Source organism: Xenopus laevis, chromosome 3S (genome assembly GCF_017654675.1).
Source record: "Xenopus laevis strain J_2021 chromosome 3S, Xenopus_laevis_v10.1, whole genome shotgun sequence".
Lineage (NCBI taxonomy): Eukaryota > Metazoa > Chordata > Amphibia > Anura > Pipidae > Xenopus > Xenopus laevis.
The window spans coordinates 69,677,768-69,749,856 of NC_054376.1; the positions used below are offsets into that span (position 1 = coordinate 69,677,768).

The 72,089-nt window shown below is 36.9% G+C and overlaps 1 protein-coding gene across 2 annotated transcripts; it reads right to left on the reverse strand.

The window, feature by feature from the left end:
• Positions 1-9,169: 9,169 nt before the first annotated feature.
• Positions 9,170-41,042, reverse strand: fam107b.S (family with sequence similarity 107 member B S homeolog). Of its 2 annotated transcripts, none has more exon segments than NM_001093996.1 (4): positions 9,170-14,505; positions 16,206-16,356; positions 17,558-17,741; positions 40,827-41,042. In NM_001093996.1, coding segments are annotated over 3 exon segments (396 nt in total). In that variant the 5' UTR covers positions 17,686-17,741; positions 40,827-41,042; the 3' UTR covers positions 9,170-14,388.
• Positions 41,043-72,089: the final 31,047 nt, after the last annotated feature.

The following is a 72,089-nucleotide window of genomic DNA, read 5'->3' on the forward strand; positions in this document are numbered from 1 at the left end:
GATATAATTTACAGGATATTCATGATTTTTGTGTATTATATTTATATAAATAAATCAAAGTGTAAACTAGTATTCTTTAGGGTGCCCAATGTATTATTTACATACTTTTTTATTACACTATACTGTATATGGCACTCCATATAAAAACCTTTAAAAAATCAACAGCAAGTTCCTTACTGAATAAAGGTTGTTTTCATACTTCTCAAGGTGTTCCATATATAGTGTATCTTTAGAATAAAATGTAATATTTGTATATAACATGTAGAGGTGCACCAAATCTACAGGTTTAGCCAAATTCTCCCCAAAATTGCACACCTTCCCTTGCGCCCCTTAATAAAACTGCACTGGCAAGTACAGTTTCTACTACCGCAAATCAAAGAGAAGGCGAGCATGGATCACCCTGAAAATGCCTTATTTCACATTTTTCAGGACAATCCCCTCAAAACTCTACTTCATGTAGCTGAGCATAGGTGGAAGCTTTACTTGACAGTGCAGTTTTACTGAGGTGCGTAAGTGAGCAGCTCCGCTTTTCTCAGCTTCAGATGAATACAAATCATGCAAAAAAAGTTGGGATTTCGGAATTCTGACCAAATGCAGAATCCTTTTCTATTGATTAGCACTATAGAATATGCTGATGCTTTATAATTGCTTCAATGTAATTCATAAAAGTAATAATATTATATTTTATTTGAGAAATACAAATAAAAAATTCCAGCTAAAGGGGATGGTATTAATGAATTGTTTGCTTTTCACTTATACCTCTACCTAATTGGTATACTGTGGAGAGTATAAACAGGTGTGTATATTGTGGAAAGGCAGCATAACATTTATCTTTATTTATGTGGGTATTGCATGTTCTACGTTCTAGTCTGAAAACAAATACCAAAGCCACTTTCCCTTAGTAAAACCCCCAGTTCACCAGGAAGCCAAGAACTCTTAATTAGATGTCTTAGTTTATTTTCCTCCCTCTGGTGTAATTGTAAATATTTCTGTTTCATTTACTACTGCTTAATGTTCCTTGAAAAACATGCCTCGTAGAGAAAAGGAGTGTGCCGCTTTCAGTATACTTCAGAACTTTTATAACATATTGCAGAACTAATTTTCCGCATAAAGATGTGAAAAATGCTCCTTTAGGGTTACCATATCGCACAGTATTATGGATGTGGACTCTATGGGTCATTAAAATGTAGGAGAGACAAATTAAATCCTTTTTCTGCAGAAATGCTCTATAAGACAAAGATAGCAGTTAACTGTTATAACTGTGGGTAGTCCTGATTTTTACTTTAAACTTGACAGTTCCAAAAACAATAGAGATAACAGTATGAATGTTCAGATGGAAGTTGTTCGATCCTCATATACCCATTTACTTAAATCAGTTCATGATGAATAAAGACTGTACTTGTCTGCATTTCGGCAGGAAGAAGGTCACTTACCTAATGTCAAACTTAATCTCACCACAGGCTGTAGCTCATTATATTGGTAATATCTAAAGACTGGGATCATGATCACAAGTGTCATGCTAGGTGCCCAGCAAGTGGTCTTGCTGGCAATTGATGGTAAAAAGGACCCATAATAGAACACATTTTCACTGTTTTTTTGTAGCAAACTGTCTATGCAATCACTAACGATTCATGGCTTTACATTTAGGCTTTCATTTTCCATCACATGTTTTACATTGTCCCATTCGATTTTATGCAAAAGCTGCTGTTCTGTTATGTTTAGTGGCTGAGAATCTTCAGAAAACTTAAATGGTAATTTAAGAATGCAGCCACATGTACAGCCATGCTAAAATGGGCTCAACTTTTGTGCTTATTGATGCCTTTGTCCAAAAACATGCCTTGCACTTACATATAGTTGGAACAAGCTCAGTTATGACAATCCTACCTCTTTTGCTGAATCATGTGCTAACTCTCACTGTCAGTGGGAATCTCTGGCACTAAAATATATGAATCGCTTAACTACAAGAAATTGCATTTCCTGATGGTTAAACTATGACAATGTTTTTCTGCCCTTGATTTACACTGACATCAATGAAAATGTATTTTGTTTGCCTGCATGTAGTACCGAACAGGGAAGGTACAGTTACTGCCAAGAAAAATGGGAAAATTTACTGAAGGGCGAAAACACTAGTGAAAATTCGCCAGCATGACGTTATTTCGTTACTTCACCAATTTACTAACGGGCGTAAATTCGCTAACGAAGTGGACCTACTCTAACACTACTTCGCACCCTTATGCTAGGCGAAGTTACGCTATGTCGAAGGGACGTAACTACACTAATTCACTAACTTGCGGATTTTACTGAACGTGACCTCTTGCGCCAGACTTGCCTTCCCCACCTCAGACCAGGCGAAGTGCAATAGAGTAGATAGGGCATCCCTCAAGTCCCAAATAATGCTGGCGTCTATTGATAGGCTGAAAAAGATTGTAAATTTCTTTTGGGTTCCTTCCTTCCCCCCTACATATCGCACCTAAACTATACAGTGGGCACATGTATAGGGCAAAATAACAACTCTATTTTATTTTATGAAGTATTTCCAGGCTTGTGTAGTGTAATGTATTTGCTGCAACATATACGTCCATTGTGCTTTAACTTGGCACCTTATGCAAATTAGGCATCGCTAGCGTAACTTCGTTTTGCTTGACGAATAATCGGTAGCGCAACTTCGCTACCTTTCGCCTCCCTGAGCGCAACTTCGGATTTTAGTGAATTAGCGGCGCCCAGGCGAAACCTAGTCAGGCGAAGTGCAGCAAAGCCAACGCTGGCGCAACTTCGAAGGTAAGTAAATTTGCCCCATAGTCTCCAAATCCTAAATAAACATATACCATGAGAAGCAGAGGGTAGTGGCACCCCAAATGTATACAGTGATAGTCAATTAGTCCTGACATCCCAGACCCCAACCAACCCAACCCTTACCTGAAGGCTGGAGAAAGTTTCAGCATTGCATAGATAATAATGAACTCATTGAAATTTGAGTTAAAAATACTCCCACCTAATTGTAGATATGAGAATAGCAGTCAAGCAAGAGAAAAGGTAGAACAATTTTCAACTTAAAGATATATTAGAGAATAATGCGAAACAACTTTCATGCAAAATGACAAGAGATGGCTGTTCACACCATTATTAAAACAGAAAATACATTTAGTGGTTCAAGAATAACATTTTAAATGGTAAACATTGGTTTACAATGCACACAGTATAAAATAGTATTAAAAACTACACCATAAACATCACAACATAATTCCTTTGAACACAAAATTAGTCTAGAAAGGCTACACATTGGGTTAATTATCAATTTTCAAACTTGCAGTAGACTGTTCAAAGCTAAGTGTGTATTCTTGCACATGCCCTGGGCTAATGGTGGAGATGGAAGGTATGATTTGTTTTTAAATGTAAATATATTGCAAAGACATGACTCAAAGCTCTCTACACATATAGGTTTGTTAAATATATAAAACTTTTTTAAAAATTGAAATGCATAGAGGGGAGTATAAAATCAGTTGTAATAAAAAACCTGGGTGTTTTTGTACCCTGCACTATGGGCACTTGCCTTTTATTTGCTGTTTGATACCACGGAGGAACCCTTGATTATATTTAGACAGGAGCATGGGGCTGAACCTATAAGGGTAATTTAAGCATATTTCTTCTTGTAACTTCAGTTCTGTAATACTTGCAGTACTTATAAAGCAAATAAAAACATTGCCTTTTCCACTAAGTTTGCTATTCATGAACACAGCCACATGTCACATAATGAAGGAGGCTACAGAGTAGGCAAGAGTTGTTTTGAGTGCATTTGTAACTGTTTCACAATGGTTTCTTTTTTTGGAAGCACTATTTGAGAGCCTGTCCCTATGGGACCAATTTTTTGCTAGAGCTTAACATAAATAGCTAAATAAAATGGATCCACAGGGAAGAAATAAGTTCCCCTGTCGATTACATTATAAAAGGAAAATGCGTTATTGTGTTTGAAGTGACATACAAGTCCTTCCTAACGAATACAATTACATGCCTAAGCAAAAGCAAATGGAGCGTAAGAATGAAATATATTAATGTATTATCTAATTTGCTGTCTAGAACCATTTCTGAGATCAGTGCACTCGATGCAGAGATTTTGTTTGTAAAATAACTACTATTTTTGCTTGCTAAAACACTTGACACAGTACCGCACAGAAGGTTACTGGTTAAATTAAGGAATATTGTCCTGGCATATGATATTTGCACTTGGATGAATGATAGATTACAAAAACAGGAAAGATGCTGGGTAGAGAATTAAAAACAAGCACTGTGCTATACACGCACATAGTTTTATATAATTTATATAATCTTTTACTTGACAAAGAAAACAATGCTTTTAAATCAAATGGGATTATTAAAAAGGATTACTAATACTTTGTAATTATGGGATGACAGCATGATTTTGCTGTAAACATTTAAATGTACCTACCAAGAAATGTACAGGTATGGAATCTATCAGGAAACTTGTTATCCAGAAACCTACAAATTGTGGAAAGGCTGTCTCCCATAGACTCCATTTTATCCAAATAATTTTAAAAATGATTTCTGTTTTCTCTTTAATAAAAAAACAGTGCCTTATACTTGATCCAAACTAAGATATAATCCTTATTGATTTTCTAGTAGATATTTACTACTAAATATATTAAGGTATGAAGATCCAAATTAGGTAAAGGTCCATTATACGGAAAACCCCAGGTCCCAAGCATTCTGGATAACAGGTTTCATACCTATACCAACTGTATAAGCACATTATGGGGCACACATATTATGTGGTTTAAAAAAACACATATTAGTTCCCAGATAACACTGCAGGTTACTACTATTTTTTCCTACTTGGACTAGAGTTCATAAGCACCATACAACGTTAAACTGAATAAACTGAATAAACTTAATACTGATCATTTAACTCACAATAACAAAGTGTTTGACTAGTAGTTAAATAAGGAGACAATAATTTTTTAGCCTCTAGGTGGCAACAGATTACAGCAATTGCAGCAGTTCCTTTAGCTTGTAAAATGCAGGAGAGTTCATAAATGTCATCAATGTCTCCAGCATTTAATCTGCAAAAGCCAATGTTTTATAACAGTTCATTATTTTTTTCTTCCTTCACCACATATCACCACCATCTATTCTGGGCCCACACTGTACCAGGAGCAGTTTGGTAACCTGCCCGTAGTTAAAAGTGTAATTATCATTGTATGTTTTCCCTACAATAGTGCTTTCTATTTACTGTTACTTTCGATATTTTAGCTTTTCAACACTACTTTACTAGGCTTCAAGAACTTTAAATGAGGTGCTAGGGGGCTAGAGGATTGTCAGCAGAGGAGATCCTGAGATATTACAGCTAACTCCCTGCATATGTCTACTACATAAGGGTAAACCTAAATATTGAATGCAGCCCATAATTTTTTATATTTCCAACTTTTATTCCATTCCCCCAATAGTGTTCTATTTTTCCCATAGGCTCTGTGACATTATACTTCGTAACAGTTACAATCGAGGCCACAGTGCAGGCTATGACTACTAAACTAATCTTCCCAGGACCTTGCCCCAATACTATATATATATATATATATATATATATATATATATATATATATATATATATATATATATATATATATATATATATATATATATATATATATATATATATATATTTGTAATCTGTGGAGAACCAGCACTCCCATATGTAAAAATATCAGTTTTCCCATATGTAAAAATATATAAATGATGCGACTATGTGACCCTGTGTATTTTAATTAATAAAGTCAGATTTTTTAACTTTATTTATGGAGGTGTTGTCCATCTTTTGGTTCTGATCTGTCTAATACACTGTATAGCAATGGGTTGTAGCTTGCTGAAAGGTGGGTGGGGCTGGGGGTAAGTCAAGGATGTCAGTGAGCCTGATATCCTAATTTTTGCAGCCTGAGATTCTATTGTTACGCAAGGGTAGGACACACATCCACTATTAAATGGACACAAACAAATATAGGGTTGTATTATTTTCGATAGCATTCATAAAATATTGATACAGGAGAATCATTTGGTAGCTGTTGTTGGACAGGTCCTAGGCTGCTGCTTGCCATCTTATGTATTTGACACATGAAACATGTTCAGCCCATTTCAGCTTTTGTATGATTTGATTTGGTTTGGCTGCATACAAGGCCCAGAATAAAAAGCACCTGCCTTGTGCTCAGGTAAAGAGGGCCACTCTAAAAAGTTGGGAGTTTTGTTGTTAAATTAATAAATAGAACATAAAAATGGAAAGGCTATTATGTTACTTAATACTTCCACATCGTTTACTGTGAATGTAGGCTGAAGGGCTGGCAGATTGTGACTACAGAACTAAGATAGTTGGGGAGTTAATCTCAGAAGGAGAGAGGGTGTAAATCTTTAAAGCTGGCCATAGACATTCAGATATTAAGCTTTTGCACGACGAACGTTTGGATTGTGATCGTTTAGTTTAATGAAAAGATCTAAACCTAATCATTCAGATTTAAATGACTAAATCTGACAATGTTCTGGCCATTAATTGACAAACAGCAAGCATACAAACATTACTGGATGTGCCGGAAATAGTCACACAGGCAATACAGTGCATGCAAAGATATTATCATTATCTGATAAAAATGTTCAAACATGTCTGTCTGACTAAACAACTGATCGCCATGGTATGATCATTGTCAGGATGATTATTTGAAAGGTTTGCTAAAGATAACTTTTCTGCAAAGTCCCTACATGAAACAAAAATCCAATCAATGTGTTTCTTGCACTTGTGAGCTAATGACAGTGTGGGAGAAATCCACTGAGCGCTGATGAACACTGGATTCCACCTGATAGTGTGCTTTCTTGCTATCTGTAAACAATAAGGTAATTGTTGGATTTTCTTCTTGCAGTCGGTCTCATAAAAACTAAAAGTGCCTGATATGGTCTGTCATCTCTAGAATCAGAGATGTAACTACAGAGGAAGCAGACCCTGCAGCTTCAGGGGGCCCAGGGTTATAGGGGGACCAATGAGGCCCTAATTAATTAACAATTTCTACATATATTTGCAAAAAATGACAACCTCTGGATATGTTGGGGGCCCTAAAATTTATTTGCTGTGGGGCCCAGTAACATCTAGTTACGGCACTATCTGTTTGTAGGAGAACAAAATGGCTTGATGGGTTTGGAAAATAAGAGTTAAGCACTTTGGCGTATGGCACACTTCACCAGCATATAGAAAGGACCATATGGGTCAAACTGACCATACTTTATGTGTGCATTGACAGGGATACATTATTGATAGACTTGCATCAACAACAATAAAAATGATTCATCTGACCTGCCATGCAATAGTAATAGTTTTGCAGGAGCAATTATTTTATCAGCTTTGTCCTATTCCAACCATTTTTTCCATGGATTTTTATTGGTGAGTCAGGTTTGAGAATTTTGGTTCTGTGGCTGAAAGATATGGAAATACTGTATAGGCCGATGTGTTTTGAATGGAAGTATAATAGAACAATCCTTTTGATTTTACCTTCAAATGTGGTAGATTTTTGCCACTACATGCATTATCCTGGCATTCAACTATTTGTGGTAAAAGATGTATGTCAAGATTTGAGGTGGAAGATGTATGGCCATCTTTATTATTAAATTTAGAAAAGCTGTCAGCCTTAACATTGTGTTGGTTGCAACGGTTACCATGTAAAACTGAGCATTGATTTTTCCATTCAACTAAAAGCGGAGAGTGCATGTGTCTTTTACATTCACTTACCTACATACCCTTACAGCCTTCAGTAATTATGAAATAGTGTCCCAGTTAAATACATTTAAAGTTATAGTACAGTGTGTATAAAACTTGCACTGGGGAGAAAAACAGATATGAATAGATGTAGTCTTTCCAAGTGGTCAGGAGCCTTTTCTGCTCCTTTACAGGGAAAGACTCTCAATAATATCAGAAATATTTAATGAACCATAATACAGATGGCATAGGAGGTGATAAAACAGATACCAGTTATAACAACGCTGCAGAGTTTGCAAGCATTAACCCATAGGCTATATCCTATGATTAAGAGTCTCCCATAGACTTTTATTTTATCCAAATAACCCAAATTTCTAAAAATCTTTTCCTTTTTCTCTGTAAAAATAAAATAGTACCTTGTACTTGATCCCAACTAAGATATAATTAATCCTTATTGGAAGCAAAACCAGGCCATTGTGGTTATTTAAGATTTAAATGATTTTCTAGTAGACTTAAGGTATGAAGATCCAAATTATAGAAAGATCTATTGTTCAGAAAGCCCCAGGTCCTGAGCATTCTGGATAACAGGTGTGATACCTGTATTACAGAATAGATTCATGCCCAAGGTTCTTTAAATGAGAGCTGCTTACGGAGGGACTCCAATAACCTACCAGTTACAGTATGTACATGTCAGTTTTGCTAGAAATGTATACATTGCCTATCTAGGGAAAAAAAGCAGGCTCTTTGTGAGATATGATTCTTGCTTTACTTTCTCATTCACCTTTTCTTATGTGCTCTCTCAAACTAGTTATGTATTAAATTTGTTTATCACTTAGTGCAATTAAAAACATTGATTTTGTTTTATCTTGAGTGCTGGCTCAGCAGTCATTGCTGGGTGTCTGAAATTTTCTTTCTATAGTTTCAGACAAATAAAGCTCTCCTAGGCAACAAGTTGTATAGTTCCCCCTACATACATTATGTGCCAATATTTACTCTTACTTTATAGAAAGCTCTTCTGGCATCTGGGCACATGATAGTTGTTATGCAATATATAAGAACTGAACCACTGATAAAAGTCTTAGCTGCAATCTAGAGTAATAAACACCAGAAAATACAGAAATAGCCTTAACTTCACTGAAACCTTGCAGAATGTTAGTTAAACTAAAAGACATACTAGAGGAACCAAAAATATTAGATATGAGACTGGAAGAAAGAATGACAAGGTTTAGTGTAGCCCCATAACTCATAAAATAATGGAATCAAACAGATGATTGGTTGCAAAAAGAACAAGACCAGTGATCTGCTGAATAATTACTATGGGTTTGTGAATTGGACACATTTCTGTATTGCTGTATAACCCTGTATATGTCTCACTGTTTTCACCTTTTACATTTACTGTATATACAAATAATAATCCTCAGACATGAAAACTGTACAGGCCAGAAGGTTGATTTATTAAACAGTTCAGTAAGCAATTGTCATGCCATTATACAATAATCAATCAAAAGCAAATACAAAATAGATTTAATGTACAATTAAATAGGGTCCCTTTCGATAAATGGGTAAAGAAAATACCTTAGGAATGCAATGAAAAACTAGCCATTGTAGTAAAGGGTGTACAAAAAATATTCCTTTGTCTGAAGCGTAATGGTGACCTGTTAAAAAAAACAAATACTTTAGAATTGACCTGCGATACAAGGAGTCGTACATGGTTGGACTATTTTACCAAAAAAGTGTAACGATTTTTAAATAAAGTTTTCTATTAGAAAAGAAAAGATCCTGCTTTGTAATGGCCACTTCCCCTGAGACAAATGAAAGCTGTTCCACAAGCACAATAGTAAAATATGAAACTTTGGTTAAAGAAGCAGATGATAGTCCGTTAGATATACCAGGGAGGCAGTATAATGCAGATTGTTTTTGACTCTTGCATATATTTATATAAAAAGGCACCTGCAAGCACATGAGTCACATATACAGGTAAAGGCAATATTATTCAGTAGAACAATGCACTCTGATCACACATCTTGCATATCTGTATTGCAAGTCACTAATGGCAAAGTACAATGAGCTTTTCTATGAAAGGGAATATTTTAGTATCTCCTGATGAATCGGAAAATAATATCAATCTACAGCATAACAGGCAATTAGCGATAGTGATGTGTTTTAAAAAGTTAATTGGGCATGGTATCTACAGCCTGAGAGTGTGTGTCTTTCATACTTAAACATTCTATACAGGTCTCAAGTCATAATGTCAATGGAAACTTTACTGGGGAAACTAATAATAAATCATAATAATAAACAAGAAAGCCATTGGTTTATCAATGTGTTTTTTTACACCTGGGAAAACAAATATTTTTTCATGCAATGGACTGTGGTGAAATAAATCTCCATCTCTTAAGTGATACTGATAGATTCCTGACTTAAGAAGACGTGAAGGAATTGTTCAAGGTACAAATAAAAACTGGGTAAAAAAAATGTTTCTAATATAGTTAGTTAGCCAAAATGTAATGTATAAAGGCTGGAGTGACTGGATGTCTAACATAACATAACACTAATTCCTGCTTTTCAGCGCTTTTGCTTTCAGTAACCAATCAGTGGCTTGAGGGGGGGGGCACATGGATCATAACTTGCTTTTGAATCGGAGTTGCATGCTGAGGATCAATTACAAACTCAATTAACAGTCAGCGACTTGAAAAGGGGCCACATGGGACTTATCTAACTCCTAGTTAGAGCTGAAAAGCAGGAAGTCGTGTTCTGGCTATTATGTAAGACATCCAGTCACTCCAGCCTTTATACATTACATTTTTGCCTAACCAACTATATTAGAAATATTTTTTATTTTGCACAGCCTATTTACCCAGTTTTTATTTTTACACTGAACAATTCCTTTAACAAGGAATAAACCATATAGAGTTACTTATTATAAGAAAGGTTGTTATTGCTCAGCAAAACTATACTGAATAATCTCCCCTTTAATCTTTGCGATTAAAGGGAAGTAAAAACAAAAAATAAATTAATTTTTTCTAAATGTCCATTGACCTCTTCATGCGGTCTTAGACTGCAAAAAGGCATGCAGAGCACTAAACCTGGGACTGGAACACAAGAAGAAAGCTGCAGAAGTACAAAGTACTGTTCCTTCCTGATCACCAGATGCAGGAAACATTAACCCTTTTGTGGTTACAGGACAGAGAAGCTTTTTTTTAAAATCCTGGCACTACACTGCATGGACATCCTCATGAACAACATTTTACAAAATGTAATTATTCATCTAATGTTTTGCTAATATTGTTTCCCCCCACCAAGTTATGTTCATGCCTGTAATGCTGCATGTAAAGTCACAGTTGCATAATATAATACATTAATAATCCAGGTTATATTGCAGCATTTAAATGTACTAAAATACTTTTCAGAAATGTATCTTTAAACAAAGCTAAATACGACCACTATTTCCATGAACAGAATTCCAATAACTAGGGCCTTTTATGGAATTTTATCCTAGGAGACAGACGTCTTTATAATATAATGCAAGACCACCAGTGTTCTCATGGAAGGGGAAATTACATGTGCCCCAGGTGCTTATCTGAAGGTTTAATATTAGTATGGGACATTTTTCTCATATCTTGTTCCAGCCATGGATTCTTTTATCAAAGCTTAACTGATAGAGGGTATGAAATCCACATGGCAAAGATTACCAAATCATTTCACTTGTTATGGGTAGCCCTATCTCTACTGTGTTACTAACATTTGGTATGGAGTCATATTTAGCTGTTCAAAAAATAGAAATAAACACAGGAATTTATGTTTATGTGTGCACACTCAGCCAGCAATAATGACAGTGTGACTAACCAACATCTAGTCTATTATTCTTAAAGGGGAACTATTGTGTAAAATGAAAATGTTTCATACTGAAATAAGAAACTTTGTAAATACAATCAATTAAAAATTCTGTACAGTTTCTGAAATAATCAAGTTTATCCTCACTATGCCTCTCTTAGCATCTGTTTCTCTTCATTCTGTCTTCATGCAGGAGTTGGGTGTCAGATATTCATTGACAGTTACATCCAATATATCTTAAAGAGGGGGGCTCCTTTTGCCTAGAAGATGTATTAGAGCTCACTCTATTGAAATCACAAGACATCATGTCTCTCTACATGCAGGATTTGTGCAAAAGGCAGGTATTTTGTTAGATTGTGTTTGTACTGGAATCCGTTATTCAGTAAACTCTAATACATCTGCTAGGAAAGGAAGCCCCCCTATAAGATAGAAAGATACAATGCAGATTTTTTTCATTTGATTGTATTTATAACGTTTCTTACTTCAGTATGAGGAAGCTTATATTACATTTTCATGATAGTTCCCCTATAACCAGAGCAACAGGGTAGATGCCAACTGAGTTCTCCTCTGACGCACTATAGCTCATCACTCACACACAGAATGGATTAATATTTAGTCTCAGTGGCCTAACTAAACAGCTCAGTCAATTCTCACCTTATGTGACCAATTACCCAATTTTTTGGCTGTTTAGACAAGTGCTAGCTGCAGTTCAAACTTATAGGTTAATTCCTGCATATGCATCTAGTATACCAGCTAATATCAGCCTCTGAGATCAGGTTAATATTTAAACACATGCAGAAAAATGTATGTGACCTGGCAAGGAGACGGTAATAACACAACAGCAACAATAACATAACTTTTATGTAATGCATATTCATATTTTTCGGACTAAAATCCCAGGTTTCAACTCAAAGTCTCGAAGTTATAGTTCTTGTATATTAAGGCTTTTATGGGGAACCCAACACTTTTTTTTATTAGGGTTAATATTATTCAGATTTGAAGTATGCTTCTTATACAGATATTCTGTTATCCAGCATACAAGGTAGCATACTCTGTCACGGGGCCTTAAAGTTGTATTGTGGGAGGATAATGAAGCCAGGATGAGGCAGTTTCATAGCTTCTGAAGGAGAGATTCTTACAGTATAGAAGCAAGAATTCTGCATTTCCCATAAAAATTAGGCCTTGCAAGCAAATAGTTCATGTGAAAGATAATGATTTGTAAATATTACACTGCATCAATGGGCATCATTTCACATTCAAAATGGACAAAAAATAAATAAATAAAACCACAAAACCGCTGAATTTTTATATTATGCATTATTGCAGAGCAAACTACAGAGTTTCCATATATAAACATAAAGCATATTACCTTTGCTATTAACAAAGTAGTTAACCATAAAGGTAAAACATGGATTATACCAACAAGCAGGTTGTTAGTCTACTCTCTAAAAATATGGCACATTAAACATTACACATTAGACTGGAGAGCACCTTTGTGTAGGCGTCTTCCCCACATCATTTATTAACCAATGATATTCTTAATATCATTGGTTACGGATACATATAGAGCTTCTGATTAGACCTGACACCCACTCTAACAATGTGGCCAATAATAGAAAACTTTTCCTCTTCAGACTACTCACACCTTGGCAATGTTTAAATGATCTTCAAAATGTACAGCACAAAGACATCTGAATTTTGGCTATTCAGACTAAAGGAAACTTAGAATCAGGTGAAAGCACACACCATAAAGCTTAGCCAATAGTCATCTCTCAAACCATTTGAAGTTTGTTTAAAACAAATAAATGCTTCTTATGACAAATAAAGCTGCTCCAGGCACAGCCTGTTATTATAGAGGGCAGACAAATTGGCATTTTATTTTTGACTGTAACAGACTATAGTTGAGAATAGCATTCCAGAAGAGAAGTAGCTACATAGTTGGTGATTTGCTAAACTGCAACTGTCATTTCATTAAGCCAGCTATCAGTTGATATTCACTGAAGCTGAAGATCAGTAACCACCAAAGTGCCTAAACTAGTCATGCCAGCAGAATTTTAGCCAATGGTAATTGTTTGGATTCATGGCAAATGTACAATTCAAAATCATGTTAGAAATCAAGGCAGAATATAGCAGTTTCCATCCATTGCTGTACTGTCGCATCTGAAGGAGAATGTCCCACGAGAAAAGAAATATTTGACATATTACAGACCTTCACAGCATTTTAAGAAGATCATACTATGCAACTGCCAAAGAAAAGTGGCAATCCAATAATAAGTCCATGAACACTCTATACAGTAGCTCAGTTTGCAAGTTTAGGCACACGCCAACAAAAAGAAAAACTGTAAACATCAGTCCTATACATTCTGTATAAAACCAGTGCAATTTTAAAATCTGAATGATGTTAACCAGTGAAAAGGTTAAATGCATCTGCCACCACAGCTTCTCATAACCTAAAATAAAAAATATACTTTACTGCACAGTGAAGTTCTCTAGAATGTTGTATATGACCCTGCAGTAGTAAACAGAAATCATTGTTTGCAAATAGCTCAGATTAAATTTAGGCAACACCTATGATTTCTGCAATGTCCAGCATTTATGAAAGGACACTTTGATAGCTGTCAGCTCAGTATCCATCCTGTTTCACTCAAGTGTTTTCTATCCTCTTCCATGGTGTTTTGCACTCATAGAAATCTCATTCAGATTTCGAAGATGAAAAATCTCTATGGAGAAATTCTGCAGGGTAAGTCCCCAATAACATACAAGCAAAAATATATATTTAATATCAATTCCAGGCAGCATTGAGAGCAGTACATCTAAGAACTGTTGGCTTCTGATATTTCCTGGTTCATTTTCCGGAGATTGCCTTTGACCTTGAGAAACTCTGGTTTATTTTCCTGCACCTCCGTAATCTTTTGATTCTCCATTTCCATCTGTAATACAATATAAGATCACTTTAGCAAATAAGAACAATAAATCCTGTCAGCCAATATAATTTGGCATGAGACACCATGATTTCACATTTTAATCACAAAATGCACACACAGTAGAGGAAACACATTTACAGATATCTGCCTGACGACACCAGTCTGTATAGAAGTACCACTCCTTTAATTTAAACAGCCTTCTAGCTCTTCCTGAATGCGGTTATAAGAGCCACAGGATTCTGCTGCCTGAGGATTGTGGGAATCATGTATAAAGAACAGAATTAGAATATTTTTACTTTTAAAAGATTACAGCATGTTTTTTCAAGAATACATAGGGGCAGATTTTGAAAATTCGAATTTTCAAGTTTTCTGGGTAATTCGACTAAGGAGTTCTCCAATTTCAAGTCGAGTTTTTCAAAAAATTCTAATTGAATTTTCAAGATTTATCATTAGAACTCTAATTCTAAAACCTAAAACCTGATGAATTGCTGTCAATGGAAGATGTCCAGGGATCAATTCTGAGTTGTTTGCAGCCTTCCTGACAGAGTTTCGAATTCGATTCAAGTTTTCAGGTCGATGAGACTTGAGTTTTTTTTTTTATTTTAATAAATTTAGATTAAAAAAAAAAAAAAACACATGAATTCGAAATTCGACCTTGATAAACCTGCCCCATACATTTTGCAACAGGTCTACAAAACAGATGTCAGCCAAGACCAGTATATAGGTTATGACATCTAGAGAAAACTTTGTGCCTGATTTTTTTCTTTCTTTTAACAATTAACACTTTGGCATTTCCTGTATAAGCACAATTGCACAGTGCAGAAATGCCTGTGTCAATCCTAGGAAAGCATCAGGTCGCCTAATATTTAGCTGTTGAAGCTAAGCTGTATAAAAAAAAATGTTTATAAGACAGTAAACTAACTGCCCGTGTCAAAAACACTTAAATGAATAAAAATTAATACATACGCAGAAAGATGTTAATAAACACAGGAAGATTGAAGTCTTAACCCTGCAGAAATAAATCTATCCATTTATTTTTAAATGGACAGTTTGTTAGGACCAATAACTAGGAGACACAGAAAATTGTAAACATTCTCTAGGTTGCCAGATTTGTAACAAATTACTGATTCTGAGGTGATGGCAAAACTCCAGACAAGGTAACATTTCCCCCAAAAATAAGAGACCTTTCCTGGGCTTATTTTTCTTTATGAATGCACCATGTGTTTCATACACACACACCTGAATTATTCAGGGATTGATTTCATTCTCAGCATCCAGCTATAACTTCTGCTGACAAAATACATCTATAATGCAAGCCCAAAGCTAAATATTATTACCCAGCTGTAGAATTTTAGTGCAGTGCTCTCCTTATTAATCTGCACAATATGGTCAGAGATACCGTATCAATTTAAGATAATAAAAATCCATTTTATACCAGATGTGACAAACCTCATTCCAGGAGAGGCGATTTTTCCCCCTGCAGCCTTTTGGTAATAAAGTTATGAGCCTGAAATGATCTACTGAATACCATCTTGTGTGTGTAAGAACATCTTGTGACTGCTTGTATCCAACAGCACCTGTTATAGGTTGTACCTTCTTACTCGCTTTCATATTCATCTGAGGAGTGCACAAAATCATTCTAATCTGAACATTTCAGCAATGTGGAATTTTTCTATATAAGGGAAAAGTGGTCTTCCCTTGCTTACCTCATCTAACATCTGGTGCCGTTTCTGAAGCTCTTTTTCAAACTCTGTCTTTTTCTGTTCTGCTTCTCCCTTTTGCTGTTTGATTATTTGGTCTCTCTTCCTTTTCTCCATCACCTTCTGTAACTCTGGTTTGTTTTGTGGGGAAAGTCCTCTGCGAATGACAAAAATCATTAATCATGAAAGCACTCATTAGGCAGTACACATTCATTCAAAAACAACGTTTAACCGGAACAAAAAGAGGTTTACATAAAATCTATGTTCACAAAAAAAAAACAAGATAGTATTTAAAAAAAACAAGATAGTATTTTTAACTGCCATGCTGCTTGCAGAAGCATCCCCATGCTTTATTCCAATTCAAATAAATAAAATGTCCGCAAACTCCAGTGCATCTACATCACTATTTCTGTGGATATTCTAACTAAGGTATATAAATTGTGTATAACTCAGTAGTATGTTTGCAAAGGTCATCCAGTTTAAAGTATAATACCCCCCTCCCATAAAGAAACCTCATCTTGCATTGCAGTGTCATATGCAGTTGCACAGACTACAGAGGAAGCAGATCCTGTAGCTGTAGGGGGGGCCAATGAGGCCTAAATAATGAGCAATTTCATCTAATGGTAAAAAAGGGGCAACCTCTACATATGCTGGGGGCCCTAAAATTCTACTGTGAGGCCCAGTAGTGATACAGAGTGATACACAAATCCTAGTCCCTATGTTTAGGACTCCCCATATAAGCTTACATATTATATCTTAAGATAAATATGCAAGATTTCTTTCAGATGCTATGCTCAGATGAATTAAGACGATTGTCATAAATGGAAATGTAGGTGATTTTGGGTGTTATGGTCCTGCATGTTTCGGTATCGAAGAGCCATATGTAATTGTTTTAGACTATGAGTGTAAAGAAGGATGTTGCAGAATTTGCCATGGCACCCATTTGCCAATTATATTTGCATCAGAACTGCAACTACCATCTTAATTTTACACATGAGTGAATTTAATTGCAGTGGACACGCCCTAAAACTACAGCTAAAATTAATCTGAATTCTGTACACTATGTAAAAGGAAGGTGGGTATACTGCATACAGTGATCAAGTCATGGACCACAACCACTTAACATACCCAAAAAAAGTTTTAGGGTTGAAGTAATAAAACATGCAAAGTGTGCTACAAGTGTGATCACCTATAACACCCAAAAAGTAAGTAGCATTTACTGGTCACCCTTTTCAAATGAAACATCTTATTGACTGCTATTGGTTACTACACTGGGTCAAGCTTTGTGCCTTTAATTACACGTGGGATTCAGTGGGCCATGACACGACGACCAAGCAATTTTAGAAATTGTATTTTACATTTTCTGGTTCATACGTAGCTCCCGGTGAAGATCTTGGTGGTTTCTTGACACCTTCACTGGGTTTACAAGTTTGTGGGGTTGAATTAGTTCTTGGTTATCTCCATCAATGTAGTCAGGTTCAGCCATGATGTTCTTTAGAATCAGATATGGGTCACCAAAGTCTGAATTAAATACAGAGGTATCTGAAAGCAAGGATAACAAAGATAAGTCATTTCAAAACTAGTTTTGAAATTAGAAACTACAATGGAAAAATAGCAATTTCTAGCAACCTCTTCTAGAATCTCAAAACCAGTCTTGAGTCCCTGTTCAAACAGCTATAATCTGTTCAGCTATAATCTAAACCAGCAATGGGAGGAGTGTCGCCGAGTTACTTCCGTTCTAAATTGATATTTGTTATCTGTGTCCCTGCTTAGCAGAACCAGAATTTCATTAAAAAAGTTAGAATTGATACAATAGTTGCTAATATTCCACAGATACTGCTGAGAAATGTATCAACTAATTGTATCAACTAACAGTATCAACTAAATGTAGCAAATTCTTAGCAATCAGAATCTACTCCTGCTTTACTGTGCTGCCAGACTGAAACATAAAGAGGCAGGAACATTAAACTTTAAACTAAAATTTTGGGACAATGATAAAAAATAAAAGATGGAAAGCAATTGAAAAAAAGTCTGTTTATGGTGAACAATCTGAAAACAACTGAACATAAAAAAAGTGTTTGGAGGGTGAACAACCCCTTTAACATGAAAACAATAACAATCAAAAACATTTGAGCAAATTAGAATAAGTCTGTTGATTTGATCCTGTCAGTTCCTGTGTGGCCTTAAATGACCACTTTTCAAACTAAACATTTTTTACACAAGTTTTAACAGCATTCTCTCCATTGCTTCAACTCCATTGCTGCAACTACACCACCACATTGCTTAACTCTCATTGTTAAGAAAACCAAAGGCATTCCAAATAGCAGAAAATGTGTGTGACCTATTCATATAAAAGACATTGGAAACTGTTTATTACAAGCCCTATTCAATGACCTTGTACTTTCCCTTTAACATAACCCAAACTGCTATCATACATTACAGAAAAAAACAGAACTCTATGCAAAAATTGGTTTATAGGAAAACTGAAGAAAAATTAAAATGATCCCTTAGGCTCATAATACAAATGCTATTTTAATAGGCTGTGTGCAGATAGAGATACAAATAATGGCTTGTTACTTAAAAATACAATATTAATTACCCTTAAAAACTTTATTTTCTAATTTAAAAACTTTATCAGTAAACATTACATACTGGTCAAGAAAAAGTGGGATTGAGGACAGAAATACCAGCCAGGACTACTGTTAGAACACATAGGACCCCAACCTATGACTACAGTCAAGCAGTGTTGTATGGCTCCTTTCCTCTTCTAAACATTCACTTTCCCAAAGACACGTTTTTTTGGTTTTATTCCCTACAAGACTATGGTTTTATTCCCTACTATTCCCTATTGTCTACAAGACAAACACAGCAGGAAAAGTATGCCAGAAACAGTGCACCAGTTGGACAGACCCATCGTATACATAGTATAAATAAATGCTGATCATTGTTAACAATTTAAATTAAGCCACTATTTCAGTAAGTAATCTGGCAAAAACGCAAATGCTGTCATTAATGAATATCTTTGCCCACATTATTGTCCAACAGTCCATCAAAGTAGTCAGTAGTGAAAAAACATTTCCAAACCACAGACCCACACATAATAATGTTACTACTGTATGTTGAATTCAGAGTCAGGAAACAAAGTGAAAAATTAATAATAGTCCGTTTTGTAAAATAAATGTGTGAAAACAAACAGTACAGGTACTTGTATAAACTGGGGCTTTTCACTAACACACACACAAATCATGAGAGTGTGAGACAACTTAGCTAAAAACTCTTCAGTACATACCCATTTCTTGTGTAGAACAAGACAGAACAGACATCCTTTCAATAGAATAAGACAGGCAATGAGAAACTAACTGAACTAGCAATGTGGTAACTTATAGTTAGTGCAGGTTATTCATTAACTCTTCTACTGGATATTTCCTTTTATGGAATGTCTTGGAGTCCCTGATATATAAGACTTCAGGTGACGTTGCACCGAAGAACATTTCTTAACCGTGTAACCTGTTATTGAAGGTCTAGCAGTCTGGTCAAACGAATGGACAGGAGTGAAGACAAGAAACTGACATCTATAAACTGGAAGATAAATATGCTTCATCAATGCAGCATTTAGGGAAAGAGAATTAGACACAGCAACTAGGTTAATGGTACTTAAGAGAGATATACTGTATGCATATTCATAAATACTGCTGTCAAATTGATCATTGCTGTTTATGAGTGGAGCAGTGTATATTTTCAGCTTTCGTAAAAAGCATTAGTAAATGAACAGCACCCCCTTGTGGCACAATAATTACAAAACCTACACCGGTAAGATGCTTCCCTAGTATGACTAAACAAGCAACTATAAAGAGCAGATTCCATAAAATATCTGCAATATTATCAGAGACTGAAAAGTGTAGCCAACACAAGAATAATTTTAATTGTCATAAATCTAACAATCCATATTCAGCCAGTTCCCCATTTAAATTCTATTCTATAAATTCTGTTGCTGCAGCTCTGATAGGCAAGAAGCCTCATATATAATATCCTGTCATTAACACTCTTAAATCATGATACTATTCTGGGTATAGTGTATACTGTTTATAGCAGCATTTACCTTAAACTATTTTCTCTTTGCTTAGTTGTAATGTTTAATTTGACAAATTCAGCCAGAAACAAATTTGACTACACTGCTGTTATCCACAGTAAATAAATTGGATTTAATTCAGCAGAAATAATATAGTAGTTTGCACTAAATTACTCACTCTATTTGTGTCCTATAAAGTAGCATGAATATAGGTGAATTATATACAATTGTGTATTTTACACTGTCTGAATACTTACTTTCATACAAATAAAAAGACATTTTTGTTTCCACATTGTATACAATTGCTATGAATAGTCTAGAACCAGATGCTTCAGATTAAATAGAGCAATACAAGATATCAGTGGAATACCATAGGAAAACAGAGGAAAGGGATTATGGAAATTAAGTTAAAAAGGAAAGGCTGCTCTTTTAATAAGTGAAAATGTAATTATTAAGAACAGACAGAGCTGATACATTCTAAGCAAAGTACATAATTCATGGACTGATATGAAATATCTCAAAAATTAACACTGACCATAACTCGTGTACTCCCAAAAAGCTAGTTCCACTGCCTGGTTGGCACTCAAATAGTGGATCTATTCAAAGTGATCTGATAAGTTAACATGGGAATTCCCTTGCAAACCTCCTGGCCTTGGATACTTCCACATCTGATATTATCTTTGATTGGCAGGATTTTCTGTCTGACCAACTTAATATGTCAATAGGGCTTATTCATATCCTATAGTTCAAAGAGATGCTCAGCAAAATACACAATGAATGGGAAGTAACAATTCACACCCAACAGAAGTGTTTCCGTACAGAACAGTTCTTTATTTATAGAACAGCAAGTGATCATTATCTTGCATTTAAACATTATTTTTGAAGATACTGTACCGACTGTGTTGTGGTGCTCACCACATTATAGAGGAGTGTTTCAGCCATTTATTTTTAAAATAGCAACTGTTACTTGGCATGTTATTAAGATACAGTTTTTGAGAGCCTGCACTGACTGTGCCGTACTGCTGACCACAAATGAAAGTCATCAGGAAATGGAATGCCCACCTACAGCTACTGTCAACAAATGTCAGAAATGATGCATTATGGTAACGTTTTTAAAGAGCAACAAATAGAATAACTGGCACTTCCAATTGTACGTATGCATCTACTAGGTGCTGTCCCCAATGCTGGCTGCATTTAGGAAAAATAGAATCTTTCCGAGCAACAGAGAGGAAGCGAGACTTAGGAAGGGGGTTGTAGAGAGGGGAGAGGGTGCAATGAGAGAGGGGGAAAACACACTGTACTGACACAGTCAGTCACACAAAAAAAGTGTCAAATTTGACAGAAACAGAAAAGTGACATTTAGCAACACTTTACAGAATGTTGCCCAACAGTCCTAACCGAAGGAAGGAAATTGCAGATACCTCATTTTCATACCAGATAATTCATGAGATCTGGACAATTTCTCATCTATATATAGAGGGAAGCTGGTACATTATAAAAGGAAATAGATTCAATTCATGTGTGCTCTTTGCAGCACTAGGTGCGCGCTGTACCCCCTGCCAGGGTCATTAGACGCAATTTCAACAAAGACAGCAGCACTCTGGTAATTTGAAAAAAGTGAGTCTTTACTTAAAGTGCCTCAAGGTAACGTTTCGGGCCCTTCTGACACTTTATCAAGCCCGAAACATTGCCTTGAGGCACTTTAAGTAAAGACTCACTTTTTTTTTAAATTACCAGAGTACTGCTGTCTTTGTTGAAATTATAAAGGAAATAAATATGATGAGACTGGCACACAAGCTTCTATCACAATTGCAAAGCACACACATAGAAGCAAATATGCTGAAGTTCAGGGTAAAAATTATTATAATTCTCTTCCAAAATGTGCACTACGTTCTTAAATGAGAACAGGTTCAACTTTCCTTTAGATTTCAAATGAGTTTTTACATGAAGTTATTTGTGGGTGTGATCACTTTACCTTTCCTTCTTCTCCTTTAAAGACAATATCATGTACTGGTGCCCTGCACTGGTAAAACTGGGGTGTTTGTTTTCGGAAACACAACTTAAATTTATGGTCCTGTCCAAAAGATTAATTTATTTTGGAGGGAAGTTGCTAGTTTTTTGAATTCTAGATTGAAGATAAAAATTAAATTGTCTCCGGGTTTTGCATTACTGCATCTAGATAATAATATGTTTTCTTCAACTTCTAAGTCAAAGTCTATCGACCATGAAAGTGAATTACTGACTACTTATTTTCTAGCTGCTTCCAGGACACCATTTCTTATATGAATCAGCTTAGCTGGCAAGAAGCCTTCATTATTAAATCTCAAGGAAGTGATTTTAAAGATTTTTTTAGGCTGATTTGGTCTCCTTATTTTGAAATATGCAACTCTAACACTGGTGATCAAATAATGCGGTTTCTTCAACTGTAAAAAGATCTATCCGACATTCCAGATGATTAATGGGCTTTTTCTTTCTTTTATTATGTTTGCATCCACTGGCTTAGTTAATTTTTGTTAGTTCTTGTTAATTTTCTTGTATGGTATACTTTTTTGACAATAACATACCATTGAGTCGACTGTGACATTTTTTTCTTATTCTGCATAATATTTGCGGTCTATTGATTTTATTTGTTTAATGTGAAAATCAAATAAAATATTTAAACACATAAACAAGCTGGTGTGTAGCCATGGGGGCAGCCATTCAAGCACACGATACACAGTAAATAAGAGAAGTTCTGAAGAATCCAATTGAATGCTACAGCACTTATCTGTTACCTGCTGTGTATCCTGTGCATTTTCCTTTTTCAGCTTTGAATTGCTGAACACTTTTTTGGTGTTACACTTTCTTTACGGTTGGTATTTACGTAGCAAGAAATGAAATAGTGTATGATAGATTCTTTCCTGATAAGCTTTTGTGCTACTGTTATTATACTGTGCTTTACAAATGGTTGATCACAAAAAAAACCTTGAAAAAGAACTTCCTGCCAATGAACAATATATTATCTCTCGCCTCAGAATTGCCTAAAACCATAACGGAAGCCCTGTAGGCATAAAGCCCACACCCAAGGCACTTTTACACATAAGACTGAAAGATATTGTAGGGCCTTTGTCATACACACCTCAGTAGCATAAATGACACTTTTCCAACTACAAATAATTTGTACTAGAAAATAACTGTCTACTTTATGATAAAAGGCTGCCAAATAAACAATGTGAGGTGCATTCAAAGTAATTTATAAGTTACTAATGGCATACAAATGTACTACAGTTTTCCTTAAATTAACAAAAAGCAGATAGAAGAAACCATATAAAGCAATTACTATATAAATAATATTGCACACAGATTTCCCTAAAGACCCAGCCACCATGCTCCTGGGAAAGAAACGTAACAGATTCTCCAATCCGGCTCATAGATTATCACAGCATATCCTCACAGCCGCCAGACTGATCATCAAACGCAACTGGAAGAAGGCTACTATCCCTATGTTTATGCTAAAAGCAAAAATAATTGATATAGCAGCGAATGAGAGAATGACATATATGTTACAAAATGATATGGAGGATTATGATAAGATTTGGTTGCCCTGGCTGGCCTATGAAAATGATCCTTTGCTTTACTCAGCATTGCATGTGTAACTAGTCAACTTTGTTAGTAGGTAAATTGATTACTCTTAGTCCTGGAACTAGCTACATGTTTGTACCTGTTTTAGTGCTTAGCCCAGCCGCCACAATCTACCTTTTTATTAAATTTTTACTTTGATTTATTTTATTTTATTCTAATTCAAACCGCAATTTGAACTTATCATGACATCTTATGCTTATTTGTTATGAAAATCAAAGCAATGCTGTGTTGAACTTTTCTTCGGAAAACCAATAAAACATTTCAGTCTAAAAAAAAAGCAGATAGAAGAATTAGCGATACATACCACCCTTTTGTAGATTGCAGGATCTATAGTACACATTTTTAAAGGGCAAAAAAAATAAAATCCCATTTTTACTTTCTTCAATGAAAAAGAAACCTATCTCCTATATACTTTAATTAAAAAATGTGTACCGTTTTAAGACCTGACTGTATGTAGTGAAATTCTCTCTTCATTTACTGCTGTGGATAGGAATTGTCAGATGGTCCCTAACAGCTTGGCAGGGAAACAATCATACTTATGAACAGCAGGGGGAGTCCCTGCTTACTTCCCAGCCATGCAGAACTAAAGCAGCTTTGTTTGTTTCCCTGTAGAGCAGTCGGCGACTGTGTAGAGATTTGTATTGGATGTTATTTTTGCCTTTACATCCCCTTTACTGTTTCTAACTCCTGCTGCAGGGACAAAGATCATGGAGAAGATTTAAACAGATAAACTGGGATTTTATTTGGAGGATTATTTTGCTGCAGCCACTGGTCTGCAGAGTTGGATAAAGTTTGTATTAAACAATACTAAAACTATAAAATCCTTAATCCACATTAGATTACATGAGAACACATGACCCAGTGCAGTCTGCCTATTCTGATTATTCATCAGTCTTGCTGTATCAGCTTCTGGCAGATATTATTTGACTTTTGCTGTTTTGATAATTTATGACGATCCCTAAGCAGCCCAGATCACACTGAGCATGTGCACAGTCTTGGTCTTGCAAAGATGTTTAATAAAGTTACAAGATGGTCACCCCCTGTGGCCAACTTTGAAAGCATAAATCATTTGTTTGATTTATCATAGGCTTGTGGTGCAGTAAATTCATGTTTATGTTTAGTATAAAAGATACAGCATTTCTAGCCTTATCCTATTTTAGACTTAACTTCCCCTTTAAGTCTCAAAAAAAAAAAAGGAAATTGCAGAATGAAGCATTTTAAATTCAAGACTTCCTTATGGTGGTGCATCGTTTCTATTGCTTGCATACATTTAATTTCTGATATGTAAGATAATGTACTTGAACAAGTGTACCTGTGTGAGAGCTATTGTTTGCAATGTATTTATATGTGTGCTTTTGTCTACAGTGTATTAGTAAAGGTGTGCTCTGCTGGAACTACAGGTGTACTAATCTCCTACAAAGACATATTTCTAGGTGTGTACGGACATTCTGGTGCATTCCCCACAGTTATGAAGGGAGATGCAGACATGCAATAATACTCACTGAAAATTTTAAAAATAAGATCTCAGCATACCTGTTTCATTTTTTTTTTGGTTCATTCCTAAAACTCTACAAATACTGATAAAAAAAGGAAAGGACTGAGGGGAAACCAGGTAAGGCGGATATTCAGATTTTGAGCTAAATAGATAGCCCATGAAGTAAGTAATATAATATGATCTGGCCATATATTCAGCCAAATGAGTGGTTCTCAGTGACAGTGGGTGGCAGGTGTGGTACAGTCAATTTCCAAAGAAAATCAGCTGAAAATCTATCTGTAATTCCATGGGAATACAGAGCAGTTAAAAACATCTAGAGAAAGCCCATAAATTTAGGGGGGCGATTTATTAAACTACAACGTTTTCAGGTCCCGGCCTTTTGACTCCAAAAATCTGAAGAAAAAAAGTCATGGGATTTATTATGCGACAAAACTGCAACAATTCAGAATACAAAAATATTCCAGCTAAAACCTGTTTAAGTCAATTACAGATGTCCCATTACAACTGGAAGATCTTTCTTTCGTTCCTGGTTTTTATGTATTTTTGATGCTGGCTTTTGTTTAGACAATACGAAAGTGTAGTTGTTTGGCAACTTTTCGGCCACTTTTTTCGTGCTTTTTCAACTTCAGTCTTTTAATAAATTTCATGACATTCGTGGTTTTAGAGAAAGTAAAGGTCAGGTAGAAAAACCAAAACCTACCTTATTACTGTAAGACTGACAAAAACTAAATGTTTTGCCTAAATGTGTAGAACATGGGCACACTCCACATAATGCTTCTGCAGACAATCTTTTGAAGCAAACTTCTTTTATTTATTAGTACCTACATGTTTGCTATTTTTAGTGAATGCTCATCTAAATAAACAGTGATTTTCTTTTGTGAGTCTAAGCACCACCTAAATTAGAGGATGGGAATAAATATTGGCATGCCCAATGGCTCTTAGATCCATCAACACTTGGGCTTACTGCACACCACTTTTGTATGCCTGTCAGTGTACACACAGAGCAGATTTCACTGGGGTAATATACATTTTTGTAGTAAATCAACTTTGTGCCCACTGCCAGGTAGATCCCGTGCCAGTGCACATACATATAGGGGGCAGAAGGAAGTGAATTTGCTTTTCTCCACTGATGTATATATGCCGTTAGCCTTATCACACTTTCACTATTTCCTCAGAGCAGTGAGAAAAAGCAATGGTGATATTATGTGACAAATTTGGCCCATTCTGGGCAGGTTTGCATTATGCTGAAGTTGTTGAAGGCAAGAGTGGGAACTTAACTTACTATTGACTTACTACTGACTAAAGATATACAACATTAGAGTGGTGATGGAGGCTTTTGGGATTGCAGCTGCTTGGCTCTAAGCATCAACAGAAACATTAAATAACTCTATATCATAGGGTGGTAAATGATCCATAGTCAGATTTTTTAAAATATTCTTCAAATGATGGGGCTGATTTATTAAGTATACCACCTTGATCAACAGGAGTGCAATAAATAGGCAAATAGGCACTAGCAGGGACTTCCTTTCTTCCGTCTCTCTTACAAACGGGGAAGACCCACAGAAATAAATACATGATTACATATATATGTCGAGATTAAATGCCATGTAGTTTTTATATTGTAATATAGTACAACACTGCAAATCCTGCACTGCACAGTTTTATGTAAAAACAAAATGTAATTTTGTTTCTTGAGCTATCTGGGTAAATACAAAAATTGAAGCTAATACACGTTTGGTCCTTGAGAGATAGATTATTACATTACCACCAAAATGTTAATCCCCCTGCATAATAAACTGCTAACAAAACAGTTATAACAAAGGTTGGAGGAGGGAGGAGTTTTATACTCAATCTAATATCTACCAAACATGAAATAGCTTTGGTTTCCCTGTTTGCCATGCTTAGCTCAAGTAATATCCATAGATTATTTAGCATTATTCACAACGGATCACTGTCATGCAAATTATATGAGGGTAAGTTGAATTTTTGCATTAGTCTTTCACATTTCTAGGATTCAGATAAATGAGTAAGTGGGGTGGGCTGCTTTTTGTAGATAGAATTTGAATGCCTTGCAAATCTTCATCAATGCGATGCATTTTTCCACTCACTATAAGATCTCACATGGCACATTTTACTAATGGAAAGCATTTATAGCTTTGCCAATTTATTAAAATACAGCTGAACAAACTGGCTTCCTTTCCTTGGCTATAATAACAATGTGAATAATAATATTAACAAGAATAACATTAACAATAATACTAGTAAAAAGCACAACACTAACAGTTAGAATAGTTATTAGTATTCATAATCATGTAAATAATGGCAATAGAAATTATTAATAAAAAGTGGTATTAATAAAGCAGCAATATCTGGGTGTATACAACCAGGGGCGTAACTATAGAGGAAGCAGACCCTGCGGTTGCAGGGGGGCCCAGGAGTGTAGGGGGCCCAGTGAGACCCTAATTAATTAGCAATTTTAATATATCTTGGTAAAATAGGCCAACTTACTGTATAAATATTTTGGGGCCCTAAATTGAATTTGCTATGGGGCCCAGTAACAACTAGTTATGCCACTGTATACAACTAACATACAGATTACATATGATAGATACAGGAGGTAAAGAGGGAACTGCTCAATACTACTAATTGCAGTGGATTTTAGAATTCCTTTATAAGCAATATAATATTTACTAAAAAATGTTTTCAACAATTACCTGAAACATTTACCACAAAATCAAATGTAAAAAGAAATATTAGCTCAGAAAACCCCATGGAGTAAACAGGACCCATCTATTCACATGCATGATTTGCTGCTCTCTGAACACATGCATAATTAATCAAGAACATATTTGAACAGGAATATGAGGCATTTATTGCTTCTTAATAAAATAATACAAATGCCCTGTTATCTATTACATCAACTCTATCATCTAATTAAGCACTAATGAAGTATTTTCCACAAACAATAAGTATAGTTAAAAAGGATATAAAATCAAGGCAAATAACTTTTAGCTCCATGTGCAAAAGAAAGTCACAATTTTGCAAGTTAACATTTATGTTGAATTCTTTCCTCCAAACAGCCCAATGTAAGAGTTGAATGTTTGCTTGTCATGATACCATCATTTGCTATGGAAATGAAATACTGGATGTTGCTGGGTTTAGCATTTCCATGTTTCCAATCAATCTAGAAGCTGTCTGAAGGTCACAAGCCAACAGGCAGCAGCTTAGATTTGAATCATTTAAAAATGCTCGCTGGATGGCTTTAGCACAACAGGCTACAATTAAACATTTCCTCTGCCACTCTTTGTTCTGTAACAGTTTCACAAATTACTGGCATTTGTCTACGAATGTAGCCAGTTGTGTGAGGGTTTTTCTACCTCAGATAAACTTGAATTTCGAATGTTTGCATGTTTATGGAAAAACCTGAATTTCAAAAATTCAAATGAAAAACATGGGGGGGGGGGGGGAAAAACTAACGATTGAGTTCATGTTCCAAAAAAAACAAACAAACTTGAAACGATCAAATTTATGTCCACAAATACTAACATTAACAGAGTTTTCATTTAAAAACCGAATTTTTACATAAACTTTTTCGAATTTTTTTTTTATTATTAACTCACAGACATTCGAGTTTTCGAAAATGTAACTCAAATGTTTGTGTTTGGGTGCAAAAAAACAAACACATTAGATTGTTTATATATCTACCCTTAAAACTCTTCCTGTATTGCAGATACCTAACTACAGGGTTGGACTGGGCCAGCAGGACATGGGGAAAAAACCTGGCGGGCACGGCCCAGACCTGCTCCCTGCGCAAATCTGCTAGTGCTTCTTCCCTGGCCCTCTGCACACCTACAAGAAAGAGATGGTAGGTATGGGGGTGACAGAGAGGATTGTGGCTTGGACAGGGGGCGTGGTGGGCCCTAATGCAGCCCGGGTGGGCCCTGGGCCCCCCAGTCTGAAGCTGACTAGGATGGGTATATGCTGCCATGAAAAATGGCAATATATCCTAGTTATGCTTCCCAAACACATGGCTAATGTCAAATATCACTGTAAATTAACCTTACTAAAGAGATTATTCTCAAATTAGAGGATCGCTGCAATTCCATGCTGTATGAAGGACTGCTATTATTTATTTCACGGGAATATCTGCGCTCATACATTGCTAGTTAGCTCACGTTTTCAACTAGAGAGTAGCAGTTGCCAAAGCACCTCTCTGCCGAAGCCTAAAAGATTAGAGGCCATAATTAGCAGCATGCAAAGTCATGTACAAAACAGAAATATATTTCCATATGATAAATATGCCAGTGTGGTTTTGTAGTGCAGAGAAACTAGGAAGATTAGAAAGAGTCCTAAACATTAAGCTACTTCTTTCCCTCGTCAACCCTCTCCACACCCACTGCAGGAAGTGCCTGAACTTACTATTGTGATAATGTCAATGTATGAATTAAAAAAAACAAATAAAGACTATCAATCCCTAAAGCAGAAAATAACCGCCCTCACCACACAGAATACAGTTTAATTCTAAAAATAGTGCCAAAGAGAACCAGGAGACATTTTTTCCCAATAATGTTCCCCAACAGTAATAAGTCACAGGTCAGAGCACACAGATGTTTGGATGTTATACTATACACAGAAACTACTTTCCCACTCATTTATGTATATTTACTCTTCCGTTATACAGAACTGAAAAGAAGATCCACAAAGGACACAAAATTGTAAACAGTTGTGTGCAGTTATCAGAGTCAGTGCCCCAATGCTTTTAGAGAATTAAAACAACACATTAAGGTCAGTCCATGGATCTGTCCAGCAGCTAAGTTGCTTCTACCTCATGCATGAACATGATTGTTTGGTTCGAGGCCCCTCAAATATCGAGCATAGGGAACATATGGTCAGGCTTTTTACTGGTGGTGTAACTATAGGGTGGGCCCCCTCCACGTCTGAATCCCAGTGGGATTTTCTGACCTACTTAATAGTAAATAGACAGGCCCCTTACAGAGGTATAGGCAGATTTCATCAGCCCATGTATGACAAAGAACAAAGCAATAAAACAAAAAGTCAAAAGGATATAATGACAGACAATCACAGTATTAAGGGCTATGAAAAACATAGACACCACTTCTTCTGCATCCCTTGCTCAAATATGCCCTCACTTCAAGGCTTTGTTAAAACAAAAAGGGAAAATAAAATATTGGGGCAAGTGTAGGATTATAACCCTTTAGTCAAACAACACATTTAACATATTAATCAAACTAATTTTATTATTGACCACAGTATCTGCTACCCAGTGAAAATTTGAATGTGGAGTATTGAAGGTCACTCAGAATTGGCCTATCATACACAGAAAAATGACACCATTGTATTTTTGGATGATAATTCCCCATGCAAGATGATCTCCAGTGCTTCCCATTTATTCCATGGGAAGCAAACCTATAAAAATTATCTGTTGCAAGTAATTGCAATCAAAATGAACTGAGTTTTAACCTATATTTCTAAAATTATACTTCCCAACACAAATACTGCAGAGGTTACCACTGTAACAAGCATCACTCGATGTCTCACAGAAGGCTTTTGCCACCTGATACAGCACATCACACAGTAAGTAACAGCATAGTAATTGTTGTGAGGTCAGGCTAGGGGCATCTCTATTGGTATCTCTAAAGCTTGTGTGCCCATAAAACAGAGAGGCATGTCTGCTACCCTCCTGCCATTAGTTTATTCTCACTAGAAACCCCAGCCGGCTAGGTCAGCTGACATTCACTTCTGTGCCGTGCCCTATAGTGGAATATTTATCACGTTTGGGAACTGTGGACTTTTTCTCAATAATAAATTAGCACTGACAGAATAAGTAACAGAGGGGAAGACAGAACCAGATAAAAAAGTAAAGTAAGACAAAAAACCTGCAGTATTGTAATATCAAATGTGAGCAGGCCTTCACACGGGTGCACATAACCTTCCTCTCCCACTCAAACTTATGTCTCTTTTGGTGAATAAGGGTAGAACTCCATGGCGATTTTAAGTGCAAAATCGTCTGTTCCAAATCGCTAAAATGAATCACAGGAGTCACGTCGAATGGGCCCAATCTAAGGTAAGTAACAGGAATGTCAGACATTGTCCCTGCGTGCATCTGACATGACACGACTGTCAGATGCGAACGCTGCATGTTGTATCTTCATCCAAGAGTCGTGTCGGCTGCACGCAGTGACAACGTCCGACATTCCTATTACCTTCGATTCGGCGCATTCGACGTGACGCCTGCAATTCCTCTCAGCGTGTCGGAATGGACGGTGTCGCACTTAAAATCGCCCGTGGAGTTCTACCCTCAGGGCTGAACAACACGATGCGCTTTACTAGGAGCGCACACTAGGAGAGGAAGCACACACTAGGAGTGCTTCAGCCCTTACACATTTTTATGTGTGAAATTACTTTATGTGAAATAAGTGCTGCCCGCAGTTTCATTATTTGTCACCCGAGTCTCAGGCCCGGATTTTCCAAAGCAACTCCCTCAGATGCTAACAGATAATGAGGTTTGAAGCTACTGTTGGTATGGCCTGCCACAAACAGCATAGGAAAAGCTAGGTACAGCAACACTTGCAACTAAACCATACTGTTTACAGAACTGAAAAAGTTTAGGAGGATCAAGAGAGAATACATGAAGGAAATATACATCACACAGACGTCAGGTTTAGGTACTGCCGATTAAAATACATTTCTTGCTAAAAATAAGTTCAGGTATAAGCACAAGGAGGTTGAGGTGCATCATCATCATTTATTTATATAGCGCCGACAAGATATGCAGTGCTTGTCCATGGTTTCTAGTCAGTGCATAACTGGAAAGAGAGGGCAACTTAAGACCAACAGGATCCACTACATTCTATATTGCATGCTGAATTTTCTAAAACGTGGACAAAATTATTATTGTAATCTTGTCAATACATTTAGGGCATTTATAATAAATGTGAACATTGTTAGTGTCACAAAACAGTAAGCTTTTTGCTTGGGGAACTATATTTTCTGCTACTGGTAACTGGTATGTCGATGTGCACTGGGTGGAAAGTCCCTTTATAAACCAGTTTCATTGTGAACTGGGCACAAAGTTTACATTAGAAAAGGCACAGTGATAAATACAGCTTGGCAACAATGTAACTGGGACTTAAGAAGAAAAGTGCAGTGTGGGATGGGGGGTTATGCCTTGTGAACATGTCACTTCCCACTTTCATTTTTATGACGATACGAAGAAAGGAAGCAAGGGGGTTACAGAGGTCATGCAAAACATAGCACTCTGCTGTCCAATGCAGCTAACTCTTCTTATGGGGAGGAAATGGTATTAAGACATTTGAATTGGTGAGCAGGAACTGGAAATGTACTGAATTACTGAAATTTAGAGAACTGGAATTTACATACAATTATAATTACAACTGCAGTTTTGGTGGTAAAAAAAACATGCTGCTTGTGATTTTTCAGTTACTACTGGCATCAATGCGAAGCTTTCTTACTTCCTTCAAGAAACACACTTCAGACAACATGCTTTTGGGCAAAAACACACAGGGCAATTTTAGGCACAGTAGCTAAGGAGGCAAGGACAAAACACACAAAATCACCACCCACTGCCTGCTATGGCACTAGCCTGAAGTCACAAGGGTAAACCCTTTTTATCAAACAAATGCAGTGTATGGTAAATAGTGATGTGAAGTTATTTGCCCTTTAGCTAACTTTGTTCCTTAAATAAACACAGTAATAACTGAAAAGCTGTTATGTATTTACTCAGGTTCCCTTTTGTTTAAAGCTCAGTAAAGAACTCTGTGTGATAAATATCCAATAATAGGGGAATATCAGAGAGGGCAACTATTTCTCAAATGACTGTAGGAGCACTCAAAGATAGACTACTTATTCCCTTGCTTTCAACAAACACCATAAAAGGAGAACTAAAGATTATCTAAAGAAGTAGGCTAGAAATGTTGTACATGATGTTTTGGGCTTCTGTACCAGCCCAAAGCAACCACAGACCTTTAGCAGGGAAGAAGTGCTGTTCCCAGAATATGACTCAGTAGCTCCCTATCTTCTTTTCTGCTGATTCCAAGCACATGTAGAATATAAATGTTGTGCTAAAAGGCGGATTAGTAATTAATACATGGCAGCACAGGATCAGAATTTAATAATCAGCCTTGTAGCATCATCTTATATTACAGGCCAACCTCATTTTCTAATTCATAATTTGTGACAACCCCTAAGCTTTACTAAGCTCAGCTGCTCAGAGCCAAATGAGCATGTTGGTGACCCCTGTGAAGAGTTTGAAGTCCTGCATCATTGCTGCAATAAGTTTAGTATATAAAATATGGCTTTTTTTGGCCATATTCGTTTTAGGACTTAGTTCTCCTTTAAAGATGCAAACCAAAAATGATTCATATCATTTGATTTCCCCCGACCCACCTTAAAACACTGTTTACAACAGTTAACCAGAAATAAAAACGTTTTCAAATAACTTTCTATTTGAGATAATTTAATATTTAAGTGTAGACTTTCATTTTCAAGCTTCTTATGTATTTTTGAAGCAGCTCTGAGAGGGGTTCGCCGACTCTGTACCTGTTTAAATTGATAAATTGAGTAGATACCTTGTTATCTTTGGCCCTGCTGAGCAGAATACTTGAGTTTCATTAAAGTTAGCTGTTACAGTTGATACAATAGTTGCTAATATTCCACAAATGCTGCAGATAAATGTTGCAACTAATTGTATCAAATTGTAGCAGTTCAGAATCTGCACCTGGATTACTGAGCTGCCTTACAAACACCAGAGATAGGAACTTTAAACTTCAATTTTGGCATTACAGTAAAAATTTTAAGTTGAAAAATATATTTTTTCTGAAAATAACTGAACTGAAAAAAGTGTTTGGAAGGTGAACAACCCATTTAATTGAGGATATGTGGATATGCTCACAAAAATGAGGAAACTATTCCAAAGAGTTTAAATACAAATGCATTCACCAGATTATTATGAGGCTGCAATCAACATTTTATTGGGGATATTGCTTTCTGCAGCTCTGGATTTATCTGTTCAGCACTAAATAGAAAGTATGGTGCAGAGACACGCGATTAAATATAATGACTAGGCAATATCAGTATCACATCATTTAATGACACATAGACATTTTCTGTTCAGAGCGACTTGCTAATGCACAAATAAAATGCTTCCAAAAACACCATTACAACAGACCTTATAATAGGGAATATGTGAACTTTTCAGACAAAGCAATTCAGTCACATCTTTCAATCACTTTAATAATATAATACCAGAATTTGGGGGGGGGGGGGGACCTAAATTGAATAAATGTAATGCAAGTCACTGAATGAATTATTAATCCTAAATTATACTAATTTACATTGTACATGCGGAGATGAAACAATATTTCTATAATAAACATTAATAAAATTGTAATAAAAAGTTTATGTAATAGTTATTGCTATTAAAAGCATTGTCCCTGTTTATAAGATTCATACTGCAAAGAAAGTCAAAAATTAAAAAAAAAAGACAGAAAAAGTCTAAATATACTGGGTGATACGAGTATTAACTGCAATTATTTTATATTACATACCAGTCTACCAGACATAAATGCTGTTGGTTCCACTACATCTGGCTATGTTTGGAATTGTGTTTGTAACACTATCCATCAACACGTGCTGTCCTCAGGCCCACAGCTAGGCACGAGCTGCTTTGCAGAAAAAATCTTGGACAAAAAGATTTAAAATACCACTACACTGGTTAATGCATGTCAAGGTGTTAAAATATAGGATTATTAATTGTACTATATGTGACAGATGTCAGATGCCAATAATCTTTTTTAAACATCTGATACATGGTTATCATAACAAACCTAAAACAATTTTAGGAAAACAACCTACAACCTATCATTCTATAACTTTTACTCATCATCATCATTTATTTTACTAACTAAAGCTGGCCATAGATGTAAAGATTTTTAAAAGATCCGATCGTAATCGTGAGACCACGATTATCTCGAAACGATCGTACAAATTGTCCATCAACTAAAAAAGAAAGAAAGGAAAAGAAAGGGTAGCTGCCTGCTTGGCCCTGCAAACATAGATAGTTTGCACTGGGACCGATAAAGATTTTTTAACCTGGCCAATCAATTTCCTGAAAGATGTTGGCCGAAAAATTGCAAGATGTTCGATCGTTCAAATCCCACTAACAGCACAATAATTTCGAAGGATTGGTCGGTCTTCACTAAAATCGGTTGTTCGGCAAGAGAAATCTTTGCATCTATGGGGACCTTAAAGGGATACTGTCATCGGAAAACATGTTTTTTTTTTCAAAACGCATCAGTTAATAGTGCTACTCCAGCAGAATTCTGCACTGAAATCTATTTCTCAAAAGAGCAAACAGATTTTTTTATATTCAATTTTGAAATCTGACAAAGATTTCTCTTGCCGAACAACCGATTTTAGTGAAGACCGACCAATCCTTTGAAATTATTGTGCTGTTAGTGGGATTTGAACGATCAAACATCAAAGATATCCTACAACTCCCCAAGCTGGAAGTTGAAGTTCATCCAGGAAGACTTAAATTGCACTTGCCTGGCAGTTGGTATGTAAAATATTTGGGTTTTTTTTAACTCAAAGGGGAAAAAAAAATATTTTCAAAATGGAAATGATTCATGTTATGTTACATATAGTTTGCAATACATAAGTTTCTTCTAAAAGTAAGTTGCCATAATATTTACATCATTAATTGAAACCACAAGATAACTTTCACAAGGACCTTTCAGCTTCATTTAAACTTCAATGTAGTTCGAGTCCATGGTCGATGGATCAGAAATGAAAAAACTGGAGACAAAGGTTTTGTGCTTATGCTGAGTTTCCACTGCAGTGTTGGCATTTTGGAAGCAACACGTATCCTGGAACATTACTGTGCCTTGGATAAAAGTATGCATCCCAAAAATGTATCCAAGAATAATTTTGTAATACTACTGATACTAGGACAGCAGTGCATATAGTTAATCCATACCAAATCGCTTAAAAAATATCCATAACGGAGCATATTATATGATTTGTGACTTTCATTAGACCTTAGTCTTATGGATGAGTTGCAAGAGAATGTCTGCATATATCATTAGATTATAAAGCACCAGCCAGTACAGGATGGGTTTGTGCCAGCTGATCCATTTTACCACATTTCTGGGCTTTTGATGGAGCAAAGCCAGATATTAATAATCTTCTTATCATCTACTCTTACTGAAGACTTTCCCCATTTTCTTCCTTTGTTTTAAAGAGGTATCCTCATCAAAAAGGGTTTGTTTGTGTAAATAAATTGTGCATTGTGCAAATAAATTGCAAAAATTTGGCACCGTTAATAATACCATCTAAAAAATATGCCTTCTTTAAGTAGGCCTTAAGACCATGTTATGCACAATAAAAATTTGCAATGTATTATATACCAAATTAAGAATTATACTGCATAATGAGAACTTTTGTTATTTATTACTTTTTCTTTTACGACCAATTACATTTCTGTCTGTCATAGGGTAATTATTTATATAGCACCATCATATTCGATAGTGCTTTAGAGATTATATGTCATTCACATCATGATACTCTTATTGATTTGAAATAATAAACAGCAAATGACATAACATTTCATGCAAGAAAAATTAAGGCTATGTGCATGGCCAATGCAGACCCATAAGGGTAAGGGCAGACGGGGAGATAATTATTACCCTAAGGTTAAGGGCACACCTTGCGATTCGGGGAGATTTAGTAGCGACTAATCGCCTCTATTTAGGGCGACTAATCTCTCTGAATGGCTTCCCCCTGTCGCGTGTGCGTGTGCCATGCAGCAGGCGACTTTTCATTATAGCTGGCGGAAGCCGTTTGGGGAGATTATTCGCCCCAGGTGACTAAATCTCCCCGAATCGCCAGGTGTGCCCTTACCCTTAAGTGCTGTATCAATGAATCCATGACGTCCTCAACGGATAAGATTTTCAAACCCGTCCAATAGAAATTTGCAAAGTCCCCAGCCAGATATTCTTCAGGGGCAGGGTGCTTGTTTGGCCCATATGTGGACCAGTTGTCTACTAACTCACTCTGTTGAGATAAGATAACAGCAGTCCATGTGTGGCCACATTTAACATCTTGCACAGAGGCCTTCCTGCATCTAATTCTGCTACAGGGTAGAATAAAATTTGAGGATAGCCAAGTATGAAAAAAGAAATTTAAGAATAATTTCTGCTCCCTGGGTATAGCACATGGATATGTGATATACAAAACATTTAAAATAAAATAAAGTGTAGGTAAAGCAACCGGTTTGCCCAAGTTTTATATTGAATTCTAGTAGTTTGTTTGCCCCAGTTGTCACAAAACAGTACCATTAATGAACATACTTCTAGCCTATTTGTGAACCAGACTTGCTGCTGTTTTGTCAAGGATGGACCACAAATGGGACAACAATTTGGAGGGAGTAAATAAACGACTCAGCCATTGCACAAGTATCAAGATTTAAGAAGTACTCACAGTCAAAGTATAAACTGGCATTAAAAGTAAACATGATGACCAAATAGCGTTATCAAGCTAAAGCATCTCTAGTGGACAGTCTTCATGGTCATAGCTTTCCTATATAACAGATTATTAACAAGCATTTATAATGGGTAAACATATTCCACAGAACTGTACATGGAATATATTATGCAACCAAAAACCAGTACAAGAAGTGAAGAGGGCAATGCTCAAAAATAGCTTTTAGTGAAACTGACACAAAAGTTACATATAGGTTATGTTGCTGCTTTTGTAAGTAATTGTTACTTGAAGTTCCTAAACCTTACTGTTTTGCAAACCTGACTGTCCCTTCTCAACCTGTTCGAGTTTCTAATGCTAACTGACTACTGCTGCACAAATATGGCAGACCCCTCATAGAGGAACATGGGGGTAAATAAGGTAATGTAAAAGCATCAGGAAAATACTTTTATGGCAAAATTATAAATAGCATGCATAGACAATATTATGATAGATATTTTTTGGGTTTCAGTGTCTCTAAACTCTAAATGTATTCCTTACTCCTGAGCTCCATCCCTTAAGACTACTTAAAGGGGTGGTTTAACTTATTGAATTCTAAGCAAATTTTCAATTGGCCTCCATTTTTTCCTTTTTATAGTTTTTAAATTATTTCCTTTCTTCTACTGACAGTTAACAGTTTATAAATGGGGGTCACTGTCCCCATTTAAGAAACAAATGCTCTGTAAGGCTACAAATGTATTGTTATTACTACTTTTTATTACTCATCTTTTCAGGCCTCTCCTTTTCCTATGCCAGTCTCTTATTCAAATCAGTGCATGGTTGCTACGGTAATTTGGACCCAAACAACCAGACTGCTGAATTTGCAAACTAGAAAACGGCTGAATAAAAAGCTAAATAGCTTAAAATAATAAAAAAGGAATTGCAAACTGTCTCAGATTATCCTTCTCTTAGTCCATGTTGGACTGGCCCACCGGGATACCAGGAAAACTCCCGGTGGGCCCAGGTGTCAGTGGGCCTCTTGCTTCTAACCATTTGGTCTATTTCATGGTCATTCCCTTTTTCTTTATGGGAACAAAGAGGCTTATTAATGGAAGAATAGAGAATAGTATGTAGAGAAAAAGAGGCTAGGAGAATAAAGAGGTTGAGTGAGGAGAGAAGGTATAATAGTTTGGAAAGTGGGCCCTCAGCCTAAGGTTTTCTGGCGGGCCCCTGGTATCCCAGTCTGACACTGTTCACCATGGAAGGTGAACAATCCATGAATTTATGCTATCTTGAATTAACATATAGTGCAGAGAAATAAAAGTGTAGTGACACTGCAACAAGGCAAGAGTTTGTGAAGGGAGTGTGTCATAATACAGATCATTCATACTATTCTGTGTGTTTATATTGATAACCTGAATGTTAAGTCATTGCCTGTTCCTTGCCTCTTTTCGTGCTTTTGCTAAAAGCAGTGTTCATGACCAGCATGCATTTATTCGCTGGTTTAGAGAACTAAGAAATCTGGATTAGGGGAAAAATACACAAATTAAGCTTGAGTAAAGAGAAATACATATAAATGGGGAGTTCAGTCTTCCAAGTACACAGAGATGACATAGAGGCAGAAGTGACAAAGAGACACTTGAAGACTCACATTGGGTGGGGAACTCTTATGAATAACAGGTAGTTGTAGTAAAGGGTGCAGAACTGGTAACTAGGGAGGTTCTTATAAATACAGCCTTTGTAGAACCTTGAGCACTAGTGTACAAGACTTTCCAACTTAAAATACATAAACAAGTCAATATCTTATTTGCATCTATGAAAGCACATGAGTTTGGCTATTCCAGCATTCTTGCGCTACATGAGATAAGAGAAAGGGGGAAAAAAAGGATTCTGTATTTTAGCGGCCTTGCTGGTAAAAATGATGGTTGATCCCGATGTTATTAATAGGGGAAAAAGATAAATATATAAGAAGGCCGGTGTTTTTTTCTGGAAAAGGTGGCGACCCTACTGTCACAGCACAGTGACCTAAAGAAATGCTCTTGCAATGTGAATTATTCATAGTTTGAACGTCTCTACTAGAGAATCATACAGCACAGCCATTACCCAGCAAGCCCTGCATCCCATTTCATTGGTACAAGTAACTAACTTTGCTTTTCCTCAGTGCAACAGTACAAAACTAATTGGCAGTCTTGCAGAGGTGGAGGTTGTAAATGGAGGTGGGGGTTTATACCAGTTGGACGTGCTGTGTGAGATAAAAGCCAGTGTTCAGAACAGTTACTATATGTCCAGAGCGAGGTGAAATTGCCCATACGCCTTTATAAAACAGAAGCACGGAATGTACCACGTTGGTAGGGGGTGAGCAACAGGAGGCAGCTGATTTACTATGAACCGCTCCCCCATCAACTGATAAACAATATGTGGTAGCGCCGCAACTCCAGTCCATCCCTCTGGTGCTGCCTATTACAAAGTAGCAAGGACTGTGGCGGCTCATATACTGAACGAAATGGGGCCCACGAGCAGCCGAAAGGGTTAATTGGCCTCAGTGTTTTCAGCGGGCCCCACGCCGTCCCTGTGCCAAAGCTCAGCTTGAGAAGAGAAGAGGGAAGCCTGTAGCCAGGTGAAGGAATGCGCGGCCGCTACACTTTCCCTCTGCTGCGTCAGATTTATATAAACGCACTTTGCCAGAAAATGACTTTATCAATAGGTCACTCCAATAACTTCACTGAATTGACTTTCATAAACACGCCGTTATGTGTATATATATATATATATATGTCCCAGCATGTCCGCTTCGTGCAACCACCAGAGGTCAAACACTAGACAGCCGGGTCGGTGACCACGTTACAAACACGTTGCCCCTGTAACTACCCCGCGTATTAATATTGTCCCAGCATATAGACTAATGCCATAAAGCTGCTGTACTCCCCATAAAGAGAGAACTTACCTCCACCCGAGCAGCTAACGCCCTTATCCCTGGGACAGGACAAGCTCACTCCCCTCTTGTTACAATGTCAGATTTCAGCTCACACATTGAAGCGTGCACCATCCGCTTGCCACACACATCCCCAGCCTTCTCTTCCCTCACAATAAAGTCCAGCCGCAAATGAGCAGCTCTGATGGGTGGGGAGAGAGTGAGAGTAGTTCCCCACCCCAAACTCAGTCACACGCTGTTCTCTGAACAAGCTCCGCCCCTGGAAATGTCTTTTAGGCAAGGAGCGCTTCCCCTGCTCTCTCGTGCTACAGTGCTAGTGTGAGGTAGCTTTCTGCTTCAAGCCTTTTGCTCTTCTTTTATCTGCTGCTAATTCAATTTGTGCCAACAGCCATAGAGACGGCTGAATGTGTTTCAGATCTGTGCTGCTGCTGCAACAGTGCAGATGTAATAGGTTAGAGATCAATGAAATCACGAGGATGTGCATTAATAAATATGTATATGTCAGAGCAGGAAGCGGTGCAGCCTAACTGTCTGTTCTTTCTCATCTGCCTCTACAAAAAGACAACCCTTTGTCACTACCTTATTCAAACTGTTTCATTGGCTTTAAAGTTTATAGGCAAAAGCAGTGTCTGACTGACCCTCAGGGATACCAGGAAAACTGTTGGGCCCTCTTGCTTCTAAGTATTTGGTCATGGTCATTCCCTATATCTTTATGGGAAAAATGCTTAATAATGAAAGAGTAAGTAATATAGTAGATATGAAAGAGTAGGATAGTAAAGAGGTTGAGTGAGGAGAGGAGAAATAATAGTTAGGAAAGTGGGCCCATAGTTTAAGGTTTTCTGGTGGGCCCCTGGCATCCTAGACCGACACTGGGCAAAAGCAAAAAGACCTGGGGGTACATTTACTTAGCTCGAGTGAAGGAATAGAATAAAAAATACTTTGAATTTCAAAGTATTTTTTGGCTACTTCGACCATCGAATTGGCTACTTCGACCTTCGACTATGACTTCGAATTGATTAGTTCGATTCGAACTAAAAATCGTTCGACTATTCAATAGTCGAAGTACTGTCTCTTTAAAAAAAACTTCGACCCCCTACTTCGCCACCTAAAACCTACCGAACCTCAATGTTAGCCTATGGGGAAGGTCCCCATAGGCTTTCTAGCCAATTTGTGATCGAAGGAAAATCGTTCAATTGATGGATTAAAATCCTTCGAACGATTATTCCTTTGATCGTTCGATCAAATGAATAGCACTAAATCCTTCAACTTAGATATTTGAAGTCGAAGGATTTAACTAAGTAAATGTGTCCCCTGATGTTGGTTAAGGAAAATGTCATTTTTCCCACCAATTGCCAACAATTTTCAAAATATGTTTTTAAAAATTTGGTGTGGATATTTTTGTGTCGTATGCACGACTTGTTTGAGCATTAGTTGTACCCACAACAATTTTACAGCCATTCTTTATGCCAAAATGTTTCCACCATAATGAAAATGTTGGGGGGAAAATGTAGATAGGTTAATTTGGCTTCTGGAGCAAGAAGCAGTTGAGCTGGTGCAACCTTTATAGAAAGAAGGAGAAGTGGCATGCAAGGTGGACAGTAGAGAGGGTGTGCAAGGCTTGACAAGCTGAAAGGAGATTCGAGGGGGTGGCGATGATGGTGGTTTGCCTTGGGGCGCTTCTATGTGTTGGTCCAGCCCTGCCCTTATGTCTAACTGCATGCTGGAGTTTTATGATTCCAACACATGCCTACACTTACAGTTCCTAATATTAGTAGTTTAGTTGACATTTGTGCAAACCAGATCAGATCTTCTGTTTACTGGGTAAGCAAGAGGGAAAAAAACACGTTAGGAATCTATTCAAGTTGCTATTCAAGGCAGAAAATTAAATCCAAAGGAGTTTATTAGACAACCGCATGTGATTGTATTTAGTATAAGTGAAACAGATGAAGCCACATCAGCCTGGACTGAATCTGTAGATTCTGGCAAACACTTAAAAAACCCACCTCACAGAGATACATCAAAAACACCTGTTAGTTTTTGTTTGAAATCTGTGTAGAGCCCAGTTTACCAATGAAATACAATAAGTAGAATGTTTGCATGTTATTCCCATGCAACCACCTCCCCCACTTCTTCAATTTTAGATGCATTGATCAATAGTTCATTTGTCAATGGAGTCCATTAGGATGCATATACAAAAAAATATGTTGCAAGCAACATTGTTATGCTATTTCTTAAAGACAAGACATAGAGAAACTGACATTTAACATTTATTTATCTGAAATACCAATTTAGAATATGCAAAGATTGCTGGAATATAGCAATAATGTAAACTAAGAACACTAACAACATAAACACACATTTTAAAGTTTAACAGCTATGAGAAAATTGCTAGTCCATTAAGAAATTAAAACATGTCAAGTTACAGATTTTACTCAAAAAAGAATTGTGCTTAATAATTTATTTAGCAGTGTTGCAGAAGGGTAACCAATGTCTGTGTTCTTACACAGACATTACAATTTTTACCAGAAAACATACAGTATTTCCATGGCTGACATAAGCAGTTGTTCATATAATATTTCTTCTAATTTGCTTTTTAAAGATCAGAAAATGTGATGTAAATAAAAGTTTTTTTTGAAAAGCTGTATTACATTTTTATGAAGAATTGAGTCCTTAGTTACACAGAGTAGCAGTTTGCTAGTAGATCTGGTCTATATGTAGATTTTGTCAAGACAATTATAATTTAAAAAGTCTATGTATTTAGATAGAAGAAAGGATCATGTGCGAATAATGTCAAACTGTGTTTCTAAAATTGGACTGAAATTATAAATGTTTTACTATGGGGTTTATTAATTGCTAGACACAGGCATTGAAAGTAATGTTTTTTATTTACTCGACATGCAAAGCTGTGTATGCCTGAGCAGTCATCATAACTGCTGACTGTAATATTTTTCCTAGAACAGTCACAGTTCCAAAGGGTCATTGCTTGCCAAGAGGTGATAGAATGCGTCGGAAAGTCAGGCCATCACCAAAATTTTTTAAAATTGCTGTTACTATTGACAAATTCATATCTGAGGGTATCTGATAGATGCAAGATTCAAACTGTTGTAAGTTTTCAAGAGGATTTGACTAGTGACAGTACTATCTACCTATAGTATTGATTTTATTGCAGATAAAAATGAAAACTCATGTCTCAGGTCATTAATGGGACTATTTGTACTCAACCTTTGAGTGAGAACGATCTAACAACAGGAAGATTCTACATCTAGTTCAAATGCTGGCCAAATGTAACTCCATCCAGGCAACCCTGGGCTAAAAACACACACACATATATAGAAATATTGTGTATATATATATATATATATATATATATATATATATATATATATATATATATATATATATATATATATATATATAGATATATAGATATATAGATATATAGATAAGTATTATATGCATGTTTTCCCGTCATACATTTTTCAATTTTATGACAATTTTAGGTCAGTCTCTTGTACTATTATCTGTTGTACTACCTGCTACTACTACTATTTTTAATTAGCAATATATTAATAATCTGAACCTTGATTTCCTGGCAATGCAAAATTACAATTATCTTAAAACCAGAGTGACAGACTCAAAATCAGAGCGACAAAATATCTCTGTGTGCTGCATTTAATTATGTTACTACCAACCACACCTGCACTTGCAAAAAAGCCTGTGACTGCAGTCAAGTTCAATAAAAAAAAAGTTTTAAATGCAAAACAACTTTTTGTAGATCTTTATCTTGGGATGTGTTATTTATTTTAGGTAAGAAATAAATAACTATATTATCAAATAAACTGTAAGAAGTCAATAAAGCCATTTTCTGCAATGGCCCCTATGTTCCCAGTAGCATGTGCCTTGAAGTTTAAACATGAAACACTTTTTTTTATTGCCATTTTGTTGCCAGTGGAAGTTTGCACCCTTCATATTAATTATGTTACTCTTATATGCTTAAAAAATAGAAATATAGAACAATAATTATAAAAATATATCAACAGAAATGTTCTAGTGATTCTCAGGAAGTATGTTTCGGTATGATAGATGGAATAATTAATGTTCGATTTTCTATTTGTTATAGTTTGAAAATATGGCCCAATTTAAAGGAAAACTATACCCCCCTGAACAATGTAGGTCTCTATAAAAAATATATTGCATAAAACAGGTCATATGTAAATAATACATTTTCATAATAATATACTTTTTTAGTAGTATGTGCCATTGGGTAATCCTAAATAGAACATTTTAAAAAATAAGGGTCAACCCTGGGATCCTACGATTGATGGTGCACACAAACACACCAACACACCATACATGTTAGGTCACATGAGCCAATTAAAAGAGTTCTGTCTTTTGCTTCCACACTTCTTTCTGTTACAGTTAGAGTTGTAGCATTTCTGGTCAGGTGATCTCTGAGGCAGCACAGAGACCATCAGGAAATGGCGGTTCAAGGTAAGAGATGTAGAAGGGCAATATTTAATTAAATACAGTATATATACCAGTTTGGTAAGATTCTTTCATATGCCACTTAATTTGATATAAACTATACGTTGCTTAAGTATTCATTTTGGGGGTATAGTTTTCCTTTAACATATATTTATATATAAGAACCTTATACTCACTATATTGAAAAACGTGTCCAGTGAGGACATATTTGAAATGGCACAGCTGTTCATTAAAGACATGAGAGTTGAATTACAGTACATAATAGCTGGACAGCCAGTAAAGCAGATCACAGGATTAAGAACACTACTGTATGAGTCCAAGAGTAACATTATCAGCATAATTAAGGCCTGTACTATATGTGTGCAAAAGAGGATTCATTTTGCAAAGGGAATCTATGTATCAATAATTACTGTGATATCCACATCACTGCTAGACCAGTGTGCACATTATAACTGTTCCTGCACTCTCCTTCTGCAATACAAAATCCTAAAAGCATTATGATTTGCCTCTATAAATGGTAAATTATTTTTAGTTGTTAATTGGGGCATATAGTTGTTAAGACTATCCCATTGTTACAAAAAGATACATGTAATAGTAATTGTATATCTAATTCTCCAATAAATGTAAATATCAGACCTGTGCTGTCGGGTAAAATGAGAGACCATGGGGGAGGGGCCTAATAAACCTTACATTTTTCTGGTCGAGTTTTTTAAAAGGGAAAAACTTACATTTTTAGAGGAGAAAAAACTTGAATTTTTCAAGATGTATTATGCTCCGAAGCTGCTAAAAATCTAAATCCAATAATACTCCAGCTAAAACCTGTCAAAATTACATAGAAGTCAGTGGCAGATGGTCCCTTTAACAATTGGAATATGTTTTATACCTTCAGGATTCTTGATAGTTTTGGGCTGTTTGAAGCTGTTTGAAGCTGTTTTTTGTATCATAATCCATTAAATTCAATTGTTGAGGCAACAATTCAGTAAAGTCCAGTTTTTGGGACGATTATCCAAAAAAGTTGCATGATTCAAATTAAGGCACAATTTTTTCCAGATTTTTTTCGAGGAGATTTATTGATAAATTAAGGGGATTCAGGTGTGTGGGAGTACAACCAGGCAGAATATAATGCATTTTGGTGCATTCAGACCCATGTTTGACATGCACATCCAATTTAAAACAAAAATGCCTGTGTCAGAGCACTTACATTGTGTACCAATAAAAATACTTATGGTTGTATTAAAACATATGGTCTCTTCTTTTAACTCCCCCTTGTTTTCTTTTAATACAGTTCTTAATGACACATCCAGAGAATCAATTAGTTTGCTGATTCTTTGAAATTCCTTTTGGTGGTAAACATCTCACTCCTGGGATGATTTCCTTTAAAATTCCTTTTTCGGTTCAGTGTGGAGTTCTTGATGTCTTGACTCTCTCTCCTTTGGATAACAATTCTCCCCAGAATCCATTAAGTTTTTTATTTGAGTGGTGGCATTTGCCAGTGTCAATTCATCCATCATAAGACTGCTATGCTGACTGCTTTTCCAAGATGCCGGCCTTACCATAACTTGCCCATGAAAATTAAAAGGTCCTTAAAACTTGCAGGCATTTGTTAAAATTGGGAGAAGGAGAAACAACAAGAAGTACAGACAAAGATCTTGGTCCTCCCATATATTTATATATATATTTCTGGGGTGTCCAAACATTTAGAAGCATCTTTAATAAACACACAACACGCTTGGGCATCAACTGGTTCACACAAAAGCAATTCCACACAGAATTAGAGTGCTCACCTGAACGTAATTACCCTCTCGGGTGCCGGGTGCTAAACAGTCCACAGGACCTCCTGCTCAAGGTCCAAATAACTGGAACATCCAAAGAAAACTGTAGCACACCGATCAAACTTGTCTTGTGAAGAAAAGTGTTTTTATTGGCTCACGGCAGACATAAAGTTTGGCAACGTTTCGGGCCACGCAAGGCTTGATAAAGGGCCCTGCGTTGCCCGAAACGTTGCCAAACTTTATGTCTGCCGTGAGCCAATAAAAACACTTTTCTTCACAAGACAAGTTTGATCGGTGTGCTACAGTTTTCTTTGGATGTTCTGGTTCACACAAAAGACACAATACCAAAGCATATGAAGAGTAACATTGTGTATGCAGTGTAGTGAGGGGTGCTCGGATTTTTCTGACCCCATGCTGGTTAAAATAAACAGATTATGCTAATTGGAGCAAGATTCCAAGGTATTTAACCCCAGATAGAATTTTGTACAAGGAATTCTGATTTGGGAATCGGGACTAGCGAAACAACTTCAAGAGAAAAAAAAATGCAGCAAGCCCAGTTGATTTTATGGAAAAACAGATATGTCATAAAATGAAACAAAAGTAAACACAGTGGGTCGGAAAACATAGGCAGCTGCTGTGTGTATTTACAGTGCAAAAGTCATGCAGCATATTATTGCTGTTGCTTAACTACTAAAGCCACTGACATCCTCCCCCCAATGCCAGTAGGATGAATGAAATACAGAACAAGATAAAGAAAGCTGTAAATTCCTTGGTATTCCCTCACTACTGTATTTAGTGTGACATTTACCCCTGGGCTATAAACCAGTTACATTCCTGTGATGTACTACTTCACTCTCTCCTCGTTTTGTTCCTTGCATGTCTCTGTGAACATAAGGTGGAATGCAGATTTCACTGATTTTTTTTCTTGCATTCTTAGTTTGGTCACACATTTACTGTATATTTGTTTGTTAGCTCTTTTCAGTCAAATTAGCTGTTCTAGTTCTACAAAGGATACATTCATATCCTTGTATGCTTCTCACAACTTAAAATTATGACAGATGTGAAGGCCTCAGATGTGCTGAATTTAATTTGAAGGAGAACCATCCATTTGAAAGGCACATTTTCTACATAGGGGTAGCATTGGCTATATTCCAAAAGACAAAAGAGTGCAACACCACAATTTTCTTCCTTGTTCCCAAGTATCCCTTGCTACTTCCTGGGCTAGGCTCCTTCACAATGTAATATTTTTTCAGCCCTTAATTTACTGGACTTGCACCTGGCAAGGGATAGAATGGATAGTAGGGAGGAATGTGGTTTGGCATTTTTTAAAGAGGTGAACTGGCCTGGGGTAGAAGGTAACCTAATTTCAATCATTTGTTCTGGTAACCTTTCCACAAGATAAAGGCAAGCATTAAACGTTTACCATACTGTCAATATTTCTGTTAATGCCTTTAAGTGGGGCTTGGATGATTTCTTGGACAAGCATAATATCCAAAACTATAGTGATACTAAAATCTACAATTAATATAGATATTGAGATATATATAAGTAATATGGTCAGATTTATATTATATATAGTTTCAGTGGGTGTGTTAGTATGTGCGCTGGGTTTCATTTGGAGGAGTTGAAGTTGTTGGACTTTGGTTTTTTTTTCAACCCAACTTAACTATGTAACTATATATGTATATATATATATATATGGCGAATATATATGGCGACTTGCCTTCGCCAGCTCAGACCAGGCGACGTGCACTGAAATGCATAGATATTCCGCAATCTTCTGTTACTTATATCATATTCTGTGATTGGAAAAAGCATCAAAGTTCAAAAAACGCTGGCGTCTTTTCCTTTTTTCAGAGTGATAGCCTGCAAAAGTTCTAAAAAATGTTTTTGGGTAACCGGTTTCCCCCATACATTTTCTAACATATGGAACATTAACTATACAGTGGTCTCATGTGTAGGGCATTATAACAACTCTATTGTCTTTATTAAGGTTCCCTGGACATGTGTAATTAACAGTGGAAATGCGATGTATTTGCTGCAACATATAATATAAAGACGTCCATTCAACTTTAAATTTTTCACCGTATACAAAGTAGCCTAAGAGCAAGACCTCTAGCAAATTTGCACTAGGCAGAATTAACGCATCTTCACTTTGAATTGCTCACATTGCGAAGTAACGCTAGAAAAGTCGCCAGCACTCAGTGCCCACGACGAAACTCTACATTTTGGTATATTTTTTTAGTAAAGAATTTAGAGCATTTTCACCTGGTTATGTGTAGAGATGGGTGAGAAGCGGTCGCTGGTGACATTTCGCTGGTTAGTGAATCTACCCCTACGAGAGATACCTACCACTTAACCCATCTCTTCACTTTGCAGATGTTGCTAGTGTTACTGCACTGGGCACATTTTGTAACTGACAGCAGCACTACAGTACCATATACAGCAGTCGCGGCATGTCAGGTACTTAGTACGTGCTTTACTTATGTGTATGGATGTTGCATACTTTGCATAGGTCTCAAATACTTTCAGTGACATCCATATAAATGATATAAGCATTTAAGTTGAAATTTGCATGATTCAAATCAGGAGCAAATCAATGCAAATTAACTGAAAATTAGTGTTAAGTGTTTTAGAAGCAAACATTTGTCATGTGCTTATCTCTGTGCTTATTTTTTTTGTATTTTCTTTGATTACTTAAGAGGAAGAGACTCAACTTCTGTTGCAAGAGAAAAGGCTGTAAGTATGGGTTAGTACAGTGTTGATCCAGGGGGGTGGAATAATTGCTCATTAGATTTTTTGTTTGTTTGTTTGCTTTCGTCGACTTATTTGGGAGCATTAAGGCCCCCATTCACAGGCCAATAAAAGCTGCAGACAGACCGAGTCGGCAGCTTATTGGCCCGTGTGTTGGGCCATCCGACAGGGCTTCCCCGATCGATATCTGGCCGAAAGTCAGCCAGATTGTGATCGGGCAGGTTAAAAACGCATTTGTGCGTTTATGCGGTCCTGATCCAACCGCCCGTATCAGGTGCATTATGATCAGATCGCTGGGTCCTAGGGCCTATTGTATCAGCCCGATATCACCCACCTCAATGTGGGCATATCTGGGAGAGATCCCTACATCTATGGCCACCTTTACTTGAACATAAAGGTCAAACTTGATGGGCATGTGTCTGTTTTCAGCCTTAATCTGGCCAGTTATTGGCTTTAGAATTGTGTATGTCAGTAGAGAAAGTGACATCTGAAATCTCTGATTTATGCATGCTTTGGGGCAAGACAGAGCTATATTCACTTTACAGGAACGGAAAAACCCAGGGTGCTTGGATCCATGTATAGGAAATAATCATGGAGTGGGTTACCCTCTCTTTGCAATCAGCTCATATGTAAACTTTACTGCAAATGCGCCTCATGTCCTATGTCTATGGCAGTCACAGGCCTAAATACAGCCCTTGGGCAAGGGTGAGAGAGGCATAGATTCACTAACAGCAGTAAAAATTACTGCTAATTTAGTATCACTCTTTACTAAGCCTCAAAATCTGAAAGATGTTTTACAAACTTAGGTGCTTATTTGCCCAGTGGTAACCAATCAGCAAATAGCTTTGACCAGGCTAATTCAAGTTACAAAATGAAAGCAAAGATCTGTTTTGGTTGCTATGGTAACTGCTCTGGTGAAGTTTAGTACCTATGTTAATTGAACAGCACCCTTGTTTTTAACATCAAAACTAGTGATGAGTTTGGGCTTTTTCAGCAGGAATCCAGTTCAGGCAGATTGAAGTGCCTGGCAAGATGCATCTGAATCCTTAAAATTACATGATTTAAGTCAGCAGTTAAGGAAAATTTTTCCTCACTCTATGCCCAGATTTTTTAAACCCCTCCCTTGTGCTTGCATATTCAGCCACATCCCAGAAAACTGGATTTGATACATTCCTAGTCAACATTAAAACGTAACACCACACATATATGAGCTGCTGTACATTGGTGGCCGTCTAATATTAGTCCCTTTTTCAAATAAAAATGAATGCATTAAATTTTAAGCTACATAATGTCTGTGTTAATACTGCTTATTATATGCATTTGTACCACTGGAAATATAGATTGATACATCTGACAATGTTACTTAGTGACTTGGTCAATATTTTCGCATGATAAAGTTGATAATAATATGTTACAGAAAATTCATAAAAAGTACCAGGCGCACTATTGTACAGATCTCATTCATACATACGCCAGGCAGATGAAAACCTAATGCAAGAAATTGGCAGAATGGAGATTAAAACCATCTCTATATTGATGCTATAAATATGAAATGAGACTGTAACTCTCTGTGAATCAATACATCAGTCCTATAAAAGTCATATAATTAACAATCTCAAAGGGACACTTGAACAAAACTTCCATTTTAATTATCTCCAAGTCATTTGCAGCATTTTCTAAAGCAGTATAGTACCTAGATCAACACAAGCAGGCGACAAATAATACATTAGCTATGTTTAATACACGCTTATATTTTATATATAAGAGATGTATTACTAATAGGAAGCAACATATGATTAGTGACTACTATTTAAGTCACACTAAGGGGCAGATTTATCAAGGGTCGAAGTGAAAATTCTAATTTTCAAGTTTTTTTATAGCCAAAACTGTCAAATTTGACTAGGGAATTTTGAAATTCTATTTGAGTTTTTTTAAAAATTCGATTTTCAAAAATGTATCATACACTGGCTCTTTAAGAACTCAAATTTGACAACTCTAACTGTAACAGGAAGAAGTATGGAAGAAAAAGACAGAACTCTGTTAAATGGCTCATGTAACCTAAGAAGTATAGGTCACATGAGTCCCCCTGTGACCGACTGTGCCAAGTTTGATGTCCCTGTCATTAACTGTGAAAGAATGGCAGCAACTTATCTATTGACATTGATTAGCAATAGGTAACATTTGATTGACTGTTTTAAGCTCCACCCAATTTTCTGAATTTTAACCCCAGTCACCCAGTCATGGTCTGTACCAAGTTTGGGGCCTCTGGCTTTAAAACTGTGAGAATGGCAGTATTTGAAACTTTTACATTGAAGTCAATAGGTAAAATCTGATTGGCTGTTATTGGCTCCGCCCACTTTTCCTAAATTTTAACCACAGTCACCCAGTGAGTAATTGTGCTGAGTTTGGGACACTTGGCATTTACGCCGTAATAATAGCAGCAATTTGGCGTTTTTCATGAAGGTCAATGGCTGAAATCCGAATGGCTGTTGTTGCCCCGCCCCCTTTTTTCCTAATTCTGAACCAGAGTCACCAAGTGACTAACACTTTAAGGTTTCGGAATCATGACATTTAACATGTAAAAATGGCAGCAATTTTATGTTTTTCTATTGAAAATCAATGAATGACATTTGATTGGTTGTTGGTGGCTCCACCCACTTTTCCTAACTTTGAAGTGCAAACACCCAGTGACCACATTTGTGATATTCGAGGTCCATGACATCAATAACGTGCAAATGGCAGCAATTTAAATTTTTCCCCATTTAAATCATCAAAGAAATCTGATTGGTTGTTTTTGGCTCCACCCACTTTTCCAGATTTTGATCCCGGTCCTCCAGTGACCAACTGTGCCAAGTTTGAGGACCCTCCCATTAACAATCTAAGAGCGGCGACAGTTTTAACTTTTCCCATTTAAACAAATGGATAATATTTGATTGGTTGTGGTAGACTCCGCCCACTTTTCAAAATTTTAACCCCAGTGACCCATGGTGCCAAGTTTCGGGTCTCTGGCTTTAACACTGTGGGAATAATTTTCAAGTTTTTTTATAGCCAAAACTGTCAAATTTGACTAGGGAATTGTTTAAATTCGATTTGAGTTTTTTTAAAAATTCGAATTCGATTTTCAAAAATGTATCATACACTGGCTCTTTAAGAACTCAAATTTGACAACTCTAACTGTAACAGGAAGAAGTATGGAAGAAAAAGACAGAACTCTGTTAAATGGCTCATGTGACCTAAGAAGTATAGCTTGTTTGGCATATTTATGTGCACAGTGAATCATATGAACCCAGGGGGCAACCTTTATTTTTTATTATTTTTATTTATGATTACCCAATGGCACATACCACTAGAAAAGTATATTATTATGAAAATGGTTTATTTACATGAATCCCCTTCAAGTGCGCCCCCCGACAACTTCGCCAAAAGCGGGTACTCTGCCTACCCCTAGTTCCGGCCCTGATCGGCACTGTACAGCTGCACCACTGCATAATTAAAATAAAACTGACCTTGCTTTAGGGCTCTTACTCACGCGCGTTTTTACCTGCGCTCCCCTGCGTTCCGTTTTTCGGTGTTCAGCTGCAGGGGAGCGCAGGAATAGACGCATTTCATTATTTCAAATGGGGCTGTACTCACACAGGCGCATGTAGGCGCCGAACGCAGGTTGAGACGCAACATGCTGCATTTTTCCTGCGTTCGGCTCCTACACGCGCCTGTGTGAGTACAGCCCCATTTGAAATAATGAAATGCGTCTATTCCTGCGCTCCCCTGCGGCTGAACGCCGAAAAACGGAATGCACGGGAGCGCAGGTAAAAACGAGCGTGAGTAAGAGCCCTTAAACACACATTCCATCTCCTATGGCCAAACACTTAACAGCCTCATGAAAGCAAAGGATTTAGCATAACATATGAGGAATCTGTCCAAAAGTTAAAACAGAATTTAATTTTAATTATATGATTGATTGGTTTTCAGGAGGGTAAGAGCTTATCCAAATTACCCTAGCAACCATGCATTGATTTGAATAAGAGACTGCAATATGAATAGGAGAGGGGCTGAATAGAAAGATCAGTAACAATAACAATACATTTGTAGCCTCACAGAGCATTTGTTTTTTAGAAGGGAGTCAACAACGTCCATTTGAAAGCTGCAAAGAGTCAGAAGAAAAAGGGAAATAACTGTAAAACTATAAAAAATAAATAATTAAAACCAACTGAAAAGTTGCTTAGAAGTGGCCATTTTATAACAAAATAAAAGTTACCATAAATGTGAACCACCCTTTTAAGTGCTGAATTGTGTAGGAACTCATAGCAACCCTCACAATGATATGCAATATATTATTCTGAATGCTTGAGGCCTGGGTGTTTTTGGATAAGGGTCTTTTCTGTTATGGAAATATGTGAAAACTCAGTAGGCTTGTTTTGCCATCACCATGTATTTACCCTACAGTCCTGCTTAGACTTAAAGGAAAACTATACCCCCCAAACAATGTAGGTCTCTATAAAAAAGATATTGCATAAAACAGCTCATATGCAAAATCCTGCTTCATGTAAATAAACCATTTTCATAATAATATACTTTTCTAGTAGTATGTGCCATTGGGTAATCATAAATAGAAAATTGCCATTTTAAAAAATAAGGGCCGCCCCCTGGGATCGTAGGATTCACTGTACTCACAAACATACCAACAAACTATACATTTTAGGTCACATGAGCCAATTAGCAGACAGAGTTGTGTCTTTTGCTTCCACACTTCTTCCTGTTACAGTTATTAAGGGGCTGATTCACTTACTTCGAGTGAAGGATTCGAAGTAAAAAAACTTAGAATTTTTGTGCTCCTCGACTATCGAATTGGCGTAAATTCGCCTGAGTAGAATGATTTGAATAGATCGAGCGTAAAAACGCTGCGACTATTCGCCATTCAATAGTCGAAGTACTGGATTGAGCGCAAAAATGCTGCGACTATTCGCCCATTCGATAGTCGAAGTACTGTCTCTTTTAAAAATACTTCGACTGCCTACTTCGCCACCTAAAACCTACCGAATTGCTTTAAAAGCCTATGGGAAAGTCCCATAGGCTTGTTTTCCAAGTTTTTGATCGAATAAAAAGGCATTAGATCGAATGAAAATCCTTCGAGCGAATATTCGATCAAGCGCCTATTCGCCTGGCGAATAGTCGCCAATTCGACTATTCGCCAGCGCGTAAATTCGCCCGAATTGCCTATTCGATTCTATTTGATTCTATTCCCCAGTCGAATTTTGAGGGATTTAACCCCTCGAAATTCGACCCTTGATGAATTTGCCCCTTAGAGTTGAAGTATTTCTGGTCAGGTGATCTCTGAGACAGCACAGACACCATCACGAAATGGTGGCTCAAGGCAAGAGATGTAAAAGGGCAATATTTACTTAAATATATATTCCAGTTTGGTAAGATTCTTTAATATGCCACTTAATATAATATGAACTATCTGTTGCTTGTGTTCATTTTGGGGGTATAGTTTTCCTTTAACACTAATGGTTAAGCTGAGCTCAGGAGAAGAGGTTAGGAGAAGAAAGGATCAGACAGCTATAACAGAGTTTCTATAGGAACCAGCAATGCCATCTCTTCATTGGCTGTTAGAATAAAGGGCATGTTTAGTAATTGAGTTGAGAAGAACTGAGCATGTTCAGTAGCCAACATCCAAAGTAAATTTCCAAGGGAAGGGGCCAAGTGAGTTATAGGAGGAGAAGGAATCCAAAGTGATTAAAGGAGAAATCAACCTGTGGGGGAAAAAAACCCCTACCCCCCACCCCAGGTAACCCTTCCTCCGTCCTCCCCCCAGGCTAACTACCCCCCCCTGGGGTGATGCCCCATACTCCATACTTACCGTTCAGTGCAGATTCTTCCAGCGAAGTTCTTCTGTAAGCTGACTGAGAGATAAGTATTTCTGCTCATGCGCAGTTGAAGCAGTTTGCCGGTTTGCGACAACTGCGTATGCGCGGAATTACAGGGAAATTGACGATCTCTCAGTCAGCTTACCAGGAAGCTGGAAGATGGACCCGTGGAACTTCGCTGGAAGAATCTGCGCCGAGGGGTAATATGGAGTATGGGGCATCTCCCCGGGGGGGGGGGGTAGTTAGCCTGGGAGGAGGAGGGAGGGAGGGCTACCTGGGGTGGTTGGTAGGGTTTTTTCCCCCCACGGGTTGATTTCTCCTTTAAGTGGATGCTGCAGCCTTAGTATTAACAATTTAACAACTGGAGTGGCAGGTATTTAAAGACTTCAAAAAGAGTGTTCGCTGGTTACATTTTTATGGGGGGTTTAAATGTCCTTTAAAGTAATAAAACACTTCATCACTCGGGTGTTATTGTTACAATTTTAGCTGTAGATAGGTATACAGATCAGTAAAGTAGCACTAGGTAATGCTCACAGTGGTGTATTACTCCAAGAATCTCCTATTCCTCAGCCTATATACTTAAGTCCCTTTACTAGTGGGTGCCCCATCACGGTACTATCCCTTCCTGGTTTCCTTGTTGGATCCTCTGGATACTTTACTAACTATCCTGATCCTGCCTCATACTCCTAGAGCAAGATAATACAAAGCATACCTAGCACTAACTTCACTTACTGAGGCTTGCCTCTGCCTCAGGCCCTCATCAGACCACCTCCAGCTAGTGAGGACCAAAGATACAGAATATGTAGGATCTTCCCTTTTACAGAGTAGGGAACCCTGACACCCCTGGCCAGTTACTGAATTGAGAGGGAAATACTTTGACCTGGGAAAAGGACATAGTCCCCAACCCAACTGTAAATAAAGCCCAACTCTTAGCTGTCCAAAAACCTCCTAGAGGACTACTTGAAACTGCAGCTAATGTTCTCTCCATGCCCAACAGAAACTGATATGAATATATATATATATATATATATATATATGAAGGCTGAATACAAGAAAGCTACATGTATTTAAGCAGTCATACCAAGAGCCTAAAACAAACTGATGCTGGCTTGTTCTGTTTTTCAAGAGTAGAAGTTATTTTAAGTCCTTCATTGTCTGAGCTACTTGTTAAGAATGTGCAACTTCCTCTAAATTGCAGGCACATTTTGTTACAGTTTTTTTTTACAGTTACTGAATGGTAGAACATCCCTTTTCACCTAACAAAGACTTGTTTTAAGCATAACCATCTATTTACCAATGTAGATCTCAAAAGCAGTGGGCTTAAACTAGACATATATCACTATAATGAGCCAACTAATAAAGCAGCTGAAAAGCAGATTTAAATATTTGTTCAATAAGGCATTAAGCAATGTACAGGTATATCTCCTTCCTTTCTCCCAGCCTTCATTTTGGATCAAGAAAGTAAGTGGAAGTGACATGATCCTGGAGAAATTGTGTTTCCAAATGATAAAATCTAATTTCCCACTTCTTGGCAGAAATGTGTTCTCATTTCTGGCGATTCTGAATGCTGAGTAATCCAATGACTAGAAATAGGCCTCTTTGATTAGGCCTCTGTGTAAGAGACAAGAATGGCTGAGTAATAACATATGGTGAAGCTATAAGTTATGTGATAGAGCAGAGCATTAGCTGTTTTGTAGAGTTAAAGGAAAACTATACCCCTCAAACAATGTAGGCAGTTTTCTGATTTTATGTTTTCTCATATAATCAGAAAACTGCCATTTTAAAAAACAAGGGCAGCCCCCTGGGATCGTATGATTCACTGTGCACACAAACATACCAAACAAACTATACTTGTTAGGTCACATGAGCCAATTAACTGACAGAGTTCTGTCTTTTGCTTCCACACTTCTTCCTGTTACAGTTAGGGGCAGATTTACTAAGCTCGAATGAAGGATTCGAATTTAAAAAACTTCGAACTTCGAAGTGTTTTTTGGGCTACTTCGACCATCGAATGGGCTACTTCGACCTTCGACTACTACTTCGACTTCGAATCGAACGATTCGAACTAAAAATCGTTCGACTATTCGACCATTCGATAGTCGAAGTACTGTCTCTTTAAGAAAAACTTCGACCCCCTACTTCGGCAGCTAAAAGCTACCGAAGTCAATGTTAGCCTATGGGGAAGGTCCCCATAGGCTTGCCTGTGATTTTTTGATCGAAGGATATTCCTTCGATCGTTGTATTAAAATCCTTTGAATCGTTCGATTCGAAGGATTTAATCGTTCAATCGAACGAATAATCCTTCGATCGATCGCAGGATTTGCGCTAAATCGTTCGACTTCGATATTCGAAGTCGAACGATTTTAGTTCCTAGTCGAATATCGAGGGTTAATTAACCCTCGATATTCGACCCATAGTAAATCTGCCCCTTAGAGTTGTAGTATTTCTGGTGAGGTGATCTCTGAGGCAGCACACAAACCATCACAAAATGGTGGTTCAAGGCAAGAGATGTAAGTGCAATATTTACTTAAATACTGTATATATTCCAGTTTAATATGCCACTTCATTTGGTATAAACTATCTGTTGCTCAAGTATTCATTTTGGGGGTATACTTTTCTTTTCACATACTATTTTTTTTACTGTAATATTCTGTAACCTGTTATTGGCATCAATGAGCAGATTGCCCTGCTGAATTAGCATGATATGAGATAAACAATCTAGGTACAGAGAATGCAGTATTACCCTTTAGATATATGCATACCCAAAACATCTAATACTAAATCTTTAGCAGTTTTGGGTGTGATGGGATGGGGTGGTGAATGATAAATTCAACTTATATATATATATGTATAGAAATATTGAATGCAGCAAGTCCTGTAGTTCTTATAACATCATACTCCGTAGTATTTGTGTACTATGAAATTTTACATTGATATTAATGCAAAGAGTGGTTTTGGTTGGGCAGGTAAGTAAGTACCTTCCAAATATTTACACAATTCAGGCCATAATACTTCACTAGCACTTCAGCTTAAGCAATATGTCATATTTTTAGTAGAGCGAACCCAAATAAACAATCTATTAATTACTGCAAATATGTCAACCCAGAGTACCTGGAATCCAGGAGATCTTTGGTATGTGCCAAACAAATTCCCTCCATTGTTCCCAATAAAAATCGCCTCAAAGTACTAGTGTCACGATCGGCACCCAGAATCCAGAACCAATGCTAGGCTCCCTGGTCTCGGCTCTTGCTTCCACCTTTAATATCCACCTTTTACCTCGAGAGGAGCCCTCGGCTAATTGGATGCCGCCAGGTCTTATTAAGAGAGGAGCCAAGCTAAGGGTTCTGGACGAGCAGAGGGGCACGATCGTTAGCAAAGTCTTTTGGGCAGAAGGTCACAGTTCAAGGAGCACACAGAAAGCGTAGTCAAAACCAGGCCGGGTGCAGGCAGAAAACAAGGGGAGTCAAGGCAGCGTGGCGGGCGTCCCCGCCGGCCCTCTAGACCAACAGAGTGTTTCTCACAACTAGCACTAGTTGTCTCAGGCGAATCTCTCATGAAAGTATACTAGTGCGCCACTAAAGGTGCCACCTCCAACCCTAAATTATCAGGGAAAACACCTCTGTTGAAAAATTCGAATCTGCCACACTTGGTACAACTTGCGGATTTTCATTATTGGCCACTTCTAGGGATCAGACACTTGGAAGACCTCTTAGTGGACAGATCCTTCCCCTCCCTGGAACAGCTAAAAACCAAACTTAACTGGCAAGACATTCAACTGTTTCGATATTTTCAATTGAGACATGCATTCTATGCCCAATTCCAATCATACCAGCTTTCACCAACGCAGCACGCGTGGGAGGCCAGACTTTGGGATCCAGCCCCAGCTAAATTATTATTAAGTTTGGGAAAATATGGACCCCATGGCTGGATGTTAACCCCCAAGTATTGCTATCAGACAGCTAAACTCTAACTGCAAGTTGTAATATAACGAGTTTGTTTGAGGCCCTGGGCCTTCTGATGTGACGCGACAATCAATGATTTTATGCAAACACTTGTACCCAGCTCATTCTGCAAATGTCAAGTACGATTGTTTATTTATCATTTCTTGTTAATTTTATTGCTTATTTTTTGTTTAAAATGCAAAATAAAATATAGTTATTCCATGATAAATAGTCAAACTGCATTATCAATAAAAAATGCCTTTATGTCATTGCCCTTATGGCACAGAAAACCTTGGAAAAATAATCAGAGTAAAAAATAGTCGTTTTAGGTTTATTGGAAACAATATTATTATCAAGCAAACAATCTTCTGTATTCCGAGGCATTTCAGATGGGAGCCACAGTACATGCTCTGGAAATGTTGCACAGAAGTACTGGTTGGTTAGCATGCTTTTGTTGGTCATGGTTCATGCAAATAGCTTCCAAATATAAAGACTCATTGCTCAGTGTATTGTCTATTTACACAATCCAAAGAGAAGTCGTGGAGGTCTATTTATTGAAGGATTGACTTTTATTTGTTTTAGAGTTTTTTCAAACCATGATTAAATTATATTTCTCCAAACCCCTGAAAGCTATTAAAAGATCTGAATATAAATAGTACAAACAGAAAAAAAATGCTGTAATCCAAAAACATCTAAAAGTCCAAACTGTTTAAAAATCCAAGAGGGTCAGCATAGCTCCCAGTTACTTCTATGGGACATTTTGTTTTCTAGTTTTTTGTGTTTTTTACACTTAATATATCTTGAATTTTTAGAGTTTTAGAGAAATAAAAAAAACAGGAATTTTTAGAGAAAAAAATATGATTTGTGAAAAAAACAGAAATCTGAATTTTAGTAAATCTATGCCATAGTCTCTGAATTTAGTTGCTGTGTTTCACCTTCACACCAGTAGTATGAGTGAATTTTTTCACCAGTCATGGATTCGTATTTTGCCAAATGAAAATGTTTTAGCAAAACCATGGCAAAATTGTTTTGCAGTTTCTTGAATTTTTGGCAAAACAAGACAGATTTGCTCATCAGTAACAAGTAGTCTAGAGCTACTTTGGAGAATCAGAAAACTCTCCTACAACATCCTCAGAAACCTTGCAATGCAAGGTCACTATCCAGTACTAGTTGGTCTGGGTAGCAAAAAATCTAAAAAAATTATTCCTAATTAAGGTTTTTAGTTGCATTAAAGGGGTCAGTTGTGCCATATTACTTATTTGTTAATTCTTTTACTTTTTCCTTATACAAAAAGAGAAACACAGGAAGGTCTCTAATTGTTTTCATCGAGTGGTCTGCTGGAAGGACTTGAAAGCATTAGTTCAGGATTATGAAAAGCAATAGAAATGGGATTAATTATCTTGCATTTATTGCCAGTACATATGCAGTTACACATTATGAGCCACAGTGGTGAGTACAGACATATCATGTCACATGTCTTTTTTTCTTTGGGCCAGGATCCTCATTCAGTGCATTGAAGCTCCTACCCCTTATCAAAGCTATATAGTTAAAGCAATACAATAAATTCTGCAGTTGGCCCAAACAACTGTATCAGGTGGGTGAGGAGATTTGGCAAATCATTGGGCATATGTTCAGCATGCTGTTGGTAACAGACTAAGCAATCCCTCTAAGCTTCCCTCTGAGCTTGCTGACATTTTAAAAAATCAAGATCACAAACAAACATCAATCTGACTAACATGAAGAAAAGACCAAAATCACTCCCAAATAGGGATGTCGCGGACTGTTCGCCGGCGAACTTGATAAAATATATATGATAAAATATATAGTTACTTTAATGGATGGATGGACCAGTTGGTTATTTTCTATCACAATATGTTCCTCTCAGTCTGGCTATATGCGTTTAGAAATTCCCCCCCCCCATTTTCTCTCTTTTCCCTCGTGTCCATTTTATATTAATAACCCCACTGTAAAAAATAAATTTCCTGGTGATCATCTCTTCTGTGAGCAGGCCTCATGGCCCCTCTAAACCAAATCTTGTATCAATAACTCATCTGCTTTGGCTAGTGTTCTGAGAAGAAGAATGGCTCATATTTCTATGTAACACAGATGTGACACACACATAACCTTCTAGAACAAGCATGTATATTGTCTGGAAAATCAAGTTAATTCCAAGCATACTGTACCAACTGTCCAAATCTTAGTTCTATTAATAGCACAATTTGAGCCTATAATTCTACACATGTCTGCATTGCAGTACTGTAAAAAATAAACTGGTTTAATTACAATGGCCACAGGGATACTATTGTGACAAAGCTCTGTGGTCCTTCTGGAACTATGGAAGATCCAGCATGGAAGGAGGGAGTGCTATGGACTTAATGTAGAACAAAATCTGAGCCATTGATTCCCAACTGTGCACAAAATCACAAAATATATGACTTTATGGAGCACCAGCTGTGCCAAGGAGACATTACCAGAACAATTATTGCCCTGAAACCATGTGTGTAGGGGGTAAGCTTATAAAAATATTATATATATATACACCACTCTAAAACATTACCCGTATGTTAGTGGGAAGAGTACGTCATGATCTAAATAGGTTTTTGTGAGCCATGTAACTAAGCTCACTATTTGTATATATTTGTTTGATTAGTGAATTCATTTTTCACTGTAAGCCATGCCTTGTGGCGAGTTCAGCAGGCATATGCAGCTGAATGAGAATGGCTATTAAGGTAAAATGGTTTTCTCCAAATAATGCAATAGATGTATAATATACAGTACATTATAGCTCTAACTACTGTATACTAATGTCATTGAAGATTATCTCTCATTAAATTGTCTTAGAATACTGTCCAAGGCATAATTCTCTCCTTTATGAATTATTCTAATAATTTAATAACCATTTGTGCTGCCTCTTAAATAATCTATTGTTAGCCCTAGAGATGCAATTCCTTGTCTTTTTTCCTATATATGTGCCCATTAAAAGGCTCTGTACATCAATTGTCATTAAGCAGATTATCACCAAGGTCTTCACTCTTGCCTTAAGGCACTCCATTTATTTTCCACACTTCATATATTAACATTTATATAGCATTGCAGTAGGAATACTGCAAAAGTAGCAGTGCTGTCCAGCTTTTATGGAAAAAGATATGTTCTAGTACTCTTTGCCACTATATCTTTGTGAAAGATTCATTACTGAATAAAGGATTAGGATTTATTCAAAAATACATGTACACTTTGGGGCAAATTCACTAAGCGCCGAAGCACCGAACGCTAGCGTCAATTCGCTAGCGTTGGGCATTTTCGTTACTTCGCAAATTCACTAACGAACGCTGGCGTAGATTCGCTAGTGTTACTTCCCACCCTTACGCCTGGCGAATTTTCGCTACGGACGTAACTACGCAAATTCACTAACGCGCGCAGTGTACTGAACGCTACCTTTTACGCTAGACTTCCTTCGCCACCGCAAAGCGCAATAGAGTAGATAGGGATTGTTTCCAAAAAAGTTCAAATTTTTTCTAAGTCCCAAAAAACGCTGGCGTGTTTTCTATATTATGGGTGATAGGCTGAAAAAGATCGAGAATTTTTTTGGGGCTCCCCTCCTTCCCCCCTACATTTCCTAACTCATGGCAACTTAACTATACAGTGGGCACATGTGTAGGGCAAAAAAAAAATTTTATTTGATGTTTTGAAGGTTTCCCAGGCATTTGTAGTGATTCTACGTATTCCTCCATTGAAATTTGAATTTGGCGCCGTATGCAAATTAACCTTCGATATCGTAACTTCGCTTCACTTAGCGAATCAACGCTAGCGCAACTTCGCAACCTTACGCTACCCCTGTGCGCAACTTTGGATTTTAGTGAATTTGCGGAGTGCTGGCGAAACTATGCCTGGCGAAGTGCGGCGAAGCGCAGCGAAGTTGCGCCTGGCGCAACTATGAATCTTAGTGAATTTGCCCCTTTGTTTCTTTGTAAATCTCGTTCCAAAGATTCCTCAAAAGTATACCTCCACATTTGTGTATGTAGTATCCACGTAATTATATAAATCCTTGGTAAATCCACCTGACAGGCTTATTTACATTTAGGTTAGGTTCTATACTCGAACCATAGAGTAGAGGGATTTTTACAGCCAAGAGTGCTTAACATACACACCTATCTAATGTTTATAATAGATCTGCTCTGTAAATTTAACAAGTTGTATAATGTGAGACCCGTTGTGTAGTTTTGACATCCAAAGCCTCTGTATATCTGCCTCTCTACAGATATACAGTACAACATCAGTTAATTTATTTTCTTCTTTTTAACAATCATATTTGAAAAAAAGATTGTCAATGGATGCAGCTGTCAACCTATAACTCTTTGCTAATATTTTTGTCCACTAGCTTAGAAAAAGGTATTACTGGATAGTCTATATCAGTGACCCCCAACCAGTAGCTCATGTGCAACATGTTGCTCTCCAACCCTTTGGATGTTGCCCCCAGTGGCCTCAAAGCAGGAGCTTATTTTTGAATTTCTGGCTTGGAGGCACATTTTGGTTGCATAAAAAACTGTAAAGAATATCAACACTTACCCTGGTGGTCCCAGTGGCCTTCCCTGGTGCTCTAGTGGTTAGCAGGGACACCTCCTGCAGTGCTGGTTCCCCTATGACGTGTGTGCCGGGGTGCTTCCTGGTTTATGCGCCGACGTGATGACGTCACGCGCTAGGGCGCGAATTTCAAAAAGTATAAAAGGGGAATTCAGTGTGTATATGATTGCCCGTTGTTAGGTACTATTTAGAAAAGTTCCTGGGTGTTAATTCATAGTGAATTCTATCTGATCTACTGTGTTTGACCTTGCCTGCCTTCTTGACTATTCTGTTCCTCTCCAATCCTAACTCTTGCCTGCCTGTTAACTCTGAACTCTCCAATCCTGATCATTTGACTGTCCGCTGACTATTCTACACTCTCCAACCCTGAATCTAGCCTGTCTGATGATTCTCTGCTTGGGCTGGCCCGGCTTGCCTGTTCCTGGTGGTTTTCTTCCTTCCAGTATCCTGGTGAGACGATCGTGCCCCTTTGCTCATCCAAAACCGCTAGCTTAGCTCCTCTCTCAAATCTGGCAGCATCCGATAGCCAAGGGCTCCTCCCGAAGTGAAAGGCGGCGGTTAGAGGCAGAAGTGAGAGCCGAGACCAGGGAGCTTAGCTTGGGTTCTGGATTTAGGGTGCAGAACGTGACAAAAACAGATGTACTGCCAAAAAGAGCCTCAATGTAGGCTGACAATCCACATAGGGGTTACCAAATGGGCAATCACAGCACTTATTTGGCATCCCAAGAAGATTTTTTATGCATCTGTTGCTCCCCAACTCCTTTTACTTCTGAATGTTGCTCAAAGGTTCAAAAGGTTGAGGATCCCTGGTCAATGTAAACAACATATAAAGGGCTAGTTTATGTGGAAAAAATCTTGATCTTATGAAAAGGTCATTAATGAAATGGATGGTACTGACAATAATGTTTATCCTACCATTTAGTGACCACAAAAATTAGTGTGAATACCTTGAAATTTCTTTATGTCCTATTAAGCATTCATAACGGTTGCATTAATGGTCAACTTTGTCAGAAGGACACTGAAACAATGTGATACAGGCTTCTAGCACCTGGTACTGTTTGAGTCATCCCAATATGTCAGTTTATCAGAGCAAGGAGAATTTCATCAAATAAGAGGGGCTATCAACTGGCAGAAGGCACACTGTGGGACAGAGGGGAATCATACCAGAATACGTTTTTGTTGTTTTTTATCTTTTATTTTGTATGTTAGCACTAAATAAGACCATATTTGGTGGTACCTTGTCTAACTAGGTTAAAATAAATGGGCACATTGTCCAGAAGTGATTTCTGACTTTTTTTTACACTGTTCTGGAAGATGATTTCATTAAGTAATTTCCTTGGATCTTTGTTTTTCTGTACCACTTCTTGACTCATGGGATTAAAAAATCGACTCACTATGCACATTCATGTACCAGGTTTATTTGCATTTAATAGACTCATAAATGTGATACTTAGGACTTCTCCATTTGCTTTATTAGCATTACTTGTGAAGGGGTGTATTTTGACTTTTTGTACACACCTTTAAAGGGATGTTTAAACTTTTAGCACGTTCTAGAGGCTAATTCTAAGCAATGTTTTGATTGCCCTTCATGTTTTTTTTTTATAGTTTTTGAATTATTTGCCTTCTTGAGACTCTTTCCAGCTTTTAAATGGGGGTCACTGACTCCATCTAAAAAAGATAAGGCTACAAATGTATTGTTATTGCTACTTTGTATTGCTTATCTTTCTGTTCTTCTTCTATTCATATTTCAGTCTCTTATTCAAAGCATGAACTTTGAACCCTAGCAACCAGATTGCTGAAATTGGAGAGCTGCTGAATAAAAAGCTAAATAACTCAAAAACCACAGATAATAAAACATTAAAATCAATTACAAATTGTCTCATAATATCACTCTTTACATAATACATGGGGGCACATTTACTTAGGGTCGAATATCGAGAGTTAATTAACCCTCGATATTCGACCCACGAAGTAAAATCGAAGTTGAAGGATTTACTGCAATTCGTTCGATCGAAGTATCGAAGTAATAATCATTCGATCGATTTTAATCCATCGATCGAACGAAATTCCTTCGATCAAAAAAAGCTTAGAAAGTTTATGGGGACCTTCCCCATAGGCTAACATTGAGGTTCGGTAGGTTTTAGGTGGCGAAGTAGGTGGTCAAAGTTTTTTTTAAAGAGACAGTACTTCGACTATCGAATGGTCGAACAGTCGAACTGTTAGAATTAGTTAGAATCGTTCAATTCAAAGTCGTAGTCGAAGGTCGAAAGTCGAAGTAGTCAATTCAATGGTCGGAGTAGCCAAAAAAACACTTCGAAATTCAAAGTTTTTTTTATTCTATTCCTTCACTCGAGCTAAGTAAATGTGCCCCCAAAAGTTAATTTAAAGGTGAAGAACCCCATTAAATACTTGGTTGTGCATGTGCCTCATGTTTAGTTTAACTAAATACATGGAAGAAAGAAAATCAGACCTGCGTTGGTTTGATTTATTGGACCTGTTTCTGGCTGCTGGGGATGGGGTGGGGGAAACAGGAGACTGATGGGAAGGAGGCAGGGACCCAGTATGGGGTTCTGAGTTTTGACATGGCACCCCTGCCTTTATGTGGAGCGGCTCTATGTATAGGTGATATTAATCCCTTTCATAGCACACAATAATAAAAAAGGCCAGCAAATATCAATAATTAAAAGCCATAAATACAGTATGTCTTACTGGAAATGTGGTAAGCAAAGCATTTAATTTGTCAGTCATTTCCTCAGATGAAGAACTGTGCTGTGGCCCTGAATCTATTTGGCTCACCGCAATGAGACAGGTATAGAACATTCTGCACTGTCCTTCATGTCTGTGCGTGCAGTTATAAAAATAGGTGAACTATTTTATTTAAACAAAGCATGTACATTGCACTGAAATTAATGTAAGTCTGGTTCCTGCATTTGTACAACTGATTGCCAAGAAGCAGTAGTTTTTCATTAATTAATGCTGTCACTATGGAATGTGGTGTGTGCCATTTAAAAGCTGGTGAGTTAATTCAAGGACACACATAATTAGAGATCCTGGGATCTGGAACCATATATTGTACATGACATGGTAACAGTCTTCTAAAGACGGCAGATCATCCATCACCTACTAAACATCACATCACTACCTCATCAGTCTGGTTAAAGGGAAAATATACCCTGTTGAAATAAGTATACTTGGATTTTTGTTCTATCAAAAGATGTATATCAAAATATCTACAAAGGTTATATCTACACTCAGCACTGAAGAGCAAAGTGTGTTAATGTGGTAAATTAGCAACTATATAAATTTATCAGATGTAAAATGAAGTGCCACCATTTTCATTAACAATATAGAACACTTGCTTATGCTTACTTAATAAAACAATAAGAATTAAAGCAAATATGGGAGCAAGGTGGTTTAACACAATTATTTTGCAATCTCAGTGGATCCAGTTACCAAAACAATCCAACAGGGAAGTCCATATTTTATTTTGCTATCATTTATCCAAATGATAGACATTTCAAGTGAAATTCCAGTGTGATTCCCCTGTAGGGTACTGTAGATACACAGTTAACTGCTGTCACAGCAGCTTATAGCTCACACTATAATTCACATTCAGCATTATGAGATATTTTGGTTTTATAATAGAATTGGAGAATAGGTGGTTGTACAGTCTGGGCAATAACTGTTATGTTTTAAAATGTAATCAGAAAATATAGCCGATTCATTCTTAAATGATAATAGCCCTAGAGAACAAAATTGCAGGTGTCTCAACAGAATTCTGTTACAAATATACTCATAAAAAAGTGGATCTAATTGCAGAGTGCTAAAAGCAGAATAGAGCTTAGTAAACAAGTCTAGGGATGCAGGAAATCCTTACTGTATTACTGTGTCTTTTTAGAGTCAGTGTAGTGAAGATCCTACATATTACTATCCCAGAAAAAAGAAAAATCTCTCATACCATGTTTTGCTTTACATACTTTTTAAGCTGGTGAGCAATACCATAAGGTGTAGATGAAGTAGATGTGTGTAGCTCTGTGTAGATGATGCTATATTATTGCTATAAGGGAAACAAGTGGAACTAAAGCAGAACATTGGTAATCAATTTAGATATATGCTATTTATATTACATTTACAAATATGAAATCAAGTTGTGTGCAGCTAAAAAAAAAAAAAGGGGCACATTTATTAAGCTCGAGTGAAGGATTCGAAGTAAAGAAGTATTTTTTTCGATCGATCTGAGTATTTGCGGTAAATCCTTCGAATTCGATATTCAAAGTCGAAGGATTTTACTTCGAGGGTCGAATTTGAGGGTTTATTAACCCTCGATATTCGACCCTTAGTAAATGTGCCCCTAAGTGGCCACTTAATATGATTATTTATAGATGACCGAAGTCAAACTATCCAGTACCCTGTCCCTATTAAATAAATATTTAAAAGATCCATTGTGTAACACAATACCCGATGTAAAGTTATCGCTTAGGCCCCATCTATGTTGTCTCCCAATTTCTACATTCAACTGAAATGTAACCTCCTGTAGTTACAGCACTGATGAATATGCTACAAGCTTCATTAGTAAGTAGCCCCTAAGGGGCAGATATATCAAGACTTGAGTTTTTACTGAGATTCAAGTTTTTTGCTGTAAAAATTGCAAAGTTGTGTTTACAAAACTCAAGTTTTCGAGATTTGTTAAGTGCAAAGGACTACATTTAAAAATCTGCCATTTAAAAGCTGGTGAGTTCATGTAGAAGCTATTTTCCAATTCTACTTTTCTAAATCTTTTCAACATTTGACAGACTTATTGAAATTAAGAGTATAATGTAATTTCTCTGTTTGAACATTGCTTTTTAAGTTTTTAATTTTTTTTTTTTTTAAAAAGCAAAGTTGAGGTTTTCAAGTGTTTCAATTTCCCAAAAATTCTAAAAATTTTCAAATCTGCCCTGAGGGAGAGAGACTACAGATACAGAAAAATTAGAGTGCCACTGGTAGGGATATTATCTGTCATATAGCTGGCATTCCTCTTGGTTGAGCATATAAAAATGTATGCATTATACCATACTACACTACATTTAGGGGCAGATTCACTAAGGGTCGAATTTCGAAGTTAAAAATACTTCGAAATTCGACCCTCGAATTGAAATCCTTCGACTTCGAATATCGAAGTCGAAGGATTTAGCGCTAAACGTTCGTTCGATCGATCGAAGGATTTTTCGTTCGATCGAACGATTAAATCCTTCGAATCGAACGATTCGAAGGATTTTAATCCAACGATCGAAGGAAAATCCTTCGATCAAAAAAAGTTTAGCAAGCCTATGGGGACCTTCCCCATAGGCTAACATTGACTTCGGTAGGTTTTATCTGCCGAAGTAGGGGGTCGAAGTTTTTTTTAAAGGGAAAGTACTTCGACTATCCGAATGGTCGAATAGTCGAACGATTTTTCGTTTGATTCGTTCGAATTCGAACGAATTTAACCAATTCGATGGTCGAAGTACCCAAAAAATACTTCGAAATTCGAATTTTTTTCATTCGAATCCTTCACTCGAGCTTAGTGAATCGGCCCCATATACTACACTAGATTTACTACATGCATTTACACTACATATACTACACTACATTTATACTATACTACTATTATATTATACCACAGTCTATAGTTTTTTAATTTCTCATCATTTTATTGATTACATTTGTTCAATAGAAACAGTTATCAGATGATTTATACTTTATTTTCCTATCAATACCTGGTTTGCTTAGATTTATTATTTTTAATAAAATTTAATACAATGATTTCAGACATTTTCTGTACAGGTATGGGATTCGTTATCCAGAAACCTATTATACGGAAAGCTCAGAATTATGGAAAGTCCCTCTTCCATAGACTCCATTTTATCCAAATAATCCATTTATACAAACTTAGATATATTTAATCCTTATTGGAAGCAGAGCTAGCATATTGGGTTTATTTAATGTTGAATTGATTTTCTAGCAGACTTAATATATGAAGATCCAAATTACAGAAAGATCCATTATCCGGAAAGCCCTAGGTCCCTAGCATTGTGGATAATAGGTCCCATACCTGTAGTAAGAACTGGTGATAAGATAAGAGCAGGGTGATAAGCAGTGTTTGCACAATACCCAGCTAAATACTGTATTTCCACTTTATTGTCTGTGTGTAACAGGGTCAAAAAGCACAGAATATGCCCACCATGCATATGAATGAGTCTGTTGTCTTATGTTGGCCTTTCTAGAGGAAGCATGTGCAAATTTGTACTATATTAATGCAAATTATATTATAGCATCAAGGATATTACCCGTAATGTTTCCATTAATTTACAATGTTAATTATTATACATGATGTTTTGATGCCAAGTTTGATCACATTAGCTATAGTGACATGATATAAAAAATACTGGTGTCTTTTTACTAGGAATGCACCGAATCCACCTTTTTTGGATTCGGCCGAATTTTTTTTTACTTCATTGTTTTCTGACAAAAAGTCACGCAATTTCCATCCCCGTGCTAATTTGCATATGCAAATTAGGATTCGGATTCGGTTCGGCCGGGCAGAAGGATTCGGCCGAATCCTGCTGAAAAAGGCAGAATCCTGGCTGGATCCGGAACCGAATCCTGGATTCGGTGCATCCCTACTTTTTACAGAATAAAACATTTATATATCTAATACTGTACTAAATGTTAAATAAAAGAGCATACTCGTGCACAGAAAAACAGCAAATTGAATACATATCAAAGGAGTACATTTATATGTAACTATTCCCGTAGAGTTATATTAATTACAATTTATAAATCTGAATAATATTTATCTGAAAAAATAAACAAGTTGTCAGGGTTAATTACACTAACCACACAAGTTGCTATAGGTTATTCAATAAACTATACTATTTCTATTGTTGTTATCCATAACAAATAAAGCAAAAATAATTAAAATTAGGTCAAAAGCTTAATATTAGGTTAATAATATTGACCTTAGGTTGTATTTTCTATTACTAAAATGTAATATTTTATGGGCCTGGGGGAATTTATAATACAGCTAGTAATAGCCAAAGAACCAGAATTTTGCTTCCATTTGTCTGACAGTAGTTGACTGATAGAAGCTAATTGTGGAGTGGTTGATAAGTACTCCAGTGTTGTGAATTCAGCCCAGGTATTACATTTCTTAATGTATATGTATCAATGGCAGGCCCAGACTGGGATTCAAAATAGGCCATGGCATGCCACATACACAGAGGTCCAAACAGCTCCCCACCAGCCCAATAAACAGTGACTGTCTATGGCAGGGGTCCCCAACCTTTTTTACCCATGAGCCACATTCAAGTGTAAAAAGAGTTGGGGAGCAACACAAGCATGAAAAAAGTCCCTGGAGATGCCAAATAAGTCAAATCAGTAAAGGTGCCACACTTACACTGAGTTGCCTTTTCAAGCGTCGGGTGCACAGCTGTGTTCCTCTCTGCCAAGGAATATATCCACAGAAAAACAATAAATCCAGCAGCACCCCGATATGTGATTCAATTGTTTATTCGTGCCACTAGCAAAGCAACGTTTTGGGCTATTCCAGCCCTTTATCAAGCTTGATAAAGTGCTGGAATTGCCCGAAACGTCACTTTGCTAGTGCTGCTGGATTTATTGTTTTACTGGAGATGCCAAATAAGTGCTTTGATTGGCTATTTGATAGCCCCTACGTGGACTGGAAGAACTGTTTGGCAGTACAACTGTTTTTTATGCCACCAAAACTTGCCTCCAAGTCTTGTTATTAACTGCTTCATTATTTGAAGTGTAGTTAGCCTAAAAATTTAAATTGAAGCATATAAAAATGTACACCAGAAAATAAGCACCAAACATTTGAAATCTGGGTTCAGATCT

What these genes read in the sequence shown, in the direction of transcription:
- fam107b.S (XM_041587653.1), bottom strand. Translation starts at nt 19,522, where the DNA reads ATGTCTGTTCTGTCTTGTTCTACACAAGAAATGG. An exon ending in TTGTTCTACACAAGAAATGG is followed by an intron (nt 17,742 to 19,488) that starts GTATGTACTGAA and finishes CCTTGCTTTCAG; the next exon opens with ATACCTCTGTATTTAATTCA. An exon ending in GGCACCAGATGTTAGATGAG is followed by an intron (nt 14,506 to 16,205) that starts GTAAGCAAGGGA and finishes ATTGTATTACAG; the next exon opens with ATGGAAATGGAGAATCAAAA.